The sequence below is a fragment of the Trachurus trachurus genome (assembly GCF_905171665.1).
Source record: "Trachurus trachurus genome assembly, chromosome: 23".
NCBI classification, from domain to species: Eukaryota; Metazoa; Chordata; class Actinopteri; order Carangiformes; family Carangidae; genus Trachurus; species Trachurus trachurus.
This window is the reverse complement of record NC_139912.1, coordinates 12,857,058-12,921,162: the sequence shown is the minus strand read 5'-3', so window position 1 is coordinate 12,921,162 and position 64,105 is coordinate 12,857,058. Positions and strand designations below refer to the sequence as shown.

Sequence of the window (64,105 nt, the reverse complement as noted above, 5' to 3'; positions counted from 1 at the left end):
CCACACAGTGCCTCCTCACAATAGTGTGTCCACCTCTGTGCAGGGCACACCTGACCCTGGTAGCCAGTGTTTTCCATGTTTTTCTCACCAGACACGAAAGGTTTCACAATGTTTTACGATCATGGCTTGGTTTATATGGCAACAGTGAGTCATTCGGGCTGGTATGCAGCCATTCTTTGAGTGGAATTGCAGGAAATGATTCCCCCGACTATCTGAAATATCTGACAAAACATTAACTAGTCTCGGAGGCAGTTGTCTCTGGAGAGGGTTTGTTATTGCACCATCCATCCTCAGAAAATCTCTGTCTGAGGTGATATATTTAGCTGCAAGTCAGTGAATATAACTCGAAACATCTTCCCGAGGGTTATTTATATATGAATATGAGCTCATATATGAGACGGTACTTTTTTGCGAAGGTTCACCTAAGGTTGATCATTATAATGACGTGTGATAGTTTTGCTGTAATGTTGCCTCTTTTGTTTCGCACCGCCCACGTTGCACATTTTGTCTGTTCTTGTGTTTTGTCTGGCCTCGCCACAATGCCAGGAATAAAAATATGGTGGTTTAAAGGTCCAGTGTGTAAAATGAGGGGAAAACGGTGACTTCTAGCATTATGATTCTATTATTTATCTATTAAATAATTCTATTGTTTCTTTATGAACGTGAAACTCTTGAAACGCTCTCTGGTTGGCTGGATTTTCCATTCCGTACAAACACTCTTTAAGCAAGACCCTTGCTATATAAAACAAGAATTATAAGGCTATGAAAACCAAACAGTTTTTATTTTATGGCGATACACTTACATACAAATATATTCATTGGTAGTATATTTAGATTTTGCCAATAAACCTTGACAAATATTTCACACTGGACCTTTAAAATAGGCTACTTTTTTTTCTATTATTAAACACCAAGGGTTGAAAATTCATTCATTTATTTTTAATTGCAGGTTGCTAAGATACCCAAATAAAGTAGTGAGGCCATGAACTTGGTAGAGCTCTAAATTATGTAGGACAGTAACTTGAAAACTGAATAATCATTTTTGACATGGATTTCGTGTTTTTTATACATTATCTAAGGTTTTTAAATCAAATAAAAACAATTTTTTTTTTCACTGTTGTCTAATTCAGCGTAGAAAGATCTTTTATGTCTGTGTTCAATATAAAACTAGAGCCAGAAGCCTTGTTAGCTTAGCTTAACTGAAGCTAAGCTAAGCTAAAATGCTAATAAACTGTATGTAGCCTGCCTCATCATCTAGCTCTCAGAGGACAGATAAGCATATTTACCAAAATATCAAACTAGTACTTCACCTAAGTGGTCTCATTAAGATTTGAGACCAAAATAATAATCTGTAATCAACAAGTAAACAGTAATTTCTTTGCAGCACGTGTACACTTTTAGACTAAAAATAACAACAAAGCAAAATCACCTGTCTATCCTGATACATGATGTCAGCTTTGACTGTAATTTGTCGGCCTACATGACAATACAGAGCTACAACCACACTGATGACTGCAACAGATGACACAGAGAGGCTGCATCCTAAACATAGCCCTGCTGCTCTGACACGGCCCTGATGTGACTGCTGCTGACTGCAGGTGAAAACATCCTCGTCTCGTCACATGCTGCTGCTGATGTTGAACCGACAGGTGACGACAAACATCCTGTTTCGGGTGTCGCGTGTCATCGGCATCAGCGTTTATCTGAAAGGGGACACCTGTTTTGGGGGGGGGGCAGGGGGGGGTTGTGGGGTGCTGGGGGGAGATGGGCTCAGAGCCGATGCTTGTTGTGCTGCGTCATGTGGTCTGTGCTGTTTGGTGCCTCTTCTCTTGCTGCTGCTTTTCCCCATCTCTCTTTTTTCCTTCGCTTCAATTGCTTTGCTTCTTTTTCCTCCATCTCTCCTTTTCTCCCTCCGCTCTTCCAATACGTTCCCTCATCTCCTTCTCTTTTTCTTACCTCTCCCTTCCACTACCTCTTTTTTAAATTCTCTTATGTGCCTCTTTCTGCTTTTATTCCATCTTTCTTCTCCCTGTCTTTTTCTTTTCTTGCCCCCCTTCTCCAAGCTTGTTCTTTATTTCTTATTTCCTTTGATTTCCTCCCTGTTTCCAATACCTCACTCCTCCTCTCCTCTCCTCCTCTCTGTCCCACTGCAGATGAAGTTAGAGAGGGGCTGCTGCAGTCAGAGCCCTCTCACCTGTACCCTGCTGATGTTATGTAACCATCCTTATTAATCTCTCATGCGTGAAAACAAAAGTCAAGGGAATCCCTGGTTCCTGACCACGGCAAGTATCCGGACCGACGTCATGCCTCTTGCAGGAGTTCGTTAGGTACAAGACGCTCTCCATCACAGACGTTACACAAGACAGCTGCAGTGGAATACTAATGCAGTTTGCTGTGAATGCAAATTACGGTTCAGCCTTTTTTCTCTCTCTACATAATATATATATATATATTTATTTTTTAAGTCCTATCCCTCTGTGGTGGGAGTTTTCAGTCTCTTATATGTGTTTTAACTCTTCAACCTGAGGCTGCTGCTGTTCATGTTCACTCCCTTGATTTCACACAGTCACTGCATGAGTCAGCCATGCATGATGTAGCCTATGTTTTTGTTTTCAGGACAGGTTAGGCTTATCAGAGACATAATAATTTACTGTGGGAATCATGCAGCATTATCTGGAAAACCTGCTGCAAAACAAAAAGAGAACTGAAACCCACAATCCAATAAATCAGAGCAAGTTATGTAGATATTTACGAGCTACAGGACATGCTGTTTTTCCTTTCGTATTTATATACAAGTTTGTTGTCTAGATGTGTGTGTGTGTGTGTGTGTGTGTGTGTGTGTGTGTGTGTGTGTGTGTGTGTGTGTGTGTGTGAGTGAAGTTATGTCAGGGATTCCTCTTCTGCTTCACTGAGTGTTTCATCCATTTCAAGAACAGACTGTCCCAGGCCATCCTTCCTTTTCCCTGCTCTCTCCCTCTATATATATAACACCTACTGCAGAGAAGGATAGAAGTGTGTGTGTGTGTGTGCGTGCGTGCGTGTGTGTGTGTGCACTGTGTTTGCAGAGGCCCTCCTGAATGTAAGGGAAGGGTGCTGTGGATTCAAGCAGCCACCCAGTCACATACTATAACCTGTGCAGAGCGACCACTCCCCAGCTTTTAACACTTCACAGTTAAACAACAGCATGTTCTGTAAAAGTTATTGTACTTTACCTGGTAGTAAAAAAAAAACACCCCTCCCTCATTCCTCACTCTTTCTCGCTCCTTAGTGCCAACACAAACACTCCGACATCAGCCTGGACTCGTTTATGTGCCTCATCTCACCCTCTTTTCCCTCCACTCATCTCCTGATTATTGTCTGGATGGCACTCGCTTGATAAGCACATAGCTGAATCAGTGTGTGGTTTTTGGATAGAGATCTACACGCAGGGCACGAGTGTGTTGAAAGTTTTCTCCGAGGTGAACATCTTTCTGTTCCTCAACTGGAGATGTACTTCATTAATGATTCAAACAAACAGCTGCCTGTGGTCGTTGTTGAGGTTAATGAGACAAATCAATCAAGCCTAACATCCCATTCAGATGATTAGATACTGGAAAAAACACACTTATACTATACATACAGTATTCAAGGGCATGGCCTTTTTTCCTATAGTGTCTAACTCTTCATCCTCTCCATTCATTGAATTTCTGTTTGGGGCCTGAGCTGATGAACCACCACTAGAATTCAGAATAAACCCAGGACTCTGTATCAGAGGGAGCGTAAGTCATGCAGCTGCTGACAATGCTGATCAATAACCTGTCAAACAGTGTGCTGATAGTGAGCTTTTTAGCTCCCAGAGTTCAATATGTCTTGTCTGTTTGAACCATACTCAAGTGGGTTTCCATGGAGAGATGAGGATCACAGACGAGAGTCTGGCAGGTTATTGACGCTCCAGCTCGTAATATGTGTTATTTATAACTCTTACTAGTTTGATTATCATTTGGATGTTTCAAAATTTAAAATTTCTATGGATATGGCAAATCTGCCTGTTTAGGTGACCTTTGACTTCTCTGTAGCCGGTGAAAAGAGAATTTATAATAAGAGGTAAATTATGTAAATTACATGTTGTCCAGCAGTATTATTAATTAGGAACAGCAACTTACCCATCTGCAGACTATTTGTGACTTAAATAATAATACGTTTATCAGTTTCTCTGGCTAATTGTTTTCGGCTCAATGTGTATCACTTTTATGACCCCCCCAAAAAAGTCCACTGACTGCTTCATATTTCACGCTGTGAACGCCGCACCGAGAGGAAACCCAACCCTGAATTCACATGGACAGCTGACAGAGATAAGGTGGGCTGGGTCAAAGGTAACAAAGCAGGCATAAAGTGAACAAAACGTGGAGCAGGAGACTGCGAAACCCCCTTTGTGCTCAAATAACATTATTCAGCTCATTGTCGAACATCGCTTAAAACAACAAAGAATCCAATATGTAAAGGTCAAACTCTTTATGGACTAAAGAGCCTGTCATCCATTACCCCTAAAAACTAAAGATGGCTTCATTTCCTTTTGTCTAGTTTTGAGGATAAAAAAAAACAAAAACACTTTCCCTCTCTCTGTCAAAATAGCTGCAGTTAAAAGAGACAAAAATTGCGACTGGCATAGATGTGAGCTTAAGTGGATTTACCCTGCGTTGCCCCTGTGAGGTGGCGAGGAATAGATTTTCACATGCTACCTAAACCCCTGTTTCCTTGGCACAGTGTCACACCGTCGTCCACCACTAGAATCAGCGCTCAGTTATCACCGTGACCTCATGGTTACGATTACACCTCGGACATCTTGATAAACATGAGTAAATCTCCAGCTTTAGTGTGATTACGCTGGCAAATACACAGTGTATTTATACCAGCAGCACCTGACGTGACCTAATTCACAGCCGTTGTCATTTAAGCGGCAAACAACCACAAGAAGGACGGATCATTTGATTTGGGACTTTTGCAGTGATGTCACTTGAATTCCTGCCACACACTACTTTCAATCTGCCCTCCCTCCCTCCCTCGCTCTCTCACTCCCTCCCTCACCCCCACTGTCTGTCTGTATTCAGGTCACTTTTGCTTGCATAACAGCTCATTCATAAAACAGCACCACACCTCAGGGAAGGGATGAGGAAAGGGGCTGTAGACAGCTGCTGAGACATATAGAAAGCGTCTCACACAGGGAGGATTTTTGCTGCAGTGTAAATGGTTGTGTGAGGTCACATCAAGTCATGGTGCAATGTACTTACTGTAAGTGTCAGATGAGAAACCTCACATCTCCAGTCAAGTTAGGAGGAAGTTTTGCAAGTGTGTTTTTTTTCCCTTTTTTTGCAGATTCTGCTCTTCCAGTGGGAGCTGGTCAGCGGCAACTTTCATCAACTAGGCTGTATTTACAGTAGATTTGCATTTTTAACATATCATTTTCCACATATATATGGGCACTATAATAATCTCAATATGTTAAATCAATTAAAGCAAAGTCCTTCTAGGACAATATAGAACGTCTCTGATTAAAGTTAAGTCCAGTTCATTTTAAATGAATAAATCGTATAGCCAATTTGCATAATGTTTCCAAAATCCAATGAGTTGTGCTGTGGGTAAATGAAATTGTAACGGCTACAGTCCAGATTATTGTGTTTACAGAGTTCAGGTGCAGGGTTTCCCACTGAGTTTCACAGCAGAGGTTATACCTGACATGAAAGGCACGCTCCCCCCTCCCCTTCACCGTTAAAGTGAACACACCTTCATGAAGTAAGACCTCAATCTGTGAGGGGAAACAGAACAGAGGTGCATTTTCACTACTTTAAATAGCTCTTTGGGGCCATTTTTATGACCATTGACCAGGATTTTAGGATTAGGGATGTAAAAGAAACAACATAAAAAAACAGGTTTTATATGCAGGGCCTCTGAGTCGCTTTGGGGGTGTGACCAGAAAGAGGAAATGGGTCCTTTGATAGCACAGAGGTTTTCAATATTGTGTGTTCTGACAGGTGTGGTTGTCTTGCTCACATTCAGGTGTTTGAGGTGCACTGACTCAAAGAGTAATTTTCGTGTCGGCCATCCAATATCATCATAGTTTGTTTCCTGTCCTCTCTCACACAAGTCCTGTCACATCACATATTGTTGAACACCAACAGCTGATTGTTTCCTGGCCCTTGGTGACTTGCCATATGTTTTTCCTGGCTTCTCTTCTGTCCCTTTGTAGAACTGATGATGGTCTGGTAAGTAGAACATTTTCTGTTTTTACAAAGTCTTGTCATAAGAAACTATGAATTTGTACAGTCAGCCTCTTTGTGATGTTCTCCAGTATGCAAGAGTTATATTTTTGGACATTTAGAAAATAGCAAACAGACATCCTCACCCAAACAGATGGAAGCCAAATATTGGGTTATGAAATAAATAAAAAGTTGTGCACCTGTTTTTTCCCCCCTCATTCTGGTAATCCTTAGAGCTTTAAGGCTTCACAGTTTATCTTCGTTTTAAAATCCTTTTGCATATAACGGTAAACTTTTCACCCACAACAGCTCTTTAGTCAATAAGCTGCATGGTGTTTGCTACATCGTAAAAAAAAAAAAAAAAAAAAGCCCAAGGTCAGGCTGTTCACTATCTCACCAGAGCACTGCAGTCTAAATAAGTGTGTAATAAGCTGGTTTGCATTGTGATTGTCCTTGGAGACTTTTAAAAAAGTTGCATTTAATCTACTTAACTGAAGCAGTATAGCTGACATCGACTTGAGCAGTGCACATACTCTTCAGATGTGTTACTGAACATGTATTCTTAAGGTGTGTGTGTAAGTTGGATGTTATCGCTGGTCTTATAGGCCTCCACCTACCTGTCTGGGTGAATTACATCCTTTTCAGACTGCGTGTGTCATCATCATCATCACTGTGGGGTTTTGTTTCAGACTGCTTTCCCACATTCTGTCGAATCACACTGTCACTGTCTGGCTTTGTTTATGCCCCTTAAAGCCTAATCTTCACATGATTACAGACTGTCTGTGTTTTCGTTCTACGTAAAGGAGACAGAGGCATCATTGTGAAAGAAAACTTTTGCCCGCAGGTAGCCTCAATAGTCTCAAGAGCAGTAGCTAAACAGTGACATTACAACATTTTAAATATTCACAAGGCTTTACAGTTTCAAGAACTTTAACTTAAAATGTATATTCTCATTATGTATATTTCTATTTCTATTTTCATCATTATATTATTTCTGATTATACAAAGAAAACCTAAGCTATGACCCCACCCTACCTCTCCCTGTTTTGCTCATCGTGCCGGGTAATTCATCCCTAAGTGATGTTTACCCATGTTGGCTCTATTTTATGTTCAACCATGGTAATGACAGGCTTTAATATGCACCAACAAGCGCCCATTGTGTCCTTCAGCCCTCACAACCAAGTTATTGTCATTCTTGCATCTGCAGACTTAACCTGTATTTATTCTGTTGTATAAACTGTCAAGAGAGATGTTGATGTGAGTTGTTTTCCACTGTGATCTCATGGGGCACAGGCTGGAAAAAAGCTTGTGCCTTTTAAAGCTCTGTGCAATTGCAACCACACTGAGTACTGGAACTACTGCTACATTGAAGTATATTAAAGCTGCATTAATGAACAGTTTACTTTTTAACAATGCATAAAATTAGTGTGTATATTGTTGTTTACATTTTGTGGCTCATAACAGTCATGGCAAAATAAAACTTCTGACTTGACATATTCCTTCCTGGGTCTCAAGCTCCAGTCTGACCCATATTCTTCCACATCTGGGCATATTCCAGCTGTTATCCTGCAGTAGTGGCAGACAGCTGAAAGATTTTCTCTGTGTGTGCCCGGATTGGTCCAGATGTGGAAGTATAATCATGCTGTACATGGGCCACTTTCAGGCTGTGGAACTGGGCATATTGGGCCACAAGAAAACAAGGTAGTTGACATTTGACTAAAATACTTTTTTACAGAAGCTAAAAAATACAACTTCAAACTTCTGGTGTGGTTCTCAGTCTGTTGGGTCTGTCAATCTATCTGCCATAAGGTGGTAATTATAGCCTAATCATAAAGTTTAAGACTGTCTGACTCTGATTTATACCATTGATCCTCTTGTTAAAAGATATAAGTAATGTGTTCTTACTTATGTGATAGGATTGCAAAAAAAAAAAAAAAAAAAAAGGCCTATTAGCTTGGTTTCTGTGTACTGTTAAATGGATATATGGGTAACAGGAATAAGTCATATTTTTAATATAAGTCTGTGTAAACTGTAGATTATAAGTTTATCTGCCATTTAGCAAGCTAATGTTAAGTTAACATTAATTAACCTGTAGCTTGTAGCTAGAAGCAAGACTACCAGTTAGCTAGTATTTATTTATTTTTTGCCCGACTTGTGGGCTATTAAGTTGAAAATATAAAATTCATATTTTCATGAAGCTACCAATATCAACCCACAGTAGTCTGAGGAAACCTGATGTTATATGTTTACCCATCACATAACTGGCTAATGTTAGTTTACCAGTAGTTGGTAGCTAGTAGGCTACCATAAGTGAACCTTTTGTCTAGATTTGTGCACTTATTATGGAAAAGTGAGAAATATTCTATCAGGATAAAACTGTAAAAAGGCTCAGCCTCTGTCCTCCAAGTTCTCTGTTGCTGCCATAATGGAGAAACAGCTTTATAGAGGGCATAGATCAATTTGCAGAGACGTCATGGCCCTGTGTTCAACAGTGACAGCAGCTCGCATCCATCTTAGCAGCCTTGGCCAGCTGTCAGGGACTCACTTCATCATTGGATGAGCTACATCCACCTCACTGAATACCTGTGAATGATCGCCTTAGTTCATCTTGGTTTGTCGTAGTGAATATTCTGTAAAAGGGAAGGCCGAGTGTGCTGAAGCTTAACTTTAAACTTTAGTGGCTAATAACGGAGACCTTACTACATGCAGTAACAGATGGCACAGTCTAAAATTAGCTTAATAGCTGCTGCATGATTGCCCATGAACCAAATTTAGTAGGGGCTAACTGACGCCTAATTGTCGTTATCTTGATCAGATCATTTACATCTTTGGTGACAGAAGGCATTTCAGTTTTTTGTGACTCTAATTCTCACTGTCTGGCAAGTTGCCATTCTCTCACATGCCTCCCGCCTGAAAGCTCGGCACTCAGGTCAAAGAGGAGACTTATGGGCGAGCTAATCAGCTCAGGATTTTATACGCGTAATCTGAGTTTGCACTGTGATCCACTCACAGGCAAATGACGAGACAGATTAGTACCCTATGTGTAAGTGTGAGAGTGTAGATGTCTGAATGTGGGTGTGTAGGCTATCTGTAGGTAAATACACGAGGACTCGAGGTGTCTGTATGCATAATAAACTGTGTTGTATAAGTGTGACATATGTATTTATTTATATGTGTGGGTGTTTCTATGTGTTACGTGTAGTTTGAGCTCACTGTGATGTCAGAAAGCAGATGTCCTCTGACTTTCCTGATGAAGTGAGGACAGCGATGGGCAGACGTTCATTTCTGGCTCCTTCGTCCCTCCATCTGTCTCGAAGTGAGCCAGGAGAAACTGGATCCCTCTATTCCCCTCACACCTCGGCTAAAAGGGGACCTCCAAATTGCCTTCCTTTCCTACGCAGGAAGATGATGATAAACCATCTGAAGTAACTCGATGACAGAACGATTTATTTTCTTCTGAGGTGACTGATCCCATTAAGATGATAACATGGTTGAGCATCTGTTGTTATATTTGGGAGCAAGATTAAGTTCAGAAGGTTATTTTCTAATTTTAGTATATTATAGCTTGCTATATATCAGATGCAAACAACACTTTAATTCTATAAATACCTCAATTTTATCAACATGTCTACCTAACTCTGATAGCAATGATACAAACTGCAGTCTTTTGGAATTGTACTAATCCTGTATTATCCTCCAAAATGTTCAGACTCACTTATATAATCAGATTTTTTCAATCACTTTTTTGATTTAGAACAACTCTCTAATCCATCAATGATACAGTTACCTGAGGTATAAACAGCAACCCATCTTCATTTGAACTATTTTCTATTCTCTTTATCATCTTTTTACATTTATTTCTTCATAACAAACTCAATAAATACTTTGTTTTATGTATTATTAACTTGCTCGCCGTGTTTTTACATTTGAAATGTGCTGCAGTTATCTTTCGAGTAACCAGAGCAGCAGAACAAGATAGTGATGGTGCGTGACTTCTAGTAATATGGTGACCTTAATGCAAGCCTATTAGATTTCACTGTGGTCAAAATAATAACATGACTTGTACAGTGATAGTTTTCGGTTTTTTTCTCAACACCTAAAACTTAGAACTACCTGCAAAACATGATCAGGATATGTGTGCAACTATGGTGCAATGTGAGTGAAAGAGGGTTATTGGACAACACAAGGGAGGTCATCAGTTAGTTTTGCAATCTCAAAACAAAGTGTAGGCAGCAGTAGGTGAAGGGAATATTGCAGCCACTGCATGTAAGGGATGTCAACCTTCTTAGTTTAGCATGTTAGCATTCTCACATTTCCAAATTAAGTAACCTGATGTCCGCGCTGGATTTAAAGTTAAAGTATCACCAAAGTTATGACAGTTCAGGAGGCGTGAATGTGTGGACTAAATTTTATGATAGTCCACCCCAATAGATATGACATTTCAGCCAAAACCACAAATGTCAACCTGCTGGTGGCACTATAAGGAAAAGGTCAGAGGATCATTAAAGGGAAGTGTTTGTGTAACGGATGTGCACTCACTCCACCCATAAAAGACGTGCTAACCAACCTGCCAAGCGGTTGTCAACCTCTTGGCGAAGAGGTTAGCATCGTCGCCTCCGGTGCGGGAGGTCGTGGGATCGAACCCCACCTAGGGTAGGCCGTAAGAAACACAACGCAGAGGGCCAGATATGGCATCGGCTACATTTGCGCTGTTTTGCTAACCCTCCTCTCGGCCATGTGCATTTGTTTATAACGCAGCCGGCGAGAAATCAATCAATAGAGTGCTACATAACGTTATACGATGTTACAACATGTATATTTGTGTAGTCTTACTGTCATAAACAACAGATCACAGGTTACGGGGCGCGTTTGTGTCACGGTGCGCAGAGACGAGAGCTGGGACACCGGGGTGGCGGCACTGACCTTGTAATGTTGTTTTTCGGCCAAGAGACGACGTGGGAGGCAGAGAGTCTCCGTTCTCCCTGTAACAAGTTACGTGTCATTAATGAAACGATCACAATTACTCCGGAGCTGTCAAATTAAGGTAAAAATGTAGCATGTTTAAACTAAAAATCCTGCATAGTTCCTCTTTAAGTTGTAGGATTTGTTTACTGAGTGAATAAAACACAAAATTTCATGGCTAAAAGTTGTTGAAATATATCCACCTAGACCAAAGTGTATTTATTAAAAATAAAGGCATGCACAAAGAGCCAGATGTGCCCCATATCTTACAACAACTGAGAGTCAAAGGGAAGTATTTCACCAGTATATTGTCGACTACGGTCTGAAAGAAGACAGTCAGATAAGATAAAGAATCACCGGCAACAACGCTTGATTATCTTCACAAGCAAAGTGGATTGTGTTACTCTGACCCACTTTGATCAGTCTTATTCTTTGATTTGTCTTTGTCTCGTTTTTTTTTGTTATCAGTGAAGTTACAACATGTGGATCATCGTCAGCCTGCAGGTCAAAGGTGAACTGAGGGTGAAGGAGGATGTTAATGCACCTGGTTATAGATTCTCTCTAAGACAAAATGAGTACGTCATCACGTCTCCATTAAAACTGCAATTTGTCACTATCTGTCATTGTCATTATCTACTGTCATTATCTACTGACTACGCCTTTAAAAAATTACATAATTGAAACAGTGACTACATTTAATCAGTTAGGCTAATAGATTACAAGGCAAGTGGACTCTCTCAAACCCCACCTGCTGAGTAGTTACATAGGGAAGGGTCGGCATTATTCATTCAGCTTACGTACATTTTATGAGTTTAACATGAACGCAGCCACAACCTGGGAGTGCCATCAGATATGGTTTGTGACAGATTTTACTCTAATGTGTTTGGTCAGGAGTGGTGCTTGCTTATTCACAGAGACAGCCCTCATCTCTCCTGCAAAGGGCCCAGGCCAAACTGGTCAAAATACCTTTCAACATGTGCTCAAGTGTCCATATTCCTTTTTCTTGTTGTCGATGTTGTTGTTTAATTTCATAATGTATTGGTTAAGGTCTGACACACTCATACATTTACCACAAATATGATGAAAATTCACTGAAAGATGGGAGTCGCTGATTGATTACTCAACACACTGGAATTGATGTAACTGTCCCATTAATTTCTGGATATGTCGTACGTGAGCTGGCACTTTTCCAGGCTGCTTGACTTTTTTTTTTTTACTCAAAGTAAAAAACAAAATATGACATATACGTGGCGTCTCTTCCGCAAATACAATAACCCAGGCGTGTTATTGTCAGGTAACCTAGGTGTGTTTATATTACAGGTGGAACTTGAAACATGGAACTCCCATGAGAAAACTCCCATAAAAGTGCAATAAAAAAATGTCATGGTTGACTATTGTATTATGACAAATACCCAAGATTACAACAGGGTTGGTTTCATTTGTTAGGCTTGAATGACATTAATACTAAGCTGAGCCTGAGGCTTAATAATTCGAGGAGGGTTGGGTAGGCTCTGGTCCTGGGTGGGGGGGTTATTAACATGGCGTTCTTAACATATTTTGTGGAGTTTGGGCTTTGATTTCAAAACTTCTGCTTTTCCTCCTCCGCTGAGACACAGCAAAGCAGTGTGGGAGAATTAAACCGACTCGATTTCTTGGCCTTTTTCACACCAGACATTTTAATTTGTCACAGTAAGAACGATAACATCGACAACAGCTGCTGTACAGTATAGCCTATTCACGTTCCCCATTGAACCAGGACCCCGAAACTAAAGCAACAGAATACAAGTACAACCACCAATAATTTTATGATTATGACACGCAGGTTCCTACTGTGACATGTCTGTCAATATAACTGCTGTGGAAAATCCCCAAACACAGGGAACTTACTGAGTCTACCCTCACCCTCAAATTGCATAGAAAGCAAACTGATTTTTATGTAAAAGCCCTGAAAACCTACCACATCATAGGACAAAGTGATCAACTATTATTGATTAGTCTCCCTCCCCATCAATGACTGTAGGCTACACTCTTCCCATAAGAACAAGCTCACTTGGCAAATGGGGCCATGTCCTGCTGGCTGCTGCTGCTGCTGCTGTAGAGCTACTTGCACCAGTTTTGGGAATCAGCACAAAATTACACATTTGTTTATCCTTTACCACTGTTTTGACCAGAGCTGTTAGCCCCGCCCACTGAGCCCCGGTGCAGCCAATGAGCGCGCTCCTGTCTCAGAGGAGTGATCTGGATATCTAAAACTCCTGTGTGTGTGTGTGTGTGCCTGTTCATTGTACTGAGTCAGCGGCCATGCGCAAATGGGTCTAGAGGAGGGCTGTGGTGTCGGTGGTGTGAGCGTGTGTGTCTGTGTGTAGGCTGTAGTCTACATAAGATCTCCTGCCTGCCTGCCTGCGGGACTTCTGTGCTCTCACGCCGATGATCTTACGAGGAAATCATTAATCCAGGAGAGACGAGTCTTGTTGTCGGCTACCCAAAGCCAGGGATCATACCTCCGGAGCGAAGCCCCCTCCTCCTCCTCCTCCTCCTCCTCCCACTCTTCACTCTTCCCATGAGTGACCATCTCGGACCACGGATGCAGAGAGCAGCAGCAGCAGCAGTAACGATGCGGCGGCTCCTCTCCTAACCAACTCGTTGGACAGGACCGACACCCCCTCCTCTCCTCTCCACCACCACCACCACTCACCGGCCACCCACTCCCCCCCGTCCGCTCTCTCTCCCCCTCTCTCGCTCGCTCTCTCTCGTGTTTTTGCCGGTTCTGACTGAAGGACTGAAAGTCGAGGAGGCAGAATTAAAAAAAAAAAATCCAGCATGAAGCTCAAGCCGAACCAGACCAGGACGTACGATGGCGAGGGCTTCAAGAAACGAGCGGCGTGTCTGTGCTTCAAGAATGAACGAGAGGAAGAGGTAAGAGAGACCCCGCAGTGTAACGTTATGACTAAGCTAACCCCCCCCCCCCCCCCCCCCCCTCTTTTTTTTGGACCATATGCATATGCGGTTGTATCTTGACTTTGTGGCCTAGTCATCCTCTATCTGCACCCAGTCATTCAGACAGACAGCCCAGGGGAGGGGAGAGGAGAGGGGGAGTGTGGGGGATAAAATGGGGCAATATTCTACGTTTATAGATTTTGTATTTGATTTATAGCGTCTCATTATTTTTGAAGTGTTGCAACGTTGACTCTGCTGACATGTTTCATTGAAGGCCAGTGTTTTGGTTCGTGTTTTTCTGTGCCACTGGTGGTGGTGGTGGTGCTGCTGCTGCTGCTGCTGATGCGCCTTGGGCTATCCAGTTTAGGCTAGTTCGAGGAGCACGTAGAGAAAAGAGAAAATCGACTGTTGTCAAGGTAGCGTCACTTAGCAACACCAGAGCAACGGTGGTGGTTTTTCAAAATAAACCCACACCGACCAGGAATTCAATCGAACCCAATGCTTTCGTCGAATACAAATCTCTTATTTTGAAGAGACGCTCGCAGTACTTCCTGTTAACCTTTAGCTAGCTTGGAAGTAGCAAACAGAGGGGGCGAGGCGCTCTGTTGCATGCACGTTTCCTTAAATAGCGGCTCCAACATCGGCTCGTGTTGGGCGAGGAGACGAGAATATAGACTAAGAGTCTATTATTAAATATATCTGTCAAATGTCGAGTCACTTCATCACATTTAATAAGTGAGGCAGCGTAAGCATCCATGACCAGGCAGTGGCCATTCATGATAATGCTGCATCCCGCCGGCCTTGAGCGGGCAGCTGCGTAGCAATTATGTGGATGAGGATTTAAAGGAGCCTTTACCACGTAAATAATGAATATGGGGTGACAGACCTTTAACGCAATTACGGTATGTCTTTTCTCGGTGACATGCAACACATAGACCAACTTTAAAAGGGATATCCAATGCCTCAAGCAGAAGTTTTCACTTCAGACGTTAATTAAAGTACATTAGCTTTGGTATTCTGAAGATATTAGCACATTAACATTTAGCTCCCTAGATATCTAATACAGTGTCATGTCTTATTTACATTTGTATGTAATATTTGTATTTGTGCAATCTCCACAAACAACAACAAAGCATAATGATATTAAATACAGAAAACCTTATATAACTGTGTAGACTAAACCAAAAGATATTTAAATTTAAAATAAATACTCTCTGTTACTCTGAATGTTGTTTAGAGTTACTCTTATTCTTACACACCTATTGGCCATGGTAGTTATAAGCCCCCCTGTTGGGACAAGTAGTAACTATGAATCCAAATGACCACATAGTCATGTTTATATTAAAAACATCCGGGCCATATCAAAGCCTTTGTGGCATATTCTTGCAGGTCTAAATTTAGCCTCCTCTGTCTGCATGGCATAAACAAACTGTTACACAATATAGAATAAAAGCAGTCCAGTCTGGGGTCACTAGACACAAGCATATCCGCTCACTTACATGTGTGCAGATGTTATGTCATCATTATGTCTGAGTTTTAAATGGAGCACCACAAAAGAGATTTTATAAAATTAGAGATTTGTCAGTTGTTATAAGGAAAAATGTATAAACTTTTGTACTTTTCCCTAATTTTTTTTTTAATCAGAACTTGTTGGTACACTGTTATGTTTTTCACACAACTTTTACAGGAAAGAGCAATTATGGAATATTGTGAGAGCAGAAGAGTGTAGGTGTAGGTGTGACTATCACCTTCAGGATTGTCAGGCTCTGACAAACAAGTCTACTCATGTAATCACAGAGATGACACTGCTTAGAGCAAAGAGAAGCAGTCAGTCAGATGTTGGGCCATGACAATATCCATTTTCTGCTTAAAGAAGCTTGACGTATGGGGCACTGTGGCATCAATACTTTCCTTACACACACGCCTACCGCAAACAATCAGTTCCTAGACACAGGAGACCCAAATGTGGTGAAATAAGAGCCACACATGCTGCTTGAGTGTTTTGTTTTGTAGAGGAAGGGAGAAAGCTGAGCCCTCTGGGCGAGGTACTCTGACAGCAATTAAAGTCCTAACAAGGGAAAGCAGCAACCTGACAGTGCAGAGGGATGGCAGTGATAGCTGAGTTGGGCCACCTGAGTTTCACACCATGCACACTCCTTGGGGTCTGTGTGTCAAGAGAGTTGGCACTTTAATTATTTTACATCTTAATAGGGCAATGATAGGTTGCAGAAAACTTTAATTAAATAAGTAGTCGTAATGTGTTTTCTTGTGTTTTCTGAAGGATTAATTGAATTAAGACAACATTTAATCTAAACTGAAACTAATTAACTTTTTTTTGCAAATATTCCCCCGAAACTCTTAGAACATATTGACAGTGAAACTGACAGAGTTGTGGGGGTGTGCAGCAGATGAACAGCTTTTGGGAAATGATTTCATCACAACTTTCATTAATCTCCCAGAAGTAATGAAACAGCAGTCAGAAGTCCAGAGTCCGTACAGCTTTAAAACTGCTGTAATCGGTGTTTTTCTACAAACAACTGATTAAATGATTATGAATCACCTGAAAAAACATGACACATGATAAGCAGCTCTACCGGTTATTTTTGTGTGTCTGCCATCTCATTGTTTTGGTTTTATAGTAACCACTTCACACTGCATTGATTGGCATTGTTTTGTTCTATCTGTTGGCTGAAGACAGACCAAGTTAGTCATTAGTATATTGCAGCATTTAGCACCCCAAAGGAGGTGTTTTCCTCTGGAGAACAAAACAGAGCTAAAAGGAAGGTGAATACTGGCCTGTAAAACTGCTTGTTGTATATAAAAGTACTGTACTGTAAATCCAAGTTCAACAAGCTCACACTATCAACGTCTTTTGTTTGTTTTGTCTAGAAGCAACCCATACGCTCGGCTCAGGCTTTCATACAACTTCACTGCAATGAGTTTTTGCATCAGTTGGAAAGAGAGAAATGAATTGCTATCTCTGATCAGGACAATAGTTGTAGCAATAAGCTCGGTGTTTATCAGATTGTAACCTGGAGGCTAGATATGGAAGATTATTGCAGCAGATTGTAAACAGTGTCAAACTGGAAATGGTACAGTGGTTATCAGTGTGAGTGGATGCTTCGCCATAAAAGGCGCTCAGGCTCTCTCTCCCTTTACCTCCTGCTGTTTGTCTCTGACTTGTCTCTCTTTATGACTCCGCTTATTTGTTGATACCTTTATAATGCAGCGAGTGTATTACTCTCCGTGGCACTATTGATTCTGGCCCAGTACTTGTCTGCCTGAGCGTCTTAAGACTTAACCATCATTCTCTCCTCCCAGCGCCCGGCCTGGCCTGGCATTTGGAGCCTTCTTTATTTGACAGCTACAGGCGTTCCTCCTCGGGGAGGAGGAGGAGGTGTTTATGTCCTCCAGAATATTCCTGCCTGCTGTCCCTCTTTGAAGGCATGCCACGGGACTTACTGTCAAAGCCAGTGTTTAACCGCCAGTGACAACTCTGATATCTCAAATTAAGCTTAAGGATGAATGATTTCTATTTTTACAGCTCATGCTTGTTGTAACTTCTGTAAAGATGGATTTCTGGGTAACGCCAGATGTGTCTGACATTTCAATATACCGGCGTAGTGGGTTTCATTACACAGAGGAGATTTACTGTATGTTGCCCTAGAATTTCTCTTTCCACAATGGGGGCCCTTTGGGAAGTAGCTCAAGCTGCAAAACAGTGAAATGTAACCGGGAAACACTACAGCATTCCCCATGGGGTTTCTCCTTCACCCTGCCCCTCTTTCCAAATATAAGTGGAGTTTCTGTGCTTAGAGTTCAGCTGTCGTCTGACCGCTGACCTGTCAGGACGGTGTGAGTTATTTTGTTTTGGTTTTTTTCATCACACTTTAAAAGATCGTGAATGGGGTTAAGAGCGAGGAATAGATCATGACGCATCAACCAGGGGTTCTTGTTCCCCAGAGTAGTTCTTCACCTGCCTGATTTGTAATGAGCTTTAGATACTTTCCTTTTAATTTCACTGATTTTTCTGGGTTTCAGTAAGTAACTTGGTGCTGGAGAGGAATACAAGGAGACAGGCTTGACTTGTTTTTCCATTAGCAAGTCTAAAAGGCAGCACCAAACCCCTGCTGCCCCCTCTTATAAAACTAATGGCTGCATTCATCTCAGCAGTACATGTGAAGGAACAAATTCTTAATTATACACCGTCTGCAATATGTCGATTCAGTCCTCGACATTGCTCGGCTCATTAAAACAAAACAAAGCGCGTGGCCTTCGCTGTGTTCTGAGGATGGACGTCGTCTACCACCAGATAAAAACGGCACAAGCAAAGCAGAAATCTACTTTGTCCCTTGCTGCCCTGGAAACTCTGCGGCTTTTGTTTTGTATACAACCCCACACTGTCAGCCTTCGGACGCGTTGACACCGGCGATTTCCCCTGTAAGCCTGTTGGCCGCAGATCAGCAGCACACGGAGAGACACACTCACACACACACACACACACACACACACACATAGACACACAGTGCCAGGTGTAAGAGAGCTCTGAAATCTCTTAACCCATCCAAAACACAAAGAATGAATGAATCTTTTATTATCTCATAGCACTGAAATAGCCCAGTCTGCATGGAAGCGCTTCAGGCGTTAACAGCACATTGGAAAACAGGTGTTCAAATAAACACTTGCTGTATATGACACACTCCAAGACAACAAATGAGAAGGAGCTTCTGAATATTCAAACAAGGTCACTATTTTTTTTAAATACCCGCTTCTCAATTCACGATTGTAGGCCTTAAGTTCACAATCAGCTTGTTTTAACTCCAGGCTGTCAGGTTCAACTTTGCACATTTCCTACAGTTTGCACTCTACTGAGAAGACGTCATGTTCTGCACTTAGCACTGCTTGTCCAGTAACTGTAAATGTGTCCTCTTTTAACACACATCATTTACTGTAAACTGTATAACACCCACACCTGTTGTATGGGATAAACACCTCTCCTATGTTTTTCTTGGACCTTTTCATCTGCAGAAAATGTTTACAGAGCGTGCCGTGCACACACACCTAATCCACGGCACTCATGCTCGACATTCGTGCCGTAAAGTTGCACACACACTCGCAACCCGACCGCTTCCTGCCCCCTCCATCCTAACCTATATCGTCTGGGAATAGCCAGGTGGCTGAGTGAGTTTCAGTGAGAGCGGCACGTGAGAAAGGCAGCAGCCGACAAGCGACTTCGCTGTCAGAGGCCCCCGGGCATGTGCTGCTGGCCAATCGGTTTGGCCCCTTGGCCGTGGGCCTAAGAGAAGCCTCAGAAGGCCTGTGCGGCCACAATCCCATTAGAGAGCGTAAGGGTAGCTATACAAAAGCTGAGTTAGGATTAAGTGACAGGCTGACTCCTGGCAGATTACTGGATATGGCGATCGGATGGGTGGCTGAGGTGAATTTCACAATCTGTTGTGCAAGCTGGTGGACACATGTTTCTCTCTTCATGGCATGTATATTTACATTTAAAGCTTACAGAGCGATATCTTAATTGGCAAGGATGCAGGAGAAACGATAACATGAGCAGTACTGCTGCTTCTAGGCCATCTCAGGTAGCAGATCAGTTTGTATGCTTGTGTCAGATTTGAGTGTAAAAAATTGACCTAATATGGTAAATGAAAAGCTGAAACATTTAGATTATGCAGTCAAATCACAAGTAAATGAGCCATCGGAGACAATTTGGGTCCTCTTTCATTGATTTCTTCCTGCATTGGTTGCTGATTTCACTCACTACAACCAGTGTGCTGCCTGTCACCGACAGACCTAGTCTTTAAACAATGATTTAATTCCTCCATGCAAATGTGATAATGTTTACAGCAGGTGCGCTCGTGGCCGTTGCGGCTGCTACGTGGCTACTGGCAGAAACCGCAGATGCAGGCACATCTGATCTGTGCGTATCGGTGTCCTCTGCAACTGTAGTGTAATTCAAACCGGGACGCTCCGGAGGAACACTGATAGGATTTCAGTCGCTCATGCTTGGTTTTTAAATGCATTGTTTGCTGGGGTCATGTTGTGTCGCAAAAGCCTCGATACTGGCTCTGATTGCGCTCCATCACGAGATGAGTGAGATTAATATGATAAATAAAAACGGATATTGAATATAGACCCAAAAATATGGACCATGTTTGTTTTGTTCCAGTTAGTTAACATTGTTATGAAGGTTTGTTTGTGATGTTTAGCTACATAATAATAATTAACAGTCGAAGTTGCAATGGAATAACCCCAATATTACATTATTCTCATATTTTTTGTACTTATTTAACTTATAGGACTGTTTATTTCTTTAGACTAGAATGTTTAATAGACGCTGTGGTAGATTGAAGATCCCGTAAGCAACAACAGAGAATAAATAGCAGAGGCACCACCACTCATCAGTCACCTGTCCTTTAGACCCGACTGAGCCAAAGGGTCATGGCTCATGTCGAAGTGCTCAGTTTCAGTCTGACACTGAAAAAGAGGCTCGAAGTCACCGAGGCAAATCTCGATCAACATTCAGGTGCCAGAAAAGAACTCCCTCCACTACGAAACCAAATAGGGAGGAAATGGTTCTCCTCTTCCTTCAGGTTGTGATTCCATGATGAGTGTCTGTATTTCCTTAGAGCCAAACAAGGTCACAGTGAAATAAAAAGATAAAGGCACACTAAGGTTTTGTTTTTTTCTTCGACAGGTTCTGCTGGTGAGCAGCAGTCGGCACCCGGACCAGTGGATCGTCCCCGGAGGAGGGATGGAGCCAGAGGAGGAGCCGTGTGGGGCCGCCGTGCGAGAGGTGTTTGAAGAGGTGATTACATCCGTGGATTTGCTCTCATATCACATTAACAAACTCTTAACCCCCCAAATCGAGGTCATTACACGCGATCACAAGGCAGAGGACATTTGATTTTACTGAAGTTAATCTTAACCTACATCCAAAGGCCAACTGCCTATTATATAACAAGGATCTAAAAGCGAAAAGAGTCAAAAATGTCGAGAGAGATCATAAAAGTATGTAAAAGGAGAGCAAAGAAGTGATATGATACAGCTAAATATATAAAACATAACATATATGTGATATTTGTACAGCGTGACTTGGCAATTCAGAGGTGCAAATCTGTTCAGAGGTCACTCGAGACAACATATGGCTGCTAAGGACGTTACACCTGCCATGTTTTGGATAGGGAAAGCTGTTTGTGGTCATTATTATTATTATTATTATTAGAAATCTTGCAGAGGAGCTCAAACACACATCTGTGTATCCTTGGAGAGCCCTGTGACTGTCTCTCTCACGCCCCTTTTGCCAGTGTTTGTTTCCAGTAAAATAAACGCACTGAAATGACCAGAAGTGGAGCTGCTGTGGTTGGCGGCAGCAGCAGCAGCAGCAGCAGTAGCAGCAGCAGCAGGCAGGGTAAGGGTGAAGATTGTTGAAGGGCCGCCGGTGTCAGTAGCTGGGTGACTGAGGAGCCCGCTGGTATTCCAGAGGTCCCCTCCGGTTGGGAACGCCGTGTTCTCAGTCGCGTCAGTGGTCTAAACTTGGCTTCTCGCTGGATTCCTGTGCATCCACAGACCCGCTGCGCACATCAGTGGGACAGAGTGACAAGTATCCCGAGAAGGGGGGAAAGGACAGATGTCATATGTCTTGACGGTAATTTGAATCCCGCGAAGTGCAACTGAATTAATACAACAACTGCTAGGTGTTATGAAAGGGGGCATAATTACATTTCCGTAATGAAACTCTTTCGGGATTCGTGCCAGTTTGTTTTCCCCAGGCGACGGAGCGTTACAAATGAGTCATAATGATGACTGTTATTATATAATGTCCTCCTGAAGATTTGCTATCGCCGAATGGCAGCCCAAAACACATGTACACACCATCACACCTTTTAAGAGTGATGGTGGTTGTAGCTTGGGTGACGGTTTCTACAAAAATAAAGCCCCAGAATATCTCAGCCTTGGCTCGTGGGCATATTCTGCAGCTTAGTTCTGAATGTTTTCATGCAGAGTTATCGTCCGTCAGGCACTTGTACATCAAAACAAAGCAGAGTTGAGTCCATGGAGGTGGGTCCGAAGTTCTTTAAAACACTGAAATCTAATACACAATACCCATTGTGCGACACAGAGTACAGTCTGTGGTTTGAAGACTGCTTTTCACTTTCTATTCATGCGAGTGATTTGTGGTGTAAGGTCACATCTACACAAAAGTGTCCTCCACTGTCTGGCTGTTTTATAGAATTGAACCAGTAAAGAGGAAAAAATCCCCCTTTAATGATTTCTCCTCTTTTCTTCTTCAGGCTGGTGTGAAGGGCAAGCTGGGACGGCTGCTGGGTGTGTTCGAGGTAAGCCTCTAACATACCTACATCGAAGTGCACTATTATTACTATATAAAATGTACAGGTTTTCATATTAAAACTCATGGTATTTCTTAGAAAACTCTGCTAATAAACCTGATTTTGGGTCTAATGTGTATTTTTCAGTTGGTGCATTGAAAACTATAGCTCAATGTTATGTTCATCAGTGAAATGAATGAATGAATTCTCTGATAATTCAGTATATCTTTGTGTGTGCATTGAGACATTATAATCTTGTGTTATTATCAAATACTCAAGTTTTCTTTCCTTCTGATCCCCAAAGCAAAACCAAGATCGGAAGCACCGGACGTACGTGTATGTGTTGACTGTGACAGAAACTCTGGAGGCCTGGGAAGACTCTGTCAACATAGGTACCGTGTCCCCTTCACCCTCTCACCAGTGTTTGCAGCTGCAGTAGTGTGTGTGTGTATGTGTGTACTTGCTCTGCCGAGTGCTGTCACACCTTTCAGAAAATGCCTGTCTTTTTTTATTAATGTGAATGCCACTGTGCTGCATGGAGACTATATGGGCAGTGGGGTATGCAGTGACAGCAGGTGCCTGTAAATCTAGGGCACTGATCTTAGCTGCAGTGGTTCTTTAGCTGCAGTATATTAGCGCTGTCAGCGGTGTAAATCAGTGTAAACCAGAGCCTGCTCCTTCTGCTGGACTCTTGTTTTGAAATATGAAAGAGTCTATCGCACATGTACCGGCTATTTCTGTGGACACATGACTGCATATTTCCTGGGCATATGTCGTAGTTTCATATATACAGTGTGTGCATAGTCCCTAAGACACAGTTTACCTTCACTTGGCTTGAACTGAGTTTTAATTAGCTGCAGTTAACTATTAAATACACATTGACAGCAACATACTCAGAGAACGGACCTGCTTCAAATTAAACTTGAAAATCATCAAATATCCAGTCAACCGTTCTCTGAGTCTTCCTTATAGCTGGAAGAGAGTAACATTAAAGCTACGGCAGTGAAGCTTGTGCTTTCCTTGATGTTTGGTACATCTACTCTAGAAGAAATAGCTTTGATACACTTTAAAAACACCCAGTGGAAAAGGGGGGAAAAAGCTTCTAGTGTTTGTTGCAGGTTGTATTACATAAGGATAATCTAACGTGAAAGCTTCCTTTTAACTCATGCTTCAATCTCTGTCTCCCTCTGCAGGCCGTAAGAGGGAGTGGTTCACGGTGGACGAGGCCATCAAAGTGCTGCAGAGCCACAAACCCGTCCACGCCGAGTACCTGCGGAGGCTCCAGCTCAGCTGCTCCCCCACCAACGGCAACTCCATCCTCCCGAGCCCGCCACCCAACGACAACTACCCCCACTACAGCGCCACGGCCACCACCACGCCCTCGACGGGGACCGTGCTGGGCTCCTCCTGCAGATAGGACTGCACCCTGCAAAACCCTCTGTCCTGTCCAGCTCGGACGGCTCACTGAAAGTCTGTACAGTCTTGCATGAATCTAGTGACTCTTTTTTTTTTTTTTTTAAGAGTTGCGGCTCTTGTATGTATAATTTCTAGTCTTAGCTGCAGGACAGACCAAAGCCATTGCCAGGACTGTGTTTAAAGACTCATGTGACTGAGCAAGAGAAGCTGGTAAAGCTGTGCACATGGCTAACTCAAGAACACCTTTTCATTTGCTGGCAAACACCGGACCGAGGAGCTGAAGTTTGTGAAGAGGAAGCTGCAGACTCTGCTGGTGAAGGAATGCCTTACAGAAACTTTGTATGAATGTTGTATTTGGGTTGTTTTACTTCACTAACGGTCATTTTTTATTTTCTTTTTAGCAGAATGGATATGCTTTCTAGTTAATAAAAGGGTAATTGACCCCAAAAGCACGTCCATGTGGGGGGGGGGAATATTTCTAGACTGAATAATGTCTTCATCATCGACCCATGATGATAACAACCAAATATCATGACAGACATGGATCTAATGCCTGGGCATCGATGTTTCAAGAATCTCCTCTTTAGCATTTTAATGTGGAGTGGGGTTAGTTTACTACAACAATAAATCTGCTTCCTCCACATCATATAAATAAAATTAAACTACAGTGAAAGTTTGTTTAAACAGACACAAAGTCGCCCTGATAAAAAAGCCGTCAGTGAGTTGCTACCTCAGTTCAAGCTGAAAACTGGATCCAAGTCATGACGCTGTTCGATATCCTTTGACACAACACTGCTGCATTCATAGTTAAACTTCAGCCAATGCCTCGGAAATTACAAGTCAACTAACCTTGACTTGTCCAACAGATATGGTGTGTTGTCTGTGTAAAGCCACATACCTTTTTGTTTCCCATGTTGTCAGAGTATTTAATGAGGCAAAGGTGTTACATGCTGCCTTGAGCCATGGTCGGGGGGTCAAGTTCATTTCAGTGTAATTTACAGAAGAATCCCTTTTCAAAACATTTTACCTTGAATGGAAATAATGCTGAGTCACTCTTTATAGTGTATCATGGTGCTGCCGGGCAGATTACTTAAAGCAACTATCAAATTAATTTCAATGTACAGAATTATTGATTTTGTTTACCGTATACAAGTAACTTAGATTACTTATTACTAGGGCTGCAACTAATAATTATTTCAACATAATTTAATCTGCCAACTATATTTTGATTAGTCAATACATTAATATAAAAAGTGGAAAATTCTGTCACTGATAGTTTAAACTGTACCAGTAAGTGATTTTAAATTTAATTTTCTTAATAATTAACCCCCATTCATATTTCCTGTCTCTTTTGATTATAGATTGTCAATAAAAGGCAACAATCTCCTCTCAAAAATATTTTAATGAAAAAAACACAACTGAATTATCAACACAACAAAAATCCAAAGAAAGGTGACTCATTACATTTTGTTTTGTTTTGTTTTGTTTGTCCATCAACCCACTCACTCCTGTGTCGACAGCTGAATGACGACTATAGTAACCATACAGAGATTTGTAAATAGCTTTGAAGAGAAACATTGAAAATGTGTTTTTAACCTGAATGAACCTGTAAAAAATTCTCTTAATATTTTATATATTTTTTAACAATGTACAAATGGCAGAAAAAGACGAGTAGAAAAACCTCACTGAGTTATGTACCGTACAGGATGTTTGTATCAACTACAATGTGCCACAGGTTTAGGATATGAAGGTTGGTTTTGTGTTTCAGTGGAATTAATGCATTTCAAAATGTGATTTGGTTAATTCCACATGGTTGTCCATCATGAATCAAGAATTGAAATTCAGAATGAGATGTACGAAGACAACACAAAATTAGGTTGACAAAAAAAATACATACTGTGTCCTCAAAATATTTGAGGTGTTGCATAAAGAACCTGATGCATTTTTCTTTTGTTTTTTCTTTTTTTTTTACAATATAGATATATATATATATATGATCATGCCAATTAAATTGTGTTTGTTATAGACAAGCAAGCACACAAGTCTGAGTATTAATGAGTAAAAATAAAATGATGAAATCTGTTTTTTTAATGAAGATACTTAACATGTTGGAGACAAAAAAAATGCAATTTTAGAAAATAAAGGCAGGATGGTACTGATCAGAGCAACGTTTTGGAGGGTTAGTAAGAACATTAAAAATACACTATCACACTGTCACAGATGAATGTTTATGAAAGTGTTTAATTAGAATATAACTCACCTCTTTTAGGTTTCCCAGTTCAGCACAGATGTATGTCATGCTTCAAAACCATGATGGCTCACTGCTCCCTCATGCACAGTACCATGAACTTTAATAGTTCAGCTATCATCAACTTTCAAATGCATATGATAGATTAATAAGTAACTCCAGCCACCTTAAACCTCCGAATGTGTGTGTATGTGAAGTATGTATTGTGGATTGATGAACGTGAAATATGATGTGCCAAATTAAAAATTTGTTGGTCTTCAGATCGGGGGGTGGGGGTGGGGGGTGTCAACGTAATGTCAATGTTATACAGACCTGCAGGCCAACAAGTTTGAGAAATAAGATGTTAAACATTGCTTGATTCAGTTCATTAATGTTTTAATGTTACCTGAGAATGTAATCATTAACCATGTGAAAAGGAGTGTGTTTATAGAGACTGACTGCATCTCCCATAATTGAAATGATGACTGTAGGCACTTATTCTTTGCCCCATACTGTTTTAACACCCATTAGTCATGTAACTAAGAATATAAAACCATTTCAGACTACACATGAAATCAACAAAAAACTTAACTTAAACCCATTAATCTTGATGTTTTTCACCTTAATGCCACTTGGTGCTTCATGAACCACCTTCTTTTCCCACTTGTTGAAATGCTGTTTCATGTTGGGGGTCTATGTTGATCTGTGACTGTGTTATATTATGGGTTAAACATGACACTGAGGAAAGAATCCCACAGAAAAGAAAAAAAAAAAAAAAGTAAAGACAGCCAGGACATGTGTCCACATAATGACTGTTGTTTTGTGGATTTGGACACCTTGAATGTTTGCTGAACACATTGTAATGTCATACGGATGTGTGTGGCACAAAGCAAACTTGAGTCTTGTCACCATTTATTCATGAATATTAATATGCACAGAAAAGTTTAATGTGAAAATGATTTAAAGAGCTGGACTGGAACTGAAGATTGTTTTTGAGAAAAGATTGCATTAAAGGGGAAAAATCGAATTGCAACAGTTGTTTCATGTTCATCTATTTTTATCGTGATTCATAATATATGAGCCACATGAATCTTAATCAATACAATTATGATTCAGTAGCTTTATTTTTGGAAGCAACAATATGTTGCCTAGTAAAAGATAATGAGGGGTCCAGCTGCCGATGACCCATTAGAAAGCATTTGAAGGTAATAATAGATTTGGAGTCATGACCAGATTAACCTGCTTTATGGCCCTGTGGTAAAGATGTGAGCCATTTCCCACCCCCACCCTCCATTCTCAGCGGGGATTAGCCTCTGTAATGTTACATGTTTATTATGTGCCATTTTTGGGTTAGACTAGACACCTTGCACAGTATCAAATGACAAGGAGCATTAAACTACATTTTGACTTTGGGACCACAGTCAAGACCAGTCCAACCCTCTGAAGCCCCCCCGTATTTTCACTTATTCTGATTTGTTTGGAAGTAACTGAACATATAATACAGTAACAGTAGAATATAGTAAGAAAGAAGTTGGTCTTTGTTCTCATCAGGGAAACAAAACAGGCTGAGCAGCTGCCTGTAGCACACTGTCAAGAGAACAAAGCCAAATGTGGAGGCCTTGAGTGGAAAGCATCACAAATGTCTGACTGGTGGTAAAAGGCATGGCTACAAAAGTGTGTCATATTTGACTTTTGAAGAAAATGGATGTTTCTCCTCCAACAAATGTAGATGGAGGTGAATTTCATTTTTAAGAGAAAACATTAAAGATTTTGACTCTCATAGCCCTAGCTGTCCATTGGCTGGCTGAAGATATATAGCAGCCAGTTAGCATAGTGAAAGGATCTGGAAAAAGGAGGAAACAAATAGCCTGCTTTTTGTGACAACCAGCACCTCCTAAATTTAATAATTAACAGGATATTTTAGTGTTTATTCAATTATTTAATCCATTGATGGTTAGCAACTGCTTAAAGGTCAATGGTAAGTTAGTTTGATATGTAATAATGCATAATAGCCTATTATTTTAATCCATTGATGGTTAGCAACTGCTTAAAGGTCAATGGTTATTCCTTGTAATCTATAAATTAGTTTGATATGTAATAATGCATAATATTATTTTGTGGGGAAAATAACCTTTTAGGGAATGCTATAGCTTGAAAGCTTGAGTAAACTACACCTGTTAGTTACGTTTCAATCAAGTCTGTCCTCAGAAGTAGGAGAGAAGCAGAAAATAAAAGGCTAATACTTTCATAAAGTAGATACACTACTATTTAACTAGCCATCAGTAGTCTACTTCTGTAAATGCAGCTACATGGTAGCCTAGTGACACCTGACACCTCAGGTGCGTCTCCTCTGGCCCCGCCCTCCGCAGTAGCAGCAGCTCCGTCCGTCGACCCACCTGAGATCTGAGGGACAACAAAGCAGCAGGACGGTAAAACTGCAGTCACCCAGGAGCGGAACCAGGTCCTCCGGTTCAATGAAGCGACCGGCCTGAACTCGGATTGCAGTGGGATTACTACGGATCTGTCCCAACAATGGACGAGCTGTTTTTCAAGTCTGCGTTACCTGCTCAGGACTCTTTCGTGCTGGACGACACCAGTCTGGCTCTGCCGGCCGAGCCCTCCGCGCGGTCCTCGACGAAACACGGTTCAGCCGAGCGGAGTCTCCGCGTTCATCAGCAGGTTCAGCTCACACTGGCACGGAAAGCGAGAAGGAGCGTGTCAAGTGGTAATGCTTCAACTTTTTTCTCAGTGGCTGTAATCGGCGATATTGATTACACAACACCTTGAAACATTTTTTAAAAACACAGATTTGCACAACAAGATGAATAGGCATAATGGTTTATAGTGGGGGTGGTACACTGGAGACCAAGGGCATTCCCCCTCTCTTCATAATTATTACAGAGGATAATTAACTCCCCTTTTTTCCTTTCCTTTCTTTTTTTTCTTTTTCTTTTCTTTTTATGTTGTGAACATTGTATTGTGACACAGCTATTAAACAGTAGTTACAGTAGGTTATATTATGGCTTTTGTGCATGCTTGCAGCCCTTCTTCACCTTTCAACCATTGCCTTAGCAGCTTAACCTAAAATGGATTTTTTAATTATTATTATAAATCATTCTTCATATGTATTTATAGTTAGTCCTGGAGACACAACACAGTGCTATTGTTTACATAATGCAAGCAAGGATGAGAAAATCCAGGGAGATTGACAGGAATTTAGATAGCAGATCAATTTGTCTTCTTTCCTATACTCAGTTATCTTGTGATCACTATGTGGGGGTCTTGATCCTCAGGTTGGGAACTGATCACGATGAGTAAACCCTGCCAGAGGCCTTTGATGCTCATAGGATATATTTTGTGATGTAAATATACCCCAGTTGAATGATGCAGGCTAAATACAGGTATTTTTCTGTGACAGGAATGTATGAGGCGTAGTAGTTTACTCACCCAACAGGTTCCTGGAGTTTCATAGGTTTGCCTCAAGGCTGCTGTAAGTGACAGCTGATAGAGCTTGAATGTAATATCTCACCCACTTACCGAATTTCCCGGAGGTCATGCCCTCATTCTCAGGTAAAGTAGTAGTGGATATAAGTGAGTCAGCTATATGAACGCCTGTCAGTCATCAACAAAAAATAATTATACCAGTTTCAGGGTAGCATGATAGATCCTGTCAATGCTTGTTATCTATAACTATATTAGTTTGCACCAGATGATTTAGCACAATGGCCTTCACAACAGTGAGACAGACTGACAAGGCTGTTTTGAAAAAGGATTTCATGAGTGAGATAAAATTCCTGAACCAAACTAGGTGTGAAGATGTGTTTGACCACACGCTTTCATCCAGTTAAGCCTGACTCACATGTTTACAGGGCGACAACAAACGTTTATCTCCATTATCAACTGATCGCTCACTTGTTTGCGTCATAGTTTGGTTATAAAACATAGTATAGATGCTGGCAGCACACTCACTGGACACTGTTGTGCTTTGTGAGCTCAGGCAGTGAGGGTCGGAGTCACACACACACACACCCTTGACCCGGGGGTGTGTCAGTGTTGACATGCATTTAGGTGATTACAGTGTGAAACTGTACACTAACAAAACTTCTTCAACTCGTTTCAGGGGGTATCAGTTTACAGAAACACACAGCAAAGGGCTTTGATGCTTCCAATGGACTCTTACCAAACACAAAGGTGAGGGACTCTTGCCAGAGACATTTTTCATCTTCTTCCTGTGTAACTCAAAGATTCATGAGTCATTTTTCCCACTAAATAGACATGATCTGTTTTTCCTGCAGCTGGTTCTGTTCATGATTTTTGTACCTGACCATAATATAAAGAGACTGCAGCACTGACTCGTATTTGCTTATCACGAGTTACGACAATTTGAATACAGTCAAATTCTCTGCAGCTGCTCAACGATCACAGGCTGATATGAAATGAATCATTACGCTCGTACTTTTGCTTGGCATCATGATCTATGGCTTTGACATCAGTAGTTTCCATTAGCATGTGAACGTCTTGTCATTCTGTTTGAACATTTTGTGTCAACTGTTTACCTGAGATGTGATTTAATACGGTCTAATATTTATATGGGGTAAGGCAATTCATTAGAGCAGCTGTGTGAATGAATGTCATGTCACCATAGCGACAATTATTTACTATTTTGTTTTATTGTCTTCTTTTTATAATAACCTTTACGATGACCCTATAGAGCTGTGTTTTTCAACCTTGGCCACCCCATGTGGGGTCGCCTGGAATTCAAATGGGGTCACCTGAAATGTCTAGTAATAGAATAAAATATTGATAAATATATTTTTAACCAATTATTATTCTTTTTAACATTTTGAATAAAAACACCACACACAATCTTAAACAACTGTATTTTATACTTCCACTTTCTCGAATATAAATCCAGTTCAAATAAAATGCAGCATATAAAAATATCTATATATATATATGTATCTTTACCGATAAGTAGGAAGCTAACAACATCTAAATGATTATGATAGTATAACACACATTTTCACACATGATCAGAGTTTGTTCAATATGAAGGCTCTGAATTACAAATTTGTGCCATAGTCTTTAATTTATTAGATAATTTAAAAATAGTTACTATACGCAGCATCATAATCGGCATCTTTTACATAGTTGGGGCAACACAGTGTATGTGGATCCAATCTATGCGTCTTAAAGTGAGAATTGCAGAATAAAAACCTCACCATGTATTACAGTGCAGATTATATTTTGTTTTGTTTTGTTTTTCCCCAGACGAATGGATGGGCCTTCTCCAGCCATTCTGTTGCAAGCAGCCGCCTGCAGAAACCATCCAGGAGGGTGGAAGTCTCCCCACCTCCGAGCCCGCAGTTACCACACAGCCGTTTCAATTACAGCGCCTACCGCTTTGGGACGGCCACCCTCCCCATCCAGTCGCACAGAACGAGCCCTCCGCTGGGCCACTCGTTCGGGTTCGATTCGTGTCGGCGCTACGCCTTCTCTGAGGTCCCTCGCCTCACACGTCCACATGCTTCCACCTCTGCACACGGGAGCTTCCGCCATAGGTCACTGAGACAGGCGGCAGGGCAGCAGCCTATGTTTGCACAGGTGTCATTTCAGGGAGGTGGTGAGGGTGAATATGACTCTGGCTGGAGTCATAACCAAACTATTGTCAAACAGGAAGTACCCGTACTGGCAGCGGGTCGGGATATGATGCTTGGTGTTACTCAGCCTGAGGAAGGAATATCCTGGCTCGCTCAGATGAGGAGGGAGGGCCAGGAGCTCCAGAGACACAATTCATACCCACCCTCGGTCGTCAGCATGGAGGTGGACATGGGGAAACTGATGGAAGCAGATTCCCCCGTCCAGCACATACAGGCACAGAAAGTCACAACACTGTAAGATCATATACTATATGATTCAGGCCATGAACCACGTTTGAATTGTACATTTTCTCATTCATGCCCATCTTCTTTTTCCTCACACAGGAAGTCGGAGAACAAGCCTCCAGAGATGACGCTGGAGAGAGCAGTGAACCTGTTGACCCAGGACAACGAGGAAACGCTGATCTGTGCAGCCAGCCACATACAGAATCAATGTTTCAAGAGCGCGGATGCTAAAAAGATGGTAAGTGTGTCATATCGTTCTTCAGCGATTCAAAATAGAATTTGTTGACAGCTATATATGTAAAACACAGTTTTGCTTAGCAGATATTTGCGTGGTTATAGCATTTTTGCACCTCTTTGAATAGCTGTGTATACACAAATTTCTCCCCTAGAAGTAGAGTTTTCAGTCGCGTAGCTCTTCTCCAGAATTCACACACACATTTAAAGTGGAACATGCTGAGGGGATGTCAAACTACTACCTCCAACACACATAAATTAATTAACATTACAGCAGTATTATGATTAAACCTTAAATAAAGTGACACCTCATGGCAGCCTATTGGTGCTGCCACTGATCACCGATCACTAATATGGCCTGTCTTACTATGTAGTGTCAGCAAGAACACACCCAAACACTGTAAGAACATGTAAATAAAACTATTTTTTACCCTGGAGCTTCAGACACACGCATATTTTTGTTGCAGATCTACATTTTTACACTCAAGAAGAGTTGTTAAACATAATGGGCATAGCAAAAAACATTTTCCGAATGCCATGGCTTCCCATGGTCAGTCTATAATCTGCTCTTCTCTTCAGGTTTACTACCTCCGTGGAATTGGAAAGCTCCTGCAGCTCCTCCAGAGCGACAACGAGGAGGTGCAACGTGTCGCCGCCGGGGCGCTGCGCAATGTCGTGTACCAGAACGACGAAAACAAGATGGAGGTGAAGGAAGACGGAGGTTTGGCCACCGTTTTGGATGCACTAAAAAGCAGCCGCGACACAGAGACCAGGCGACAACTTACTGGTCAGTTTTTGTTTTGCTTTGCAACATAAATAGAGGCTCAGATGATTGCTGCGCGCTTGGACGTCTTTTTTGCAAATAATAGAGGAAATTTCCATTTATCCCCTTAGGTCTTCTGTGGAACCTCTCCTCTCATGACATTTTGAAAGAGCGTCTTACCAAAGAAGCCCTACTTGTCCTTACTAAGTCAGTACTGGTGCCCAGTTCTGGTATTTCTGAAGGCGAGAACCCGAAAGACGAGCTCCTCGCCGATGATGATGTTTTCCACTTTGCTACAGGCTGCCTACGGTAGGTTTTAAACAGAAATTAATTTATTATTTCAAAAGTGCTCAATTTGTCTTTCTTTTTGGAAAGACTTGGAAAAACATCTGCTTTTTGGGTTTTTTTCCCCAAATCTTTTATTGAGATTTTTCAACAAAATGACATATAGTGGTATCTAACAGTGTGGGGAAAAGACATTCACAAGTATGTCAACAAATCCCCTAAACCCAGTCAGCTTTTAAAACTACACCCTCAGATTGATCTAAACAGACGCCACTGCAGGTGTCAGATCATCAGCTCACACCAAACAACAGACTTGTGCAAAAACCGGTCATGCACTTGCCTTGAAAACAAACAGATGAATAACTTTGAGTGTGTTATTTGCACATATGGAGGAACTGATGGAGGAAGTGAAAGGTTTACAGCCTATGAGGAGTGAAGAAGCAGTAGCAAAGTGCAGGCCAGGCGTGGTCACGGTGCAGCATAAGCCAATACGTTTATGATATTACAAAGACTGAGAGCTAACAGATGGCAGAGATACAGACATACATGGCGCCGGCGTCCGCCAAGCTGAGTTATGATTCAACAGTTGTTAGGTGTGATAAAAAAGTGTTATCACCCATCTAATGAGAAGCAGGAAACGGCGGCTATACTTCTTTGGAAACAACCTTTGTTCCTTTATCGAACTGGCACCAACGAAGACACGCAAACAGTGTGACGGCTACATGATGATGGATTAAAGAAACATCCATCTTTTCCTGTTTCAGTTCAGTGCTCACAAACAGTCAAAAATATTCTGCCTATTACTTGTGATATGGGTTCTTTATTTTTTCCCTCTTGGGCCACAAACGGTCAGATCAGTAACAACTGGCTTCACCGCTGCATAAAGCCAGAATGAAGACAGATGCTGCTTTCTCATTAAGCCGAGACGCCATATTTGATTGTGTTAAACGACAATTTATCTGTTGTGATCCGAGATTATGTATCACCTCGTTAGTTTCCAGTTGGACATGTTTGTGTGCGGACGTATATCATCTCTTCTCTGTTTACAAAGCAGGAGCTATCAGACGCACTGCTCCCTTGGCAACTACAGCCGGATGAAAAGAGTCAAAGCCTGAATTATTCATGGAGCTCTCTCTTCTCTCCGCTCTGCTGAACTGAAATCACTCAGTCCTCGCTGGCCCTGCCTTATCAAGTTCTCCTTATCATGTTCTTAAACCCCCTTGAGGTCCCCTGTGGATGGGAAAATGATGAGTTCCTCTCATATTTCATCAAACAACTGTTGTGTGTGAGTTGTGAGTTAGAATAATAATTTGCGCTTTATTTTTTTCCAAGGGATGTTGGATTACATAAAAAGGCTTTAATAAGATTGTTAAGATTGCAGATGGCTGAGATCCAAAACAGTGTAACATTGACTTGTATAATTATGTCATCGGCAGAATGACACCACGTGTTTTTATTTGGTCCATTACAATGTGGGAATTTGTTGTACTGCTGACTTCACTGGTCCAGTGACACTGAGAACGGCTTATCTGATTAAAACATACTAATGTCACATTACCTTGAATGTTTTGCCTGTGTCTGTTCCCAGAAATCTGAGCTCTTCCGGTCCAGATGGCAGGAAAGCGATGAGGGATTGTGAGAATCTCATCGACTCTCTAGTCTACTACGTGCGGGGGACCATAGCCGATCATAAAACGGATGACAAGGTGAAATGAAAATGATGGGCATCCCATAAAAACAGTTGGTTTTACTGTTCGAATATATAGGTTAAGATACACAGGAGATGTTTTGTGATGTGATGCACACTGTATCTGAACCATACTTTTCCTATTGTGTTGTCCATGTCTAGTCATTCTAATAAATCCTGTTGCTACTCACAGGATTAGAAAATGCACGATCCAATCCCATACTTAAATTGTTCTGTCAGTCAACTGCAATGCAAAACTTACTGGGTTTAATTTAGTACCACCATGCAGCACTGTCTATAATTTGACATTTATCTGTATTCATCCGCTTTGCAGTCCACAGAGAACTGCGTCTGCATCCTGCACAACCTGTCTTATCAGATCGAGGCCGAGCTGCCCAAGAAGTACGCACAAGATCTCAGAGAATCTCGACAAAACCTGGCTCCCAAGCAAAAGAGTGTCAGCTGCTTTCCTGACCGCAGCGCCAAGATCACAGAGGTAATCCCTTCGGATAATAATCCACACCGACAAAAGATGTCGTATGATATTTAACAGAAATTCTTTTAAAACTGCTGAATTGCTGCAGGTTTAGTCGCCTGTTAAAACAGCTTCTTTGAAGGTGATTGTATTTCTCTTTCTCTCATTGTTTGCTGGAGGAGAAACATCAAAGCAATTACATACAGTAGGCCTATGTGACATTTTACATTCCTGCTAACGCGGTAAACAGATTTGCTGTCACAAACTTTATAAAAGCACATTCAATGACATTTCATATCAACAATAGAGAATTATTAGCACAAACACTGCAGTTCCCTTTAAGTTGAACAAAACATTAGCTTCTTTTAAGTCATTGTTGTATCAATGGACAGACCAAATTAGTGACTAGCTAAACTACCAAGCTAAATAGCAAAGTAGAGCAATTAGCAGCTAGCGAACCATCTCATTGGTGCAGTTGGTGGAAATTAAATGAGAGTTTAGGCCAAAAGGTAAAAATTGACTTTTTTAAAGCTGGACAGAACCACAACTCAATACAACATTAGGGTTCCAGTGGTGAAAGGAGATGATGTGGGCCCTGTGTGGGGCCCACATGGGATTAGTGTGTCCTGCCCACACTGTCCCACCCACAGTGGGCCTGTGCGGGCATGTTCGCTGGGGCCTCACTCACTCCCAGGTTCAAACTCCGCTCAAATAGTTTGATTTTGGATTTCAACTAAAATACACGAAAGTCTGTGTGGACAGAGGTGTTAATATTTATATTTTTGCCCCTGAAGGGAACGCGCATCAGCGGTTTTGCATGAATTTACCTCGAAAACAACTCTGTCTACTAACGTTCCGTTATTATCTCATAGTGTGGTGAATGTGCAGGTCACAACTTGTCCACAAGAGCGTTTTGGAGTTGTTGGATTGTGTAGGCTATTTGATTAGTTTGATGAGGGAAACCAAGAAATCCCATTATCCTCCGTAGTGTAGCTCTGAGCAGCTCGCAGCTACTCCTAAAACTATAGGGATTATGGCAATGGGCCAATTTGCCAAAATGTTGAACTATCCCTTTAAGTGATCCTCATTACATGTCCATTAAGGCAGCTGCAATGCAATAAAAAACAATATCTGCATTGCAGCTTTCCAGATGCTGCTGTGTGAATTCTTTTTAATTATGTGTTTACAGTATGATGATGTTGCAAAAATGCTCTGGAGCTCTGCTTATGTAAACCATACATTCCTACCCAGACACACACACAATGAGAGTGAGAGTATGTACATGATTCATTCACCTGCTGAATAATAGCAGCCTCCTGTTGTGTCGGCATGAACCCGTTGAACCCATCTGGAAGCTGCAGCTCATCGCTCCTTTCTTCCTCTCAGCACCTGCAACAACGCCCTCTGCTGGAGGACAAGGCTAATCCCCGCGGGATAGAGTGGCTGTGGAGCTCCATCACCATCCGGATGTACATGTCGCTGATGGCCCGCAGTGTGCGCCACTACACCCAGGAGGCCGCCATTGGAGCTCTGCAGAACATCACAGCTGGAAATGGAGCGGTAAGACGGCGCAGATGTTTCACAGCTTCACTCTGGAGCTTCAACTGTGAAAATGGAGCCGTTACAGTTTAATGTACACTTAACTCAGGAATATATTTGGATGTAATGTTTTAGTTGTGAGTCAGAGAGGGTGGATCATTTTGATTTTGATGAGTGTGGTAGTTGATACTGTAGGTTTGCATTAGTTAGATTAAAGCTCTTCTCTCAGGTTTGTGTCAGGAATACAGGTTTATTTTCTATTTCTTTCCATCTGTTATTATGATAAACACAAAGTCCTTATCGCAAATTACCCAAATCCACAGTGATGTCTCACAGTTCAGTTTTATCTGTTTCTGTTTTACTTTTAGGGAATATTTTAATGCTGATATTTGCATGGTTTGGAATTTCTACATATTCTGCTGAAACCTTTGGGGAAATAAAATCTTCACCTTTTGAATTTTCAATGCACAATGCAGAAAATGAAGCTTTCCTCTGCTTCTGAGAGTGCAGCCTGTAAACATTAAAGATTTTAAATTGGTAGAATTGAATTAATCAAATATCTTTTGCACTAGATACTAATTTTAAAAGAATATGACAGATTTCAAAACGTGTATGGATGTGAATTGTTACTCATCTATGTATTTCTTGCAAAGGCGTAGTGAGTACATGGATCCACAAACTATTTTACTGCTGAGGATTCAAACAAAGTTTTAGTGGCATGATGAGAAAACAAACATACCTTTTCTCATATGGATTGCATTTAAACAAGCAATATATGGCACATGTTTAATCTATTCTCTGTGGTGTGGCAGGTGTCTGAAGCCATTACTTCCACCATTGTTCAGCGGGAGAACGGTCTTCAGCAAATCAAGAAGATGTTACAGGAGGGAGAACGGGATGTGAAGAGAACGGCCATGTCTCTGATCAGAAACGTCTCTCACTACTATGACATGCATCCTGAAATAGGTACTTTTCCATTCAAACCAAAAGACACATATTTTGAATATAAGCCTTTAAGTAAGTTTAAGTACAATTTAAATATGTATATTTTCCTGAAGTCAATAAAACATCCACACACAGCCTCCAGCTGTCTTTTTATTCATTTCAAGTTTATGTATATCTTTCCTGTTTCTTCCTCCTGTAGTAAAGCAGGTGTTGCCGGAGGTTGTGGAGATGCTGCCCAATGACGACACTGGCACCGACCTGCCCACCGCGGTGACGACCTGTCTTTGTCACATCTTGACCAACCTCAGCCAGAGCGACACGCAGCACGTCAGAGCCATCGTCAACCAAGGAGCCCTCCCAAAGATCATCAACATCAGCAGCAAAGACAACGGGTCAGTCAGCGCTCATCTTACAGTTACATGTATATGTTCATACAATATGTAAACAGGACAGAATAAATTCATCTTTCTGTGTTCCAGCTATGGGCCGTCCAGAGCGGGTCATGCTGCATGTCTCCTGCTGCACACCATGTGGAAACACAAAGATCTCCATCGCGCCTACAAGAAGGTGAGTTCTTATCCATACAATTCCTTACAGTAAAACACATGCTTTACACAAGGACAACAGTCAGTCATGTGGGTTTTTTCTGTCTAATTCATTGTCCTTTGCCTACAACATAGTGTAATGTAGACACAGACTTGTCCCTGCAAGGAATTGGTTTGCATATATAATTAAATTGTTGATAAGAAGAATCAGTTGTATTCAGCCATTTTGGGTAATTGAAAATCTATGAGCAGAGCTTCTTCATGGAAATATTTCATTTATAAAATTGAGGGATTTACCCACCTGGTGACTTCCTGCCAAAAACTACCACCAGAGGGCGCTTAAGTAAAGCATTTTCATATTCTATATGAGAATCTGTACATACCAGCATCAAAACAATATCAAGAATTGTTTAGTTTTTTTTAAGTTATTTCTGGATCATTAGATGGTGCAGTGGAAATATGACAGCAAGTGTCAGACCTGCAATCTCCTGCACAAACCCAAATAGTGAATGTTCCCCACCCACTCACCCACCACAGCATCCCAGACTTAACACCTCTGTTGTTTCTCGCAGTGTGGTTACAAGAAGGCTGACTTCGTCAATGCCAGAACAACAAAGGCTGTAAACTCTGGAAACTACTAGAAAACTGAGCCGAAGATCCTGGATACCGAGCTGCACTTGATAACAGTATATCAGCACTTCACAGTCACAACTCATTGCACTGTTTCTGTGTCACAGTTTAGTTAAAGAAACTTGGATTTGTTTTTCTGCTGCAGTCAGAACACTGTTAACTACACTTGAGCTTTTCTTGAAAGTCTCATGAAACAGCTTTAAAATAACGATTTTCTTTTGTGTTTGAATGTGTTTCACTGACTATTAGTGCAGATGTTAGTGTTCAGTAGCTTAAGGACAAAAAATAGGGTTTTGTTTTTTTAGTAATTATACAAACAGGAAAAGAGTCAAGGTGTGGTGCTGAAATAGAGATAGGTAACTCAACAACATAAGAAGGACATTAGTGAGGAGACGTTTTTCATTTCACGGGACCTTTAACGCACTTTTTAGTTTCTTCACATTCTTCATCAGATGCATCAGACGCTTCAGGCCTCAGTCTTTGTGCCTTACGGTCAGAAAATCTGCCTGATGAACATAGGAACTTTCTTCAGCTATTGTAATGAATGAAATGTAAAGTATTTCTGTAAGTGTTTTTTTTCTAATATCTAATTTTATTTTATTTGGCTTGACATTTGTGGATGTTGCCGTGTGTTTTGAAGCACTTCAAGTAATTATACAAAGAACCACAATGAAAAACATGTAAAGGATGAAGATCAGTTCATTTTTATTGGACGACTGTTCGTGTTTGTATATAAATGTATTTTAAAAACAATGATTCATGCTGATCTGTCTTGTTTCTGTTGTTTCCTCATGTGAATAAACTGTTTTCACTAAACTTTATTGTTAATAATTTATTATTATTTTTTGGAATATTTATACATGTATAAAAAAAACTGAAAGATCAATGACTATCATGAAGTTCAAAGAGCTTTTATGTTTGAAAACAACTCTTGATCAAACAGCTTTCTCCATCATTTGCAAATGAAGTGAGGATGACTAAGTCTGTGCCAGAGGAGGAGAGGAGAGTGAAACCTCCGGTGTTTGGCTTCGTTCCTCGGGCCTCTCGGTGACTTTGAGGTGAGCTGCACTGCGGCAGCTGAAGTGGTATCTGAGAAAGGAGGGGGGGCCGGCTGGCTGGCTGGCTGGCTGGCTGGCTCAAGAGGCTGGGTGCCAGTTGACTTCGCCCCTCCCTCCCAGACGAGGGACTGGAAATGAAAAGGGAAGACGACATGAAAGACAGGTGAGCGAGCCCAGAAGTCACGACCGTGAGGTAAGCGAACCCTGCACCAACCATGCTGTAGTCAAAACTGAACACACTCATCCTCGGTGGTCTTGCCGAGACACTTTTTAGTTTAAACAGCCAAATTCCCCCAGAGATCCACACTATCTAATGAAGCCGATCCCAACTGGGAAATCTACAAAAGCATCACTTCATTTCAGACGGTGGCTGAATTCTCTAAATCAAATTAACAGTATCCCACAAAGTAATTAAAGCTTTGTATCAGTGATTCTCTCTGTGTCTGCATATCCAGGCTGCACAAAAGCAGAGGATGTGTGCTGGTAGAAAGCACTTTGTCTGCAAGTACACAGGCCATAATGTAGCATGACATGACCTAAAATTGCTTTTGAGCACTGATACGAGATTCCTCCTGCTGTTCTCTGGATTTATGTTGAGCTGCTGCAGGACACTTTCATGTGCCCAAAAGCTGAGACGACTAGATATGAAGTGCATTTCACATCCAGTTGCATGAGTGAATAAGTAGGAAAAAAGAGGTAAAGGGTGTGGAGAAATTCAATGAATTTACTTGTCAGGTTTCAATCTGTTAAAATCAGGAGAAGTATTAGTCTGTTGTTAATGCGTCCTGCAGAGGGCAGTGGTGTAGCATTAGCATAACAGCTCATCAGTTGCCTCAGTGAAGAGCAGAGACAAGATTCACAGTCAAATTGTCCCCAAGTTGTATTTTGTCCCCAAATAACATTTATTTTTCATATTCATAAATTCTGAATCCTACATTTTTAAGTGGTTTAGCTCTTAGATTAAACCCTAAGCCTTTCTATTTAAGGAACTAAACCCTGCACTTCTCCTCTTTTCACTAATAATCTCTAATTCACCCACTTTAGTGAACTATTTTGGTGACAAAGTCCACGATTTTCAAGCCTTTGGCTTTGGCGCAAGGAAAAAGAAAAGCTTTGAAGAAGCCAAATCCTTTTAACAACAGCCTTCTTGTCTCTCCACGGCTTATACTGCTCTGAGAATTGGTCAGATTTATTATTATTTCACGGAGAGAGCGCCTCATCTTCTTGTCACGAATAAGGTGACCAGACAGACTTCAAGACAAGCATCGTTGGGATTAGTTGATAAGAATAATTGAATGTTCGCATTTGTACCCAAGATAAGTTTCTTTCCTGTTAACATGAAGGATTAAGTCCTCTGAGGCCCGAAGAATGATATTTATAGCCCAACGCAGAAATAATATATGTCCAAAACACTAAAATAGCCGATGGTAACAGGTGTCGAGACACATGAGAAAGGATTTGTTTGCTACTGGAGCAGGGCAGTGAAGTGAGCCATACCAGGGTTGACACATAATGACTGAACATGTTTGATGCACAGAGAGAAAGGACTCTTTCACAGACCAGCAGCAGTGGAAAACAGACCCAAAGGAAGCCAGTATAGCTTCTTTTTTTCTTTTTTTTAAACTTTACACTGAGGCCATTGTCAGGGGCGTCAGCGCTCAGGGCAAATGACTATCCACTGACATAATCACTCAAGAACATTTGGGATCTAAAATGAAATGACTTTTTTTTTTCTTTTTTTTTGCAGGACTCGGTCCAGCGGTTCCTGATTTCCTGCAGGCTACATGTGTCTTCGCCCCTCTGAGTATGTCTGGAATGAAGTACCACCCTGTAATATCACAAACTCAGACCCAGTGTGTGTTGGTGTTTTTTAAGTCCGGACCAGATGGTTGTAAAGTAGAGAGGTCACTGCACTTCACAGGTTCCTGGCACTGCAACCCAAAGGCACAGCAGCCTGCTCAACACACTGTGGGAAAAAAAAGAAGAAAGAAGAAGGAAGTGCAGTTAAGTGTATGCTGAGATTAGAATTGATTGAAAATTTAAATGTGGTTTAGTCTGACAACAATTGCACAAAGAATATTGGGCAAACCAAACTAATTCCTATACTAAGATAAGATGCTATTCTGAACATATGTGTTTGTGGAGTTGATTATTTTAAAACTACCGTAGTAGTGCACTTAATATTTTCAGTTGTGCTAACTTTTATTTTAATATATAATCATGAAGGGCACATAATATCAATACATCTTTGGTCAGAAGTGGGGTGAAATGCAAATAAATCAAAGAAAACTCCCCTAACTCTAACCTAACCCTAACCCTAAATCAATGGGTATGTATTCAATTTTGTCTGACGCACCTGAAAGACATGAACAATATGAATAAGCAGCATTTTATTTGGTGATCACTGCATCAAAATGACATGGCATCCATTTAAATGAGACTTTGAGAAGATTTAAAAACTTGATTCGTTTTTTGGAGTTACCCATTGTCAGTGAGCTCAGCTGTGGGCGGTGCTCACTCATCAGGAGGGATTGCCTGCAGCTGAGCTTAGGTTTTAAAAAGCCTCAGTCCACACACACACACTGGGTTGGGGCCGAGAGGGTGTGTGTGTCCATCTCTGTTTTGTTTCTGGCTTTTAAACTTTATTTTTGCATACATTTATGGCACGTTGGAGTCATTTCAAAGCAAATCTTTTCTTTTTGGCAACGCACCCTTGTCTTTGTTTTGAGAAAAAAAAAAAAAAAAAACATCTTCCCCTTGAGCCCAGTTTTATTTTGCCTTTGTTTTGTCCATGTTTGAGTTAATCCCTTTCTTGGTCAAAGCGCAGCTAATTAAAAACACCTAAGTTTGCCAGATAACAGGCAGTCTGATGCGTAGCCATCAGCTGGCAGTAACAAAGCAATCGTTATGGGGTTCAGGGAAGTCTCAGTAGAAAACATTTCTCCTTGAGAGAGGAGGCAGAGCAGGGAGAGCTTATGAAAGTGGGACAAAGGTTTTACCGGTTGGAGAGACCCTCCTAGAGCAAAACAGAATTTCTCAAGGCTCAAGCTTACAGACATAAACTAAAGATAGAAATTAATGTGAGAGCAGAAGACCTTAACCTGAAAAAATAAAACACGTGAACAGTTCTATTTTGCATTAAATGGACAGAATTTTTTGTTGGACATATTGGACATTGATATGATATATTTTGCAAGGACAGTGATTCCCAGCCTTGGTCAGGAACACTTTGAGGGGTTGCATGATAAATCTTTTGGGCTATCAGGAGGCTATAAATCCAAGAACACATTTATGCTCCACAAAATAAAGATATCAGTGGGAATATGAATAAGCAAACGTGAAATGGTTCCATTAATGAGGGTGATACAGAAATAAACAGAGTGCAGTGCCCTCACATGGACCACCTTCACCTGCACAGAATTACAACCAGGTGTTCCTGATTACAGGCCGTTGATTGGCAGCAGGTCTGGTGCCCACTCTACTGAAGTGTCCTCTCATACTGTGATGTGAGGAAAATCATCTTGAAACTGCTCCAGAGAAGTCAGCCCATGAACTGTTCGATGCAACAACAACAACAAAAAACAACATCTCCAAGAACCCCAAAGTTTTCGTACCCGATCACTAGGAATGCTTTATTCGCACCTGTTGGTGTCAAAGTGCATGTGTCTGGGAGTCATGCCAGGAAAAAGCCTTTCCTGCCCAAAAAGACCAAGGGCTTTTGTAATAACAATGCTCTGGACAGATGAAGCAAATAGTTTTGACCACAGTAACAGCAGACTTGTTTGGCACAGACCAGACTATAACCTCAAACCAACCGAGTGTGGTGGTGGAAATGTATCGTTTGAGGTTTCTTTGCTGCCTCAGGGATGGAGCAGCTTGCATTCAGAGATTCAACTATGAAATCTGCATCATATCAAAGAGCATATGAAGATAACTATGCTAAAAGCTGAAGTTGAACCAGAAATTGACCTTTCAGCAGTATGATCCTCCTAAACAGACTAGTGAATCCATCAAGGACTTTGATCAAGTGTAACATCTTTTTTTTAACCACTGTATCAACAAAGAACAATGTTTTCTTGTGAAATATACTGGATAATTTTATATGGTGAATTTATAAGCGATCAGTCTGCCTTAAAGTTTCAGTCAAACACAGAAAATTGGAAGAGAAATCTGAAATTTTTACCTAACCTTAACTGTAACCCTAGCTCCCTAACGGGAGGATCAAATCAGTTCTTGGAAAACGAGGAATATGAGGGAGCTCCCAAGGAATGAGCACTTGAGTGATTCCAGCAATGAAACCTTATAGATGCAGGCAGTCAGGTAGAAAAAGATCATACACAGTTATATTTTCAAATCTCATGGTCTGCAGTGGTGCCAGGGAGTAACTAGTGGCTGCTTGTGCCAAACACAGCAGACAGGTCAAGAAGGATGAGGACTGTGAATGAGGATTGTGGAGTGCTTTTGAAATTCACAGCGTTTCAGTGTCTGAGTGTGCTGGCCTGACTCGTGACTGATTGAGGTCAAGGAGGTTGTGTTGTGACTGGTACAGAGGAGGCTGGTCACAGAAAGCATGCAGGAGAGTTTGAGAAACGGATTTAAAAGAGTGTTTCAAGTCTGGAGGTCCTGACAATAGATGGGGTCAAGAGTTGTCTTCGTGACTTGATGGCTAACAGTGCACAGACGATGTGGACAAGGGAGAAAAAGCAGAAGGTCAAAACAACACGGATTTCAGGAATTTATCAAGGAGATGTCGATATGAGGAACTGGGGGATGTATTTCTCAAAATATATCCAAAAAGTAGCCTAATGGAAAGAGCAAACTAAAGTACCAGAAGAGAAAAGAAGAAAGTTCAAGGCTAAGTGGTTTCACTTTGAATGTCTGAGTGTGATGCACTTGAGATATGACTCATTGACCAAATTCACAAAGGCCCAGGAATAATTTGCATAAATCCATAAAAGTCCATGGTTTCAATCATTTTTAAGTTCTTAACATTCAGTGTGAAGACAACCAATTCGTGTGTGGAAAATGTCTAATGCTAAGCTAGCCAATATTGATCATGAGTAGAATATGATGCTAAACTAGCCAATGTTTAGCATGAGAAGGCCTATGTTTTATATTAATCTAGCTAATATAACATTAGCTATGTAATCCAGTTTATTAAGTAGCATAACATTAACTGTTGGGTCTGATATGTTGACTATATTCTGTCTGTAGGCCGAATTTAACTTCTCTCTATTAATGGAGCAGATGTTGGCAAGGTATTATTCAGCTATGCAACACCTGTATGAAGCAGCTAATCTTCTCCACATAAAAAATTGTTTCTCTATTGCTGCTGGTCTTTATGAAGGTTATTATACTTCCACTTTCTCAAGACTTTGAGCCTTATAGTTTGAACCAGGAGCTGCATGGTGCACCTGGCTCCTGTTCACCTGCACAGGAGTTTGGCTCTGGATGATTAGACCTCTGACCTGGAGAGGAGTTACTGTGTTGGGATTCACTCCAAATCTCAGAAACCAGTGGAAAGACGAGGGTGAAAGTGTGAAGAGATGCAAGAAACCTGACAGGAAAATGGGAAAGATCCATCACATAGATGGTGAAAGTGAAAACACCTGTGCAGGGACCTTGAACAATGGTTTTTCCTATCTCTGACTTGAAGGCTTTATCTAGCTACATAACGAAGTACAAATCTCTGTCAACCAAACCTAAGGCTTTAAGTCCTCGAAGCATATGTCAAAGCTTGTCAACACTGCCAGCAAAGAAAAGCATCTATCACTCCTGGCTTGATAGTCACAACAGCCCAACCATATGTTGAGGATTAATTGCTGAGTTAAGTTGTAAACAGATATACAGGCCTGTACCTACTGTACAACCTCGGAACAAATGGCTGCTATTAGAATAAAAGCTGGCGAGCAAAAGAACCGTGTCACGAGTTTTATGAAATTTATGAGTCATGTTAAGAGTTGCAAACAAAGTTGGGTTTTGTGGGATTTGTGCAACAAGAGTCCGATTAGTCCAGTAAATTTGTCACATGGTTAGAAGTTTGGCACAAAAATGCTTCTCTTCTCAGTCTGAGCAGGTCGGTATCATAACATCAGGAACTGACTGTCACTGAAATTACATTTTACTGAAAAGCTGAAGGTCATCTGGGTTTCTGCAAGATCAGCACAACAGGCAGCTGTCATGATTAATGCTGGGAGACATGAAGACATGAGTGTTGACTGGAATTCAAACAAGGACAAACACACACACACACATACACACACACCTGTTTTGCTCTAGTAAAACAGCTCTGTCAAATGAAACACGTTGCTGTATCTGGGCTGTAATACTATCCAATGACAAGTGAAGCTTATTGGCCGCTGCCCTTAAAAGTAAGGACACTGGATATGACTCAGGAATGAGAACATAAACATTCTCCTTGCATTACACATTTGTTTCATGACTTCTTAATCTCTGTCCAGACCTTCCCTGTGTCCTTTTAACTCGTTTTTGTGCAGCGAAACATTTTTCAAACCCACAGAAGTGTGTTTAATTCTAGTGGAATCGCAATGTTTCCAAAGATACCAATTATGTCAGACGGTATTTTTGGGGAGAAGTGTGTGAAATAATGCACGAGAGATCCAGCATATTTCCACTTCATGGCATGGTGCATCCATAAAAAAAACATGGCCCTGGGTTGAAAGCTTTGCCATAAAGAATTGAGAGGATTCAGATAAGAATTAAAAAGGAAACTTAAATGGATTATGACGCTTTTTTTTCTGCCACTGTTTGCAGACTCTTCAGCAGGCATACATGGATTCACAACTCAAACTCTGATTTCTGAGTCCTTACACTAAACATAACTTAACTGAGGGGAGAGAAGTGGATTCAATTAAGAAACTAAATGTGTACGTGGCATTATAAAATCCCCATCCAAATAAAACAGGCTCACTTTTACAGACTGCATATCTAGTTTGACACTGGAATATTTTCTGCTTCATTTTACTAAATGTAGGAAAAACTTCTTCTTTACCAGGATTAGGTTGGTCATGGATAAATATACTTGTACCGGATATCTAGATATAATGTACTATGTAGTGTGATGTGGAAAACAAAAAAAAAACCTCCAAGGCATAATGTAGCAATAGTGGGAATGAGCATTTTCAGTTATTAAAACAAAGCATGTTTGATTAATTCAAATGAGGGAGAAATTGTTGTGCAAAGAGTTTTGAACAAATTGACTTTTTTTGTGTAGATTTAAAAGAACATTTACTTTTTTTCTGTTTTGCCCACATACATTTCTGAAAGGGGACTACACACAATGGCATTGTTTTACTTTACACCTGAAGCCTGTTGCTTTTCTACTTGAAGATTCTAGCTATGGCATTTTTATTTTATTTTCTAAATGTGTGGCAATCCTGACACAAATGTGAGTCATGTCCTCCACAGTTAGAAGTGCTCAAACTAAGCACAGATTGAATTAAAATCATCCAAACACACATTCTACAGTAAATTGTGTCAAACTGAAACACACTTGTAGGATTATAGTCATTTTTCATGTCCTTGTTTTACACCTGATCCTGCAAACTGTTTCCCTCTGAACACTAATGTAGGCTACATGTAGACAGTACTGCTGCCCCACCACAGCCACATCAAACCCCTCCAGCTTCAATGTGACTGCATCAGACAGGAGTGGATCTCGGGGTCCATTTGCGTCGCCAGTGCATTGCAGCTTTAACCGGTCCATCATGCCTTGCGGTGTCCCAGTTCTGTTCCGATGTAATTTACAACAAGCTCCGTGATCTCCCTCCCTCTCCCTCTCTCTCTTTCTTTCTTTCTCTCTCTCTCTGTGATGGGCAGAGCGGCAGGTCAACAGGCGGAGCGGTAGATGCTTGAAAGCCCCATGTCGGATGTCCGATGACCAGCCGGACGCATGTTTACATCCACACACGGGTTGTTACCACAGAGGCGGGGGGATGAGATGAGCGCGCTCCGTTCACTCTGATGCAGGCGGTGGATCGGCTGGGAATAAACAGGATCTCTCTCCCGTAAGTGGCCCTCACATAACATGCAGAGGAAAGTACCGGATTTTATTCCAGGGAGAAAGACAGAGGTTTACAGCCGAACCGGGGGAGTTTGAAACGCTCTGATACACTGTGATCTGCCGCTGAACAGAGGTATGTTGCTGCCTGGGCTGTTTTACACAGGGCGGACTGCGGCCAGTCCTCTCTGCTGTGGCTTTGAATGCGTCAGTCAAGCCAACATTTAAAAAATCCACTGCTATTTAAATAACGTTGTAGGTTTTTAAATGTACCTACTGGATTACTACAGGTCTTAGTGAATTTCCTGTTGGTGTACATGTGGAAGACAGGGCAACACACGGATAGAGGCTGATCAGCTGTAGTTGCGTAACTTTATTTTGGGGGTCAGATTTATTAATTCCCATATTTTTTAAGATAAAGTAAAATTGTTGACATATGTTAGGCTATATAATCTTTTAGTTAATATTTCACACTGGAGTACACCCTGTAATAGTGTGATACTGGGTGGGCAGGTCCTCCACATGGTGACATACCTGATCCATGAGGCAGCAGGAAGTGAGTAAATGAGTGTGTGGTCAGTGTGAGGGTGAGTGTGTGAGTGAGCTGAGCCCTGCAGTGATGAATCTCTTAATAGAGTTGGGCTATAAGCGCTCACTCAGCAGTGGTTTTAATCAGAGTTCCTTCAACTGAGTCAGACGGCTATAGTAGGAGAGTAAGGAGTCCTTGAAGCACACGTGTGATGGAGGCAAGGACAACACTTCTTCACAGGCCACAGTGTTCACACCTCCACTATAAACTACATTTGACCTTTGATTCTCTCTTTCCTTTCCTGGATGGATGGATACTACAGCATTTTAATCTTGAATCAGCTGCTCACTCACTACTTTAAACACCCGGTCCATTTGCCAAACTGAAGATCCAGGCTACATGTAGCTGTCATTCCTATATTCTGATTTATTGACTTGATAATGCAGTGATTCATCCCTGTGGTCGATATTTGCATAAACATCTGTGGTAAAAGGAAAATTCAAACTAGACACATCTTCACAGTGTAAATCTTTCAGCAGACTCGCCCCTCCCACCCGGTCGCAGTCAGCTATAAGCTCCGAGTCTTACAGGGTTAAAGGCTTATTGTCTCTGCTGATTAGCTTTAACTTTAACTTTTGAGACTCCAAGGTGTCACCCAGCTTCAATACATGATGGTGATCATCCTCATTTTACACTTGCGCGCCAAAAGTGTCTGCTGCGGCACAACTTTAACCACAACTTGTTTCCACTGCTGTTGGAGCCATTTCCAGCCATTTGGAATAAAATGCTCAACAAACGTCCACACAAAACGCCATGCACGCTGCCTGTTTGGAAAATCGTTTCACTGTTTCTTGCAGAGCAGATGATTGACAGCGCCTGAATGGAAAAGCTGTTCTGTCTGATTATTGCCTGAAGCTTTTCACTCGGCATATTCCAGCGTCTGTTGCACCTGCAGCCACCTCACTTTCCTCAGCTGACAAAGTTGATGTGGAACTAATCTCTAAAAGGCGTTTACATTCAGTAGCACACAGCTGAGTGGAAAAAACGCAAAGGAACTCGAGAGGCTGAAACATTAAGGTTTCACTTTGATGGCGGTTTGAATGAACAAAAACAAAAATTAGAGGAGCAGTATTTCCTAATGTAATCTAGTACTATATTATAGCTATGAGGAACAGGAATGTGTGTGGGCCCCTGAGTGTCCAGCGTGGTCCATCAAGAGAAGTGGCATCTTGTCTGAGGACAGGGGTCACATCACTAATTTAATTTGCTTTTTATATTAGAAATACCTGCTGACATTCGCATTTCCTGCAGGTATTTTTAGCCTTGCTAGCAGCACGGCTGAAGGAGCGGCAATGTCAGATCACTATTAAATCTAGTGCAGGTATTTCTGTTCCCCCCAGTTGTATGTCGTTCACTTTTGTAGCTGATGGAGAAATGCATTTACTTAGCTGGAGTGAGAGATTATAGTTTCCCCTCTAAGAGGTCATTTAAAACCATATGACAGCTCCAGTTCAAACTGGTGTTAATCTCCACCAGCAGATCAGCTCTGAGACGTTTTCAGCAGCAACACCCCCATTTAATCCCGAGTTTGGGATACCCCCGCTGCAGTGGAACGCCTCCATGTTTTCTCGGAGCCCACATTCAGAGGAAGACAAAGAGGAAGTGACAGGAAAGCGCAGGTTGCTTCTTAATTGTTGCTGATTGTTTGGTTTACTTTCCCAGAGCGTGCCCTCCAATCAATCCAGTCATCTGTGTAAGGCTCGGACAAAGCCAGAGCTGTGTCGCCATGGTGAGGGATTGTTTGCATCCAGTCATGCCACTAGCCATGTGGGCTCTCTCTCTCTCACACACACACACTGCATGCTCTTTTGTCTGCACAGCACTTGTTTCAGTGGACCCCCCTCATGCTGCCGCTGCCTCCTTGTTACTTTAAAAATTGGCCTGTGATTGCATCATCGTGTGTTGTTGAACTGCTGCTGCTTTCAAAGTCATTGCGTCTATTTCAGTGCAAAGTTTTCACATGTAATTATATGTATTTGATTGACATTAGACTGTTTTGGCAACAACAACTTGCTGAAGTTTTTACTTTTTTAATGGCAACAATGTTCTGTTTGACAGGATCCTGGGGGAAATGAGTAAAGGTCAGGGGTTCAAACCTAATCAATGGGTCTGTTAAAGTTTAATTTAGCGATGGACAGAGAGCACTGAACTGAACAAGACAGGAAATGAACTCCTCTCTGGGTATTTTGCATTAAAACCCCATCATGTAGCCGGTGTGGCATCAGAGGCTTTTCTTTGCATTTTTCAACCCTAACATCTTTTTAACTCTGAGCTTGGGGATATTAAAGGAGCTTTCAGTGGCATTTTCATGCTGATCCGTCTCGTGAACTAACTGTCCATGTCTGAGGAGATGCAAATAGGAAACGGTGACTCGCCACGCTGTGTCCCCTCCCTTACTCTGCCTTTCTGTGGCATCCAGAGAATGAAACTTCAGGGGAGGCAGACTGAAGTCACAACTAAGTTTAGCTCGACAGTTCACAGCCCACACGATGGTATTCTTCATGTCTGAACCCTAAATGGCTGCAGCAGAAGTTGTTGAGTTATACTGATAGCAGCAACCTTTTCTCTACACTGCAGAGACATTTTTTTTTCTTATATCGCTTTTGTAATATGCCAGCTATGTGAGAGCAATGTCATTTTGATAACTGTGAGGGTCTGGAGCTAAAACAATGGAAAATGTTACATAATCTAGTAGACAAAGTACATGGCACATTATAATTTCGCATTTGGAGAACTGGGCCAATTATTTTAGCTTTGTGATATACAAAGAAAACATACTAAAATACATTTTAACTAACTGCTAATATCAGCACAGTTGCAATATGCTAACTTACTAATGTTTTTATCCAGTATTAAAAAAAAAAACTTTAAATCTACAATTAGATTTGTAACATACTCATAAATAAAAATCTAAACTTTGACCAGAGCTGTCTTAACAGATAAGGACTGTAGTTTACTGAAAAATGATCTCATATCATTGTTCATTCTGGGTGTTAATGGGCTAAACATCAAGGCTGAATCCACTTAAAGTGACTTAATGTTGAAAGATAAGTAGAGCAAACTCTGCTGTCCTGGATCCTCTGTGAATAGATTACTACGTGGAGCAGGAATGTGGAGCATTGAATCCGTCTGTTTATTAAACTGTGACTAATGGAAGAGGAAATTCCAACAGATACAGCACCTTTCCCACAGGTTGAGATTCCTCCACCATGGAAATGTATATAGCTAAACCATAGGGGTCTGATACTTAATACGGACGTATACATTTTAAAGTGAAGCCGAAACCAAAATAGAAACACACACGCGCACTTTGCTTTCCTACTAATTTGTGTATACTCGTCATGTAGCCCGTATGATTTATTTATTCACGCTGTGGCAGTGGGGGCTTCAAAGTAACTGTGATTCAGATCAAAGACGTAACCAGAGAGCAAGTGGAAATAGTATGATGAAAATGTAGAACAGCAACAGCGATGGGGGGATAGGGGGCAGGAGCGGGAGAGAGGCAGCAGGTATCCTAGTGATTAAAGTGTTCAAAGTTATACAGCAGGCTAAAGAAAACTGAGGATCGTCTCCATGAGGAAACAAAACTACAAAGGCGATTGTTGCTTGATCTGCTGAGCGGAGAACTCGATTAGTTTGATATCCATTAGTCTGAGGCCTGATTTGGTGTTTTACTCCATCCAGTTGACTAGTAGCTTATTGTTGTGATTCTCATTGGACGCATCCATGGAGAGCATCTCTGTAGCTATGAGAAGGATCAAAGCTCATGAACCTGGAGATCTGCTCAGCTCCATTACTGAGCTGCTCCTGCACAGCTGCCTGCTCCTACGGCGCTACGCTGCACTGTACACCTACTCTTGATAAAACCCTTCTTGTATATGCTGTGATATTTGTGTCAAGGGTTGAAGTCAAGGAAAGAAATGGTCTCTCTACCTAATATCTTCTCTTTCTATACGTGTTCTTTCTACTTGTCTGCACTCGAAGCTGAAAAGTGTCTCCAAGAAACTTGACTCATCTTTTTTTAATTCAATATTAAACTAGTGGAAAAGATGACATGCAGTCTGGAGAGGACAGTCGAAGCAGTCTTATGTGGCACCTTACTCATCTCTTGAAAACATAGCCTATGTCATTCTTGCCATTTTCATAAACAGTCTCTCAGAGCTAAAAGAGAAACTCCTTCACCTTGATTCATCAACACATGCACGTTAGATTCTCTCCTCAGCAAAAATGTATTTGACTTTGAATGAAATGAAAATAAATTTGGCTCTATTGTGATGATAGGACCATGATAATTGTATCACAGAGGAGTGAATGACTTCAGTGCAGCTTCTCGCATACATGCAATAAGTGTGAGTGTGTGTGTGTGTGTGTGTATACAAAAGTGTCAGAGATGGAGTGTAGGCTCAGGTTTACAAGCCTGTGTCAACTGGCTCTTCCTCCTGGATGAGACCTCGGCGTGATCAGGATGTCGCTCCACACTGAATAAACACTGTATTGCAACATGTCGACCACAGCTGTGAAAATGTCAGGCGTCATCACATCATCTGTTGGGATACCGCGTGTTATGAAACCATGTCACGGACCTTTTGTTAACAAGCTGTAAAGAAACTTCTGGAGCCAAGTTTTCCTTAGTAAACACAGGATTATGGTTTCACTCGCCTAACTCTTGCCATGTTTTGACTGGCTTGTAAAAAATGACTAATAGGCCTACTTACACCTCATCTTTTTGTACTGCTGTTGCCAAAATTATCTGTTATGCTAAGCTAGTTGCCTCCCATGGCGGCATCAACCTCCGTGGTGGTGAGTTCAATGTCCCGTAGCTACAGAGGAACAGGGAGATCTTCAGAGCATCGGGGCAAAGTGACAAATATCCATAAATCTGTTTTTGTCATTTATTCCCATTCTGCTGCTTCCCTCCGTAGCCAGGTGTGTGAATGAGTTACTATGGTTACAGTGCGCCTCACTTGTAAAATGTGACATAATTAAACATTTTTGTTCAACATAATTAAAGAGGAAGCCTCAGAGCCTCCTTCATGAGGAATTCATGGTCGTAGTATTTACTGGGTACTAACAGGTGTCTGGGTTCATATGCATCCTCCAGCATTGGTCTGCATTTACAAATTGTCCAGCTCCCCACTAAATACAAGCTTTGCCCTCACCAGATGCCTCCAGTACAGTGGAGTGTGCATTGTATTGCAGTCTCAGTAGGAAAAGGCCTCAAGTGGGACCAGTGTGAAACTGCAGGCGAGATGGGAGTCCCATTCCAGCTGTGATGAAGATGGAAGGCACCTAAATTGTTAAGGGAAGCCTCGAGCGCTATGAAAGACAAGGATCAGAGCAGAGCTGATGGGCCGTACAGGAAGAGGGAGGGCAGCTGCCCAGTAGGGTTGCAAAAAGTCTGAGCATTAGGCATCTGCTCCTTCACTGCTCTGTTGCTCCGGCCCGCTGTGGTTGCCTTGCCAGGTTCGTAATGACTGCCTCGCTGCTGAGGTGCTTGTGTCAGCAGTTTGAAATGGCTCTCGTTCTGCGTGCATGCAACTGCTGTAAGTGTTTCTGCGCCGAGCCCCAGCAAATGAAAAATATATCGAATGAGGCCTGTAAGACGGTCACAGTTGCTGCACCACAAGTGGGTTGTTGCAGCAATTAATCAGCAGCACTACGGCTCCTCAAAAGAACAAGTGTTGTGAGTTGCTATGAGTTGTTCGTTTACAAGAAACTGGTGTCACTCTGTACAGCCATGAGGTGTGTTTCGGTGTGATATTTTAGCTAATCCTTGCTCTCTAGAGGTAACAACTGAAACAGGAGGTGGGGGAAATGTACGTTTGTGAATAATAACACATTAAAGTTTGTCTGGGAATACCATGACAATAAGATAACATTGGATGAAAGAGTTTTGTAAATCAATGACACAAATATCCTAAGCTTCCAATTAAAACCTAACAGTGAAATGAGTTATAACATCTGGATTAATTTCAATATTCAAAATCAATTTAGCCCTGGTTTGGTCTCAACCAATTCCTCAAATATACAAATCTTAGCTACTAAAAGCTCCACCACCAGGCAGTTGCTAACTTTGTCTGTCTTCAGTTTAGTAACTGGGAACAACAGGCTGCTTCAGTGTAGCTGCAGGACAGAAACCAAAACAATAAGCTAAAAGACGATAAAAAGGATATAAGCAACACCTTTTCCATTGTACTTGATGACAAATGCGGCTCAAAGGTTTTTATTTTTCATGTACTGGCCATAGACTGTATAAAGAATGGACGTAGCACCCATGACGTCACCCATTGGTTTTGGTGAGTCTGTTTTGTGCCGCTACTACGGGGGTTTGAACCGCGCCATGTTGGATTTGACTTGCCATATTTGGAGCGGTGCGGCCGTTGGCCGGCCGAGAACCCGCCCACTGGCCTCGAAGCAGCGGTCTCCGGACCTGTCACTCAACGTTTCCGCGCCCTAATTGGCCAGAATTTTAAACCTAATAACAGTAAAACGGTAGAGTTTTTAAAAAATTCACCCCCCTCAGAGTGTGTGCGGGGGTAGAAACTATCGGTTGAAACCAAAAAACGTAATGGTACCAGGCTTTGATCATGTTTATTGAGGATGTAAAGCCGGCGATTTTAACATGGGGGTCTATGGAGAATGCTCCCTTCTGGTACCAGCCCCCAGAGGAAGCTGGGGGGATTGCAGTTTTTTGAACGCGGAAGTGAGCTTCACTTCTCAGACCGACAACCAATACATCCATGCCGACAACTGCCCCCTTGGTACTGACCACTATTTTCTTTGTCTTTTAGGATGGACAGTAAATCGTTATTAGCGCCCCCTTGTGGTGTGGAGGAATGAGGGCCTCTGGATGAAGGCCATGGAGCTGAAAGTGTGGGTGGACGGAGTGCAGCGCATCGTGTGCGGGGTCACGGAGTTCACCACATGCCAAGAAGTGGTCATCGCTTTGGCACAAGCCATTGGTAAACACAAACTACTTCTGACAGTATCTTTATCGCTCCTTTTCACAGGTGGCAGATGTTTGAAAACAAGCTGATATCAGGAGAGTGTGAATTGTAAATGTATAATTCATAAGCCCAATATAAATACACACAAAAGTCTTGGAGAATCCAAGAGACAAATTAATAACAAGACAAAGAGCGTCACCAGAGAGGAGGAGATTTAACAGAGTAAGATGAAAATCCCCTCCATCTGGCTTTCATGCTGAAAAACCTGAATCATGTAAATGATATTTCGCCCTAGATAAATCCCCTCAGGGTCATTCTGTGATGTGGGGCTGTGTCCAATATCGCCCTGAGTCAGGTTTGTTAGACTTGGTGGAGACGATAGATTGCGTGAAAATGAAAAGAGACTTGAGGGCACAAAGATATTTGCCATAACTGGTCTGTAGCCTATAAACAAGATGAGTCATGCTGCAGACTTTGCTTTATTGACATGTTCTGTTCAGTTGCAGAGGAATAAGTTGACGCTCTGCCTCTGTTAGTCATCGTATGGGTTATATTGTAGGCTACATAAAGTTTAGTGTAGTGTATCCAACGCCCAAAAGAATATTATGTCTTTATATTGCTCGTGTGAACATTTTTTTTTTAAAACAAGACAAATTCATCACCAACCCCACTGATGGATTTTTCTTTGAGTTTAAAACATTTGTGTTCCTCACAGTGACAGTGTAGCAGGAGTTATGGCGTCCACTGTCCTTTGTGTCCCCTGTGCCTTTTGTCCAGGCCGGGGCACTTTGATGTGAATGGCTGTGGTGATGAATGTGCCTCTTTTACAAGGACCCTTACTGTGCAAAATGAGGGTGAGGGTGCAATAGGCAGTGTTTAGCTCTTATCTACATGTGTGCAGGCAAGAATGTAGGCACGCACATGCACACACACACACGCGCGCACACACACAAAGCTGTGAGCCATTGAACTCAGTCCCTTTCCCAACACTGCCACTGTTTGAGTTGAATTTTCCCACTGTAAAGTCCTTTCACTAACACATTGGGAAAGGTCCTGAATGTGCCAATGGTGGACAAGCGTGGGAGAGCTGTAAAAGAATTCATTGGATTGAGTTTTGTGAGTTTTATTTCTCTTCATCACAACACACAATGGACTCCTTGTGCTGCTACCACTGCTACTTTCTAGAAATATGACAAAATAACCTTATTCAATGACTTTTTTTTCAATGGGGCCAAGGATAGATCCCAAAGCCCAGAGGTAAACTCCAAAGATAAGGGTTCACCAACTGTGACAGATGCAGTTTTATTGGACATGTGTGAGTTAAGTTAGTCAAAGCTTTTCCTATTAGGAAACCATTAAAACACTTGTTATTGGATGAAATTTTAAACTAAAACCTCTACTTGATGAGTTTAGTTTTAGTTAATGTGGAGACATTGTTTACAGATCAATTTTAACCAATCCCGCTTTGTCTCTCCTGATATTGATTGACCTAATCCTGCGTCAGTGTTGTGTGTCTTGGTGGGGGATAAATCTTTTAATGTGTAAGCTGGCAGGAGGTCGAGTGGAAAAAGGTAACCTGCAATGTCTAAAGTACCAGGACAAACAGTCTTAAAAGCCTGCTTAAGGACTCAAACGGTGATGTGTAAGATCAAAAGACAGAGCAGGGGTCAGCGTCCTGTAAAGTGCACTTATAAACAGACTGGAAATGAGTTGGCAAGCCAGATGACGGTGAACAGGAAAGTGTCTGGACTTGAGGTAGATCTGGAAAGTATCATGTGCACATTGAAAGAGAACATAAATAAAGCCACTGAATACTGGACTGCCGACTCCTCTTTTTGTCTATCTTGGTAATATCAAATATTCAGCTATTTTCTTTTCTCTTGCCCCAGGGCGCACAGGAAGATATACTTTGATCGAGAAATGGCGGGAGACAGAACGTCACCTGGCTCCACATGAAAACCCTGTGGTGTCCCTAAACAAGTGGGGTCAGTATGCCAGCGACGTGCAGCTCATCCTTCAGCGGACCGGCCCGTCCGTTAGCGAGCGGCCCACCTCTGACGGGCAGGCTCGCGTCCCAGAGCGCGGCTTCTACAGACAGAGCCTGCCGCCTCTGGCCAAGCTCCGCCCGTCAGGGACAGACCGCTCGCTCAAACGAAGGGAACCCAAACGGAAGTCTCTGACCTTCACTGGCGGGGCCAAAGGTCTGCGGGACATATTTGGAAGAAGCAGAGATGCTGAAGGTAGACTGTTCATATTCTGTCCTGTAGCCTATATCAGTGGTTCTCAAACTTTTTTACATCAAGGACCCCTAAATTGACAGAAATTAGACCACGGACCCCCATTGGACAAAAATTTGAAGCAAACACCAGAAATACACAAGTAGGCTATTTGTTCTGAGACCATAAAAAAGGGAAGAAGTTCTGAGACCTTTACTTTTTTAGTCAATGTAAGTTCAAATTGGTGCCAATGGCGTGAAATTTTGGAAATATTGTGGAGAAATATCTGGAAAAAAGAGGTCAAATTTCTCCCAAAACGTTTAAACATTCAGTTCAAACAGAAAAAGTGGTAAAAATTCTCAAAAAAAAAAATGTTTTTAAAAAAAATTCTAGAAAAAAGTGGTAAGATTTCTCCAAAAAAAAAAAAAAAAAAAATCTCAAAAAATTCTAGAATAAAGTGGTAAAATTTCTCCAAAAAAAAGTTTTAAAATTATTTCTTGAAAAAAGTGGTATTTTAAAAAAGAAATTACAAAAATTGAAAAAGGAGTAAAATTTTGAAGGGGGAAAAAAAAAAACTAACTAAAAAACAAAACAAAAGAAATCTAAAAAAAAAGTGGTACAAATTTCTTTAAAAAGAAAAGTGGTAAAATTTCAAGAAAAAGTTGGGGACCCCCTTTGATCCTCTCAAGGACCACTTTGAGAACCATTGGCCTATATTCCAGTCATCCAGTTTCTCTCCATCCCTTCTTACTGTACCTCTGTTTTTCTGCTCGTCAACAACCTTTTATCTCCCATCATCCATACATCCAACCAGGCAAACAGCCACAGCAGCACAGTGTAAGTCTGAACCTGAGCAGAGTTGGAGGTGGTGGAGTCGCATCTGTACCTGGGAGTCCAGCCAGGGAGCTGAGCCGCCTGGTGCAGCTGCAGAGAGACAAACTCCAGGCCCTGGAGAGTCGTCTGCTGGGCTGTGAAGCCGAGCTGGGCGAATGGGAGGAGGCCGCCGGCGAGGCCAATGAAGTGAGGAAAACCCACAGCTGCCAGAGCTGTTACTTAGAGAAGAGTAGCTTCTAAAACCCTCATGTTTTGTTTTGAAATACATTAGATTTTAAGATCTAAAATCAAACGTTTCTTATCTAACCAGAGAGAAAACCTGGAGGTGGAGCTGCTGCTTTTAGAGCAGCAGGTGAGGAGGAACGATGCTGAGATGGAGGAGGAGGAGTTCTGGCACAACGAGCTGCAGATCGAGCAGGAGAGCGAGCGGCAGCTCCGGCAGCAGCTAGTGGAACTGCAGGGCCGTGTACGTGACTGCGAGGCCAAGCTGTCAGAGTACTTAGCACGCATACAGGTGAACACGGCATCAAAGAGATTCAGTTTGTTGGTTTTTAATAAAGATAATTTCCATGCCAGTTTCTGCCATATTACTTATTTTCCCGTCATGTTGTGTAGGGAATGGAGACAGGCGTGGAGCAGGAGAGACTGCAGCAGGAGGCCGAGCTCAATCAGAAGATCAATGAGGAAGAGGTAGAGGCTGGTTTTGTCAAAATCTTTTTAACTTGCTGCCTGTTTGAAAACAAATCAGTGTCTCTTGACCCCATTATAGGTTCATGTGCTGGTGAAATGAAGTCCAAGGGCTAATGTGATTATAAATGAAGAAATTTAGCTTGAAACAATTCATCTTTATGGACATATTAGAGTCCACCAGTGTGTAAAGCCACAAAGTTTTCCTTTGTTCCTGCTTAAATATGAAGATGAATACAACTCAACACTGCATCAGCACTCAAATCCTGAACTTCAAAACAGACTGAAGCATAAAGAGCATCCTCCCACGTGTTTTCACAAGGAGGATTAGTTTGCTTTTGTCCATCCCCTCTGAAAAAAAGTTGTACTGCCCTCCACTTCTCACTTCTTCCAACTGTGTGGATTTCAGGTGCAGGCCCAGCTGGAGAAAGTGAGGGCAGAGCTGGAAATGCAGAGCCAACAAACGGCTCGGCTGGAGAGCAGCTGCAGGGCGTTGGAGCGCTCACTCGGCCAGTCAGGCAAAAGATTACAGGTCAGCTCCGATTTTACTGTTCAGTATTTTTATTTATCTCTTTATTCAAAACCTCAATATCCTCAGATCCTCTTTGGAGGTTCACTTGAAGTGCAGCGTGTCCCCAATGTGTTTGGAGGATGCCGAAGAAGTAAAGTAAAAAAAAAAATTAAAATGTGCTAATTAAAAAGTTGGTCACTGCAGCGTGTGTGCGTGTGAAAATTCGATCCCCAGCAAACCAGGTGGAACCATAGAAATCTAAGCTCATTAAGTCGTGGGCAGTGAAGCAAAGTTTAATCTCTGGCTTGCAGGGATGTGCAGTGGATGCATGCATCCTCGTATGAGTAGAGGAGCCGTGTGTACATGCGAGGTCCAGCAGGGTGTGGGAAGCGTGAGGTAATGAGAAGGGAAAGGGAGGGAGGGGTATTACAGCATTCTTCGCCTGATTAGAGAGGGGGCCTGAATAAGTACACAATCCCTTGGCTGCGGTTGCGTAACCATCTGGGAGCTAAGTCTTCTCTTTCGCTGTCTCAACTCAGTTATGACTTGTGGATAGATCCTGAGTAGGGTGTGATCCCTCATTGATTTTCACAAATTAAATCCACCTCAGTCGAAGTTGAGCGGATGCTGAAGATGCAAATCAGGGTTTAGCGCCTATAAGAACACTATCAGTTCAAGTAATGCTTATCTAAGGATTTGAAAGGTGGCTAGGTGTATTATTTGATTTACACTCCTCATGTCAGGTTAGCGGTGTAAACCTGGTTTTGTCCATAGTGCAGGTGTGTTTTTTTTTTTTTCCGGTGCAGGATAAGGAGCAGGAGCTGGAGCAGCTGACAAAAGAGCTACGACAGGTCAACCTGCAGCAGTTCATTCAGCAGACTGGTACCAAGGTCACTGTGCTGCCCGCTCAACCTACAGGAGAGAACGACGGCACGTACACACAAACACACACACATACATGTGTATATATAACATGCACACACAAGCAGAGATGTTGTGACTTGACACATCACCATCACCTTGTTTTCAATTTCAAGTTCAATTTCACAGCCTCATTCTCGACATAATGACCATAGATGTGTGAAAACAATGGACACAGTGCCACCTTGTGGTCATTCTGGCGCTCACAGGTTAGACTGAAGACTTAACAGCTGTTGAGGCAAAACTGTTGTGCCATAACAGCTTAAGTCTGTAACCCTATTACATGGACCAGATCACCAGCAGCCATGAAATGCTGTAAGAGTTTCAAAGCAAGTCAAAAAGAAAATCCCCTATTTTCATTCTCAAAAGGAAAAATCCCCCCAGAAAGGTTTTTGTCATGTGGTAAACTTTCATAGTTCTCACCAAGTTTTAGTCGGACGTGTTTGCTCCGAGGATGGTTTATTATTATGTTGCATCGGTAAAGTGATAACGAGCTGTGGATCAAAAGCCGAGGCTGAAGTTAGAAGAGTAACGTGTGTTGTTGTTCTTGTTTCAGAGGTGGAGTCCGGTTCTCTGACGAGGCGTGGATCTTCACGTCTCTTACCCAGCGACCTGCGCACCCTTCAGAGCACCATCTCCTCCAGCCTCAACCCCGAGGGCATCTACGTGTGACCCAGGAGACGTTGTTATTGTTCAGGCAGGAGAGCAGCCTGGTGCTACAGGAATGTTTTCTGTACCTGGGAGGTTCACAGAACTGCTGAAATGCTCCTGAGCAATACACACTGAACCGAAGCAACGTCCCCAACTGTGGAGGATGTTGAGGAGGGGGGAAAAAAAAAGAAACATCACATGACGGAGGATCAGCGAAGGGTTCATGAAAGACAAGTTAGGTCTGTTTTGCATCTTTTTTTGCACTGCCTCTTCTTCCATCGTACCAGAACTGACGCTCAAACTGATGTCAAATCCATTTGCAAACAAACGTTAACTGCACTCGAATGGATGAGTGAAGATTCCTCTTCAAAAACTACAAGCCAGCAAACGTGTTCTTGTCAAGTTGAGGAGGCTCCAGGCGAACGGCGAGGATAAACTTTATTTTTATGTTGTACTTCATGAAGTGGAGAAAAATTTCAGGTTACAAAGTTTGGACACATGTAAACATTATGCATAAAGTAAATAATTCATGCACGAGCATGCACAAACAGCAACACCACACCTGTGCTATAACCATAGCCATATCTGATTGCCTTATTCTGGTGTTTTCGAAGCCAGACGTCAATAAGTATAATGTCAAAAACAAACTCAAGGTAGCTACCGAACTCTATGCGCCATATAAATTTACTATTAGCACCAAGTCAGGTGATGATCCCTTGTCATGGTGACTGATGTCAATATAACCCTGTGTTTTTTTTTCTTTCAATGTGAAGTTGAACTTTTGCTTTGATTTAAACAGGAAAGTTGCCCCATATTTTCTGTTGAAAAATGTTTAACCATCAAAAAAACAAAAAAAAAACCCAACTAGCCAACTTTATATTAAAGAAATAGAGATGAATACAAATAAAAATGGGGGCGCAAAGTAGTATAATCAATTATTTGACATTTTTTGGCTGAGTTTGAATTTTCATTTTGCTAGAGCTATTAATAAGCTTTTTGTTCCTCTCTCTCTGAAAAATGAAAATATGAATGGAGCTATGAGTGATGAGCGAGGCCTTCGAGCCTGCAGTTAAAAATCCAGCCTGAAGAAGTTGCCGACAATGACTCTGTACCCAGTTTCACCACTGGGTGGTGGCAAAACATCTATTATTCAGCCAGCTCAAAGTTAACTGTGTGAAAGTTAGTCCTGCCCTCGGCTCTTATTATGTCATTGTTCCTTCATTTTTATATTGTTTTGTAACAAAGCCTAAGCACTTTTTGCTTTCAGTGTACTACTTGAGGTGCAACTTACAATACTGGCCAAGTGTTTGACATGTTGCTGTGTTCATGAAGCAGGGACACACACAGACTATTGAAACAGGCTGTATTCATTTCTTCCATCTGATTAACTAACATTTTAATGATCTGAAGATGTCTCATATGAACCAAAGCTAGCGTGACACAACATTAATAGTTAGATGAATGTACTTTTTTTTTTTTAAATGTATGCAGCTTATACCGACAAAGTGTACCAACCTGAGGAACTCGTGAATATCTGCAAATTGTAAATGTGAATAAAATATTTGCAGCAGATAATGGAAAAAATGCCCAAAGTGAGGCTGGAAACTTAAATGTGTGTGTGTGTGTGCATGTGTAACACCAGTGCCATACACAGTGTGGGAACATTAAGTTTTCAGCTTTGAATCTGCACTCAGATATTCACAAAAGCAGTTCTCTTGTCAGTTTGCGACCTCTCCGTTGAAGTACAATCTCACCACCCGTTCCCCGACTTGAATCTATCAGGCAGGTTTTTTTCAGAGCGACGTACGAGCACAGGCTTTGAAAATTTATTTCTGATCATTTCACAAGCTCCAAATCTCACTGACCTTTATTTGAGCACAGAGAGGAAGAGGCTCATGTTTATTCTGTGAACGCATAAATAACAAAGTGAATTCCTCCGCTGGTGTGAAGGATCTTGCTTCGTTGTTTACTCCGCTGTGCAAAAAGGTAACGGGAGGAATTCACATCACAACCTGGCGGACTCTTTTGATTAATGGCATGCCTTACTGAGAAGAAAAAACCTGTAAATAATGTCTACATATCACATCAGTCTATATGGACTATTTTTAAAGTAGATTGAAGTCTGAAACATGCAGAGTGCTAGAGAGGTTAGATTTTAATGCTGCCGTTCAACAGGCAGCTCTGTGTGCATGCAACAGTGTGTGTGATTGGTTTCTTTGGACTCTCTAATTAGTGGCTGCCAAGGATGCAACAATTCATCTGAGATTCACTTGGTTTTCGTTTTGTTTTGTCACTTTTTGCCTTGTTGACATTTACACTGATGGAGATTGTTAAAGAGCTGGCAGCTCGGTGTACGCCAGCAAAGAAGTGGCAAAGCCTATAATATTATTTTCTGAACATTTCATTTAATTTTGGCACAAAAAATCCATGTTGCTTTGATACATGACAAAAGGTTTACCAACACTGCTGGTTGTATCTTTTTTTGTGTTTTTTTTTCTCTCTCCTTAGAAGCTTATAGACACATTGCCAATAATTGGTCGTCTGTTGTGCCATCAGTGGTGCTTTT

The 64,105-nt window shown here is 41.7% G+C and overlaps 3 protein-coding genes across 3 annotated transcripts; all 3 read left to right on the top strand.

Annotated features, from left to right (window-relative positions):
• The first annotated feature begins 13,489 nt into the window (after positions 1 to 13,489).
• Positions 13,490 to 26,900, top strand: nudt4b (nudix (nucleoside diphosphate linked moiety X)-type motif 4b). The gene is made up of 5 exons (XM_083999864.1): positions 13,490 to 14,111; positions 20,842 to 20,952; positions 22,439 to 22,483; positions 22,779 to 22,866; positions 23,668 to 26,900. The coding sequence occupies exons 1-5, from the start codon at positions 14,016 to 14,018 to the stop codon at positions 23,889 to 23,891; spliced, it is 564 nt and encodes a 187-aa protein (XP_083855990.1). The 5' UTR covers positions 13,490 to 14,015; the 3' UTR covers positions 23,892 to 26,900.
• A 1,661-nt stretch (positions 26,901 to 28,561) lies between these two features.
• pkp2 (plakophilin 2) lies at positions 28,562 to 39,720 on the top strand. Its single transcript, XM_083999871.1, has 13 exons — positions 28,562 to 28,842; positions 30,238 to 30,308; positions 31,389 to 32,011; positions 32,102 to 32,240; positions 32,816 to 33,023; positions 33,131 to 33,308; positions 34,873 to 34,990; positions 35,306 to 35,467; positions 36,833 to 37,006; positions 37,798 to 37,951; positions 38,130 to 38,322; positions 38,410 to 38,497; positions 39,048 to 39,720. The coding sequence occupies exons 1-13, from the start codon at positions 28,650 to 28,652 to the stop codon at positions 39,114 to 39,116; spliced, it is 2,370 nt and encodes a 789-aa protein (XP_083855997.1). The 5' UTR covers positions 28,562 to 28,649; the 3' UTR covers positions 39,117 to 39,720.
• Positions 39,721 to 47,983: 8,263 nt separating this feature from the next.
• rassf8b (Ras association domain family member 8b) lies at positions 47,984 to 61,560 on the top strand (the record flags this gene model as incomplete). Its single annotated transcript, XM_083999405.1, has 10 exons — positions 47,984 to 48,190; positions 50,435 to 50,501; positions 55,564 to 55,734; positions 57,609 to 57,959; positions 58,750 to 58,955; positions 59,080 to 59,283; positions 59,385 to 59,459; positions 59,866 to 59,988; positions 60,774 to 60,897; positions 61,445 to 61,560. Exons 3-10 carry the CDS (start codon positions 55,623 to 55,625, stop codon positions 61,558 to 61,560), a joined length of 1,311 nt encoding a protein of 436 aa, XP_083855531.1. The 5' UTR covers positions 47,984 to 48,190; positions 50,435 to 50,501; positions 55,564 to 55,622.
• Between the last annotated feature and the right edge of the window lie 2,545 nt (positions 61,561 to 64,105).

What these genes read in the sequence shown, in the direction of transcription:
- nudt4b (XM_083999864.1), top strand. Translation starts at nt 14,016, where the DNA reads ATGAAGCTCAAGCCGAACCAGACCAGGACGTACGATGGCGAGGGCTTC. An exon ending in AGAATGAACGAGAGGAAGAG is followed by an intron (nt 14,112 to 20,841) that starts GTAAGAGAGACC and finishes TTTCTTCGACAG; the next exon opens with GTTCTGCTGGTGAGCAGCAG. An exon ending in GGCTGCTGGGTGTGTTCGAG is followed by an intron (nt 22,484 to 22,778) that starts GTAAGCCTCTAA and finishes TGATCCCCAAAG; the next exon opens with CAAAACCAAGATCGGAAGCA.
- pkp2 (XM_083999871.1), top strand. Translation starts at nt 28,650, where the DNA reads ATGGACGAGCTGTTTTTCAAGTCTGCGTTACCTGCTCAGGACTCTTTC. An exon ending in GCACAGAAAGTCACAACACT is followed by an intron (nt 32,012 to 32,101) that starts GTAAGATCATAT and finishes TTCCTCACACAG; the next exon opens with GAAGTCGGAGAACAAGCCTC. An exon ending in GCAGCGCCAAGATCACAGAG is followed by an intron (nt 35,468 to 36,832) that starts GTAATCCCTTCG and finishes TCTTCCTCTCAG; the next exon opens with CACCTGCAACAACGCCCTCT.